This window comes from Marmota flaviventris, chromosome 7 (genome assembly GCF_047511675.1).
Source record: "Marmota flaviventris isolate mMarFla1 chromosome 7, mMarFla1.hap1, whole genome shotgun sequence".
NCBI classification, from domain to species: Eukaryota; Metazoa; Chordata; class Mammalia; order Rodentia; family Sciuridae; genus Marmota; species Marmota flaviventris.
The window spans coordinates 57,928,425-57,992,648 of record NC_092504.1 but is presented as its reverse complement, the minus strand read 5'-3'; the positions used below and the strand labels follow the sequence as shown (position 1 = coordinate 57,992,648).

General features: G+C 34.9%; 2 protein-coding genes and 1 pseudogene across 2 annotated transcripts in view; 1 reads left to right on the top strand and 2 right to left on the bottom strand.

The window, feature by feature from the left end:
* Nucleotides 1–4,679, bottom strand: part of LOC114104681 (afamin-like) — a 21,469-nt gene extending 16,790 nt beyond the window's left edge. The window contains exons 1-5 of the mRNA XM_071614008.1: nucleotides 4,592–4,679; nucleotides 2,516–2,564; nucleotides 2,092–2,224; nucleotides 1,175–1,386; nucleotides 37–169 (exon numbers count right to left, since the gene is read on the bottom strand). Coding sequence (XP_071470109.1) covers nucleotides 37–169; nucleotides 1,175–1,386; nucleotides 2,092–2,224; nucleotides 2,516–2,564; nucleotides 4,592–4,679 — 615 coding nt within the window. The remainder of the gene's footprint in view (nucleotides 1–36; nucleotides 170–1,174; nucleotides 1,387–2,091; nucleotides 2,225–2,515; nucleotides 2,565–4,591) is intronic.
* Nucleotides 4,680–20,894: 16,215 nt separating this feature from the next.
* Nucleotides 20,895–37,492, bottom strand: LOC114104664 (albumin-like). The gene is made up of 15 exons (XM_027950880.2): nucleotides 37,414–37,492; nucleotides 36,671–36,728; nucleotides 35,606–35,738; nucleotides 33,454–33,665; nucleotides 32,789–32,921; nucleotides 31,912–32,009; nucleotides 30,288–30,417; nucleotides 29,187–29,398; nucleotides 28,012–28,144; nucleotides 26,801–26,898; nucleotides 25,164–25,302; nucleotides 24,345–24,568; nucleotides 22,873–23,005; nucleotides 22,196–22,264; nucleotides 20,895–21,048 (listed from the first exon to the last, which is right to left on the bottom strand). The coding sequence occupies exons 1-14, from the start codon at nucleotides 37,490–37,492 to the stop codon at nucleotides 22,223–22,225; spliced, it is 1,824 nt and encodes a 607-aa protein (XP_027806681.2). The 3' UTR covers nucleotides 20,895–21,048; nucleotides 22,196–22,222.
* A 3,424-nt stretch (nucleotides 37,493–40,916) lies between these two features.
* LOC114104680 (septin-2 pseudogene) lies at nucleotides 40,917–41,434 on the top strand (annotated as a pseudogene).
* Nucleotides 41,435–64,224: the final 22,790 nt, after the last annotated feature.

Genomic DNA, 64,224 nt, shown 5'->3' with positions numbered 1-64,224 from the left:
ATTCCTTATTCTTTAATGAAAAAATGCAATACCCACCTTTGCTTGAAAGCAGCTGGCTTTCTGTTGTTCTTCACAGCATGTTTTTGCCACTTCCTCAAAGCGAGCAGCAACAGTTAAAAGTGTAGGGCCAAAGGCAAAGGGGTTCCTTCTGGCAACTTCATGCATGTAGCTATGAAAAAGTTCAAAATATTTCTTAAGGCAGAGAAGAAGGGGTGGGGGTATAGCTCAGTAGTAGAGCACTTGCCTCACATGGGCAAGGCCCTGAGTTGCATCCCCAGCACTAAGGAAGGAAAGGAGGGAGGGTGGAAGGAAGAAAAGAAGAAAGGAAGAAGTGAGTGGAAGAAAGAAAAGAGAGGCAAGGGGAAGGAAAGAAGGGGAGAAGGAAAAGGAATGGTAGATCACAGAAGGGAAGGGAGAGAAGATGAAAGGGAAAGAAGAAGATAAGAGGACAAGAAAAGCAAGTTTTAAAAAATGAACTTAAAAGAAAGATTTCCATTATAGCCAAATTTTATCCCAGGCATCATTATCCAGTCCCCAGTAAGAGTCCAACATTATCCAGTCCTCATCCCTGACATCCCTAACACCAAATTAAGGTTGATAATTGCAGTTCAAATCCTACACACTCATCTATGAATAATCCCTTTCCCTCCCCTTAATGCCTGGCAGGTATCAGATTTCCCTTACAGATTCAAAGAACAGCTACTTACACTCACCCCATCTGAGATTCAAGGATAACTTTTGCTTATACTCAAATAAACTTATGACAGGTTTCAAAGCATACTAGCTTTACAGAAAAACCTGTGCCTCTGCAATTACTGAACTATTAAAACAGGTTTTAGCTAAACACCCAATAATTTAATGTCTTCCCAAGGTAAGAGCTGAAACTTCACCTTGGGAAAAATATTTCATTTCCTCACTGGTTTCCTAGCAGTTTGATAGCACATATCTCTGTTCTAGGGTTTTTCTCATCAGAAGATACACAGTACTAATGTAAAGGACTTAAAGGTGGGCCCACATTTTTATATTGATAGATAGAAAACCTGCCACACAATACACATTGGTAGAATCAATCAATCAATCAATAAACCCAGTCATGTTATTTTGAGTGAATATTGGATATAGCCTAAGAATAAAGCTTTGATTAAATCATTCATCTACCAAAAATCAAACTTACCGATTTAGAAAAGATTCTGTGTTAATTTTATAAGCCTGGCATTTCTCTTCAGGATCCAGAGTAGGGAAAGGAGGGAGAAATCCTACATCAGCTTTCTTGTTATACAAGAAACAGAGTCTTCTTTCAAAGCCCATTTTACTGCAGCAGTGTGAAAAATTATACTTCTGAGGCAACCCCTCTATAGCACATATCCTTCCCTGTAACACATTAATCTGGACAACAGAGAACAAAAGGACAATTTTTAGTCATGGTAAAGCTGTTCTATCTTCTGAAAGAAATAATGGGCAGAACAAATGATCGGTGCTATCTTATGGGAAAAGGATTGCAATTTGCCCGCTATTGCCAGAAGAGCATCTTCACCCACATCTTTGACAACCATCCTGTGAGTTGGGAAGCTGTCTTTATCTCACCACAAGCCCCCTTAAGCTGTTACTCTTTCTTTGCTACCTATGTTTCCCTTGCATCATGGCCTTTCTCCTGGTCTCCCAAGGTAACAAAATCAGTGTATCAGCAAAGGATGGAAATGGTGTTCAGTAGTTTCTAGAGATGCAGATGGTAACTCTGGAGGAGGCCCCAAATGGCGGTGTGGCTGCAAGTTCATATTGAGAGAAGCAGCTAAGAAGAATACCTCTGCACTTCCACATGCATGTTCATGCTCCTCTGCTGCCTGTATATATGTGGCACACTGCACATATAAGACACATGCCTACATACTGCAAGTGCATAAGCAAGTTCTCCTTTATATAGCAAAACAAAGTGCATCTCACCTGATGAACATTACTTTTCCTAAATACTGAAACTAGGTGAAATAAAAATGATGCACACAGGGCATGTTTCTTCTCATATGTCAATCCAGATACTTTCTCAGTGTTGGCAAATAATCTTGTGTATATAAGAATTGCAAGGGATTGACTTACAGCTATTTCTGCACACTCTGGAAGTGTCTTGTGAGCCAAACATTTATCCCTGTATTCTATGATGTCTTTCACCAGAATTTCCATTTCATCAAAGGTTGCTTCTTGAACATACTGAGCGAAGGCAATGATGGTGCTGCAACAGTCCACATGGAGAATCAATGATCATCTGCAGAATTCCCACTAACAAAAACTCAGAGAAATGTTCACTTGTTCAATAGCTTCATGAGATTAAGTACATAGGCTATAAATTTTAATTTTCCTAATAATTTAATTGCCTGGCCTGAATTTTATAATTATTGTTGTATTTACTTTTTTATATGGTTTCAACTTGAATATATTATCTTTGAGAAGCATTAACTTTTCTGGAATGAATCAGATAAGATTATAAAACTATAATCATCAGAAAGAATCTAGCACAACTCACATAGATCCAGTGTTCTCTTCTATAAACTTCTGGGTAATACCAAAGCTGTCTGAAAAGTAAAGATATTTAGGTTATTAAATATTCTGGTATTTTAATATTTTCCTAGTCAATACCTATTATATGACACTTCAGCATACAAAGTATAAAACATTATGATAGAAATTTCCTTGACATTTAAAGAAAAAGATAAGAGTCAAATGAGCCAAATAGGAGATCTTAATCCCAGCTGATTATGTGCTCAGGAAACATTTACTAAATTGAACTGATTGAATTAATCTCAAACTGATAGGAATTCAGATTTTCCTTTGATGGCTCTCCCAAAACAAATGTTAAATACTAACACCATATCCATGCCAAATATCTGTCATTTATGACTAGAGAAGTGATGTGAAGATTAACTATTAAGTGATATAATTCCAGAAAAGGAGTTCATAAGAGAGGCCTCAGCATGTTGATGGTCAGCATAGTTTATAGTACTAGTCAGACATAGATATTTAAGTGATCTCCAGACTCACCTCAAATCACAGATTCTCTCCCAATGGTAATATGTGTACCAGAAGACGTTTATTTTTTACACATAGACTATGTTTATGGAGTCCTTATGTTTTATCAAGCTGGACACTATGAAGCCATCGACAATGACCAAGAAGGATAAGTCCCCTGGATGTGGGGTTCTTAAGCCCCCTCATAGTGGAATAAGCGTGTGCCTATGACGATTATCCCATTTACAATCTGGTTATATATTTCACAGGGATGCTTTGTGATCCCTGGGTGAGGAACCAGAAAAGGATTTATAGGAGAGGCATATGGATTGAGTATGAGAAAAATGCAAAAGAATCAACTAACATGAAAATAAGGAACCCTGTCTTTCAATATGGAGAAAGTGATGTGATTAAAAAACAAAGATGATAAATATTAAGATATATTTGAGGAAAACCAAATCATTTTGATGAGAAGGTACATCATAAAAAAAGGTAATAAGACCTCTATAAGATGGAAAGGGCCTGGATTCAGATTATGGGATTTTTGCATGTAAAATTGAGTAGTTGGGCCCTCAATTGGAAGCCATTAAATATGTTTACACAAGATAGTAATATGATCATTGGTATCCACTAAGAAATACCAATCAGGTAATGATAAATCTTATGTACAGGGACTTCCACAGTACCTAGTAAACAGAAACTGATAAGAACTATTGGTCAAATGTGTGGACAGAAGAAGAAGGCCATTAGGAGATTTTTGCAATTGTCCTAGTGAGAAATCAGCAGGACCTTTATTTGGGTAGGAGAAATGGAAAACAGAGACAGGAAAGATATTACACAAGAATCCACAGGATTTTGAAACAGGTTGTTACAAGGCGAAAGGAGAGAGAGAACTGAAAAATGATCATTTTCATCAAGCCCTGTGACTAGTCTCACTAGCAGGCTCTTTAGAAGTTGTCGATTTGGATAAAACATAATTCACAATTTGAAGACCACTGGGACACTTAGGGAATGTTAGGGCAAGTTACAAAAAGATGCAACCTCCAGGACAGATGGTTTACAAAACCCTCCTCAAATGAAGTTTTCCCTCTTTGGACATAAGAAATAGAAAAGTTGCCCTTTTCTCCAGGTTGCACTTCCTAGAGCAGTTTTGGGGGCAAAGGACAAAATGTAGAGTTGAAGAGGGAGCAAGGTCTTACATTCTCTAAAGTTGTTCACCATCTCTTAGGAGATATGTTAGGTGACACAAAATTTTCCCCCCAAATCTTAACTCATATCTGTTCTTCTAATTTTACCATTAACTCTATACATTTGCAAGAAATATTAATATTTTGAAATTCAAATTGTATCTATAAGCAACACCATCAATCTTGCCATAGGTTGCCAGAGTGTGAAAACTGTCTATGCCTACAGATGTGTCATATAATCAACAAAATACAAATTTTGAAGAAGGTAGCTTTGAGATAACTGATTCATAAATATAAACTAGGGAGAGGGAGGAAAAAAACAAGTAAAGAAAAAAATTTTTAAATGTTACAAAGGAGTAACTACCCTAATTTTGTCATTCCTTGCTGATATTTAGTACATTTCTTACCTACATCCTGAGTCTCTGTAAGCAGGCTTAGGGATTCAGTCAAGAACAATAAGAAAAAAATAAAACCTGAAAATTTTAATTGCTTCATTTTTCTAAAGAAATCACCTTCACAAAAGAAAGTCTTGTGGCTGAGAAAGCCATTTTATATTATTCTTTCACACAATTAGTTAAAAAGTAACCTATTTAATCTATTTATGAAATACTGCATATTTGATTTTTAGTCACACAGCAGAATTTCTTGCTAACTATTAACTAGGGAAAAATGCCTCTGTATTTTCCTGGAAAAATCCATCATGTTAGAAAAGGGGTCCACAAGCTAAGTATGCACATACTTAATCAATTAGACAACTAAAGGGAAAAAAACCTTGAAATACTGAAAATATTAAAGGAGAAAGAACTAGAATAGAAAATTCACCAAAATAAAAACAACTGTAACTTAAATTCCACTGTTAATCAAAGAAAGTTAAACTTTAAAATATTAAATTTTGTTTATCTCATAGAATTAGAACAAAGGAAACTATGAAAATATCTAATTCTGGAAATATATAGCAAAATAAGTGCTCATATATTCAAAGCTCTTGGAAAATAAGCTTATAATGAGACGTGATAGTCTTAAAAATACCCATGTCATTTGTACCAATCACCCAGATTCCAGAAATCTATTCCAAAGACATGATTCTATATATGGAAATATTTTTTAATATGGGCTCTTAGCTCTGGCTTTTGATACATAGCCTTTATTATGTTGAGGGACATTCCTTTCTGTACCTAATTTACTGAAAGTTTTCATCATGAATGAAGGTTGAATTTTGTCAATTTTTTTTCATTGAGATGACCATACAGGTTTTGTCCATTATTCCATATGTGGTATATCATAGTTATTGATTTGCTTATGTTTGATCATTTTTTCACCCCAAGAATAAAACCCATTTGATTGTAGTGAATTATCCTATTAATGTGCTGTTCAATTGAATTTGCTGAGGATTTTTTAAAGAATTTTTTGCACTATTGGTTATCAGAAATATTGGACTACAATTTTCTTTTCTTGTAATGTCCTTGTCAGGCTTTGGTGTCAGGGTAATACAAGTTTCATAAAAATAACTTTGGAAGTGTTCCCTCTTCTTTGAGTTTTTGTGAAGAGTTTGAGAATGATTGACATTAGTTCTTTAAATGTTTGGTAGATTTCAGCTATGAAGACTTTTGATAAAATTTTCATTATGTTGCTCTTGAATGGAATGTTGTGTATATGTCTATTAGGTCTAAAGTGTAATTTTGCTGAACGTGGAAAATTGAAGTCCCTATTATTAAACATTGCAATTTATCTCTCACTTTATATCTATTAATGTTTTCTTATATCGTTAGGTGTTACAATTGGGGATGCATATACATTTATAAATAGTATGTCTTCTTGATGAATTTCCCCTTTATCATTAATAATTGCATTATTTGTTTACTTTTCAGGTTTTGACTTAAACTCTCATTTGCCTGATATAAGTATAGCTACCTCTGCTATGTTCTGGTTTCCACTTGCACAGAATATCTATCTTTTTCATTGCTTCACTTTCAGACTATGTGTGTTCTTAGAAGTGAGGTGAATCTCATGTAGACAGCATAGAGTTGAGTCTTTTTTAAAAATCCATTCAGTCAGTCTATATTTTTAGATGAAAGTATTTAATCTACTTACATCCAAGATAATTACTGAAAGATAAGGATTTACTATTACAATTTTGTTAGATTTTTTTCTAGTATTTTACACATACTTTGTTCCTTTCTTCCCCTCTTGCTATCTTCTTCTGTGGTTTGGTGGTTTTCTGTAATAATGGGCTTTTAATTCTTTTTTTTTTTTTTTGTCTTTTGTGTACCTACCGAAAGTTTCTGCTTTGTGATTATCATGAGGATTACTTAAAATATGACTATGCATTCATTTTACCAGGAATGTATGTATTTTTTGTATGTTTTCTTGATACAAATTAGCATTTTTTTCTTTCAGCTTGAAGAATTTTAACATTTTCTGTAAGGCTGGTCTAATGCTTAACAACTTCCTCAATTTTTGTTTGCTGGATTAGGTTTTTATTTCTACATCATGTCTGAAGAACAGCTTTTCTAAATGATTTTGATTGGCAGTTTTTTTCTGTCAGCACTTTGTATTATCCCCTTATCTCACAGTCTATAAAATTTTTTCTGCATTGAGGCTCTTTTTTATGTAATATGATTCATTTCTCTTGATACTACCAAAATAATTTTTCTTTGATCTACTATAGTTTGATTATAGTGTGAACACCTCAATTTGTTGAATTTGACTGGAGACCTCTGAGCATCCTGTTCCTGAAGGTTGTCCATCTTTCCCCAGATTTAGAAAGTTTTCAGCCATTACTTCTTTAAATATACTTTGTGGCCCATTTTATCTCTCATACTTCTTAAAATTATGCAAATGTAGTTCTTCTGATGGTGTCCAATAATTTTTACAGACTTTTAAATTCTTCTTCTTTTTTCTCTAGCTGATAATTTCAAATGTCCTGGACATGAGCTCACTGATTCTTTTTCTGCTTGATCAAGTCTGCTAATAACAATTTCTATTGAATTTTTCAATTCTGTTGTACTCTTCACCTAAGATATCTTTTTTATTGTTTATGCTTCTATGTCAAACTTCTTGACTTATTACCTTATTGTTTCCCAAACTTTAATTTTCTGTACACATTTTATTGTAGCTCACTGAAATTTTAAAAGATGTTAATTCTGAATTCCTTGTCAATAATTTCATGAATTGTCATATATTCCGCTACTCTTTACTAGAGCCTTATTAATTTCTTTTGGTGATGTCATAATTCCCTGATTTTTAAAATTCTTTTTGGTGGGTGGGAGGGGTACTCAGGATTGAATTCAAGGGCACTCAACCACTGAGCCACATCCCCAGCCCTATTTTTTATTTAATATTTATAGACCTATTCTCACTGTTGCTGAAGCTGGCTTTGAAATTGCCATTCTCCTGCCTCAGCCTCCTGAGCTGCTGGAATTATAGGCATGTGCTACTGCACCCAACCTTCCCTGATTCTTCATAATCCTTGTGTCCGTTTATTTTTGTCTGTGTATTTGAAAAAGCAACCACCTCTTCCCGACTTTCTACGTGTTCTTAATAGCCTTTCATCAGGCAGGGATGCAAGCTGTATTTATTAGTCAGGTGGTATTGGTATTGCTGATTGTATTCCGCATTTGGGCAGGGTCGCAGACTGGGCTCCAATTTACAGCTGTTGCTTGGGACAAACAGGAACAGAAATTATGCTCAATGGGGATGTATGGTTGAGGCTTGTCTCTGTGCCTAGGAATAGCTTTGGGGTGAGTGGGTTTGGGTGAGGCTGGAATGAATACACGTTTGGACTCCCAGACTGAGTGTGGGCAGCCACTATGGTCTGCAGAAATGCAGACAGCCTTCAGAACTCAGCCTGGTTCTGAGTCTGGGAGGGATGGCTGTCTAAAGACTCAAGCCAGGTTGAACTCCTCAGTGTTTTTCTATGAGCAATCAGCACAGATCACGCTGGTGGAAGAAATATTGCCAAAAGCTAGATCCTTGTCCCCGATGCCAATCCAACAACGAGGACACAGTTTTGATAAAAAAGAAAAAGAAGATTTATTGCTTTGCTAGCAAAGGAGAAACACAGGGGATTCCTGTCCCAAAGCCTGTGATTCTGCCCATCAGGAGGAACAGGGGGCTTTTAAAGAGGTAAAGGCTACATTCCCTGTGTTCTGTGTCTGGAGTTGTAGTTCACTTGTTAATTTGGGAGATACTCATTTCTGACATCTTCAGGTACTATCCACAAAGTCTGGACTTCTTCGTTCCTATGGTGGGCATGTACTCAAGGACAGACTATGCCTAGGATGGGGAAGAAAGGTAACCCTGTTTCCCTGAGATTAGGGAGGGGGAGAGATTAGGGAGAAGCTTGGAGACAGGAAAAGAAAGAAACATGTTTATTTTTAAACATAAGTAGCAGCGGCAGAGCTGCAATTGTTATATTCAAAGCATAAAGTGGACCACTGTCTCAGAAACAGAACTACTACCAATGTCTGCATGCTGCACACTGTGAACCTTACCCACTTTCTTTGTTTCTGCCTGACTCCAAACAATCTAGCCATGTTTGATCCTTATTGTGCCCCATGAATCAAGATAGTACTGGCTCCTGAGAAAAATCCCACAGTGCTGGGTAAACTAGATGTACACTTCCATTTATCTTTTCCCACTCTTGTATCCGTGGACCTAGGAGAATCCTCTCTGTGTGGCACCATGACAACTTTGGAAGGGCAATGTGCTCAAGTGAGAGACCTTCCTCTTATATTTCTAATGTGTTTCTGGCACTTCCAATTCTGCTATCTTGCTGAAGTCACTCCTGTAAGGTCAGGCACCGGTGACCAAGGAGAAGGATTAAAAAGCTGCTGAAGGAGGCTTTATTGAGATTCGCTCCTGGGTGAGACCCTCCAGTCCAACAGAGCAAGTCTGGGGAACCTTGTATGGGCCCAGCCAGACTGGAATTTTTATTGGGCTTGGGACAGGAAAAGGAGGGCTTGGGACAGGAAAGGGAGGTTTTTAGAGTCCCTTGTCCTACTAGGGTTGGTTGGGGGAGCTAGCTGAGATCCAGGATTGGTCAGGAGACACCGCTGATTGACAGGTGGTTCTGTTGAGGCCTGATTGGTGGGTTGCCTGGTGCCTTATTCTTTAGCCACCTCAAACTGACCTATACAACTCCTTTTCCTATTTTTTTCTTTCATTGTATTATTGTGGCTCTTCATGTGGATCCTAGATTATCCAGAGTTAATTTGTTCATGATAGATGACAAATTACTGGTCTTTGTGGAGAAGAAGGCTGAATATATTACTCTGCCATCACACTGACATCAGTCCTCTGAAAATTAATCTCAAACTTCAAATAATCTTATATTAAGTATAGTACTTATATTATTACTTTCAAACTATTTTATATATCATGCAGAATAATTAAAATAAGGAATTAGGTTATTGTTTTACGAATCATAATGTTCAGTGTGTAAGAAAAGAAGCAACAAATATTCAGTCAAAACTATGCAACATAATTTTTTAATGAACCTTATAAAGTAGTTTTATTGAAGTGTCATTGATGTGGAATAAAATGCACACGTTTAAAGTGCATATTGTGATACATTTTGACAAATTTTGACATATTGAAGCACCCATGAAGTCAGCATCATATTCAACATGGCAAGCATATCCTTCACCTCCAAAAGTTTCCCTAGGACCCATTGTAAAATCCCTCCCTCCAAACTCTTCCCACCCTTCTTTCCTTTCTCAAGCAACTACTGAGATCTGACATCATAAAGAGTTTACATTCTCAAATTTTTTATGTAAATGGAATCAGAACATGTACTTTTTTCAGGCTTTTTTTGGTGTATTGTAATTAGATGTACTTGTGGGATTTATTATGCCATATTTTATACATGAACATGACATATATTGATCTGTCTCATTCTCCAGTACCTTCTTTTTCTCTGACTCCCTTGCTCTATTCTACTAATCTCCTTTATATTGTCATTTTAACTAGTAAATATATATTCACTAATACAGTGAATATATATCACTAATATATGTATGGAGTATTCATACATGAGCATTGCATAATTGGGCAAATTTTTACCCCATTACTTTCACATGTCCTTCCTTTTCCGGGCCATCTGTCCCTTTCTTCTACTCTATTGGTTTCCCTTCTTTTCTGTGAGATCCTCTTATTTATTCTTTTACTTTTTTCCCTCTAGATTCCATATATGAGAGAATACATTTGACTGTCTTGGTCTGGTTTATTTCACTTAGCATGATGTTCACCAGTTTGATTTCATTCTTATTTATGGTTGAGTAAAACTGCATTGTGTACATATACTATGTTTTTTTCAATACCTTTTTTTTTTTGATGGGCACCTAGGATGCTTCCATACTTTGGCTATTTTGAATTGTACTTTTATAAACATTGGTATGCTTATATCACTATAGTATGCTGATTTTAGTTCTTTGGGATAAATACCAAGGAGTGGAATTGCTTTTGTCTCACTCAAGTTACAATGGTAGTAATCAAGAATACAAATAAAAATAATTTCTTGAGAGGATGTGAAGGAGAATGTCACCTTACTTATTGTTGTTATTACTTCAAATTTGTTCAACCACTTTGGATTGCAAAATGGAGAATCCTCAAAAGACTGGGATTTGAACCAGCCACTCTTTCTTTAAATAAATTTCTACTATTTTGTTTGTTCTCTTTCTGAAATTCCCATAATTTAAAAATTATTTCTCATGATGGTGTCCCATAGATTGTATAGAGTTTATTCCTTTTCATTATTAAGATAAGAATAGTGCAAACTGAGCTCTCTCCCATCTATCAATCCATACATAAGTACAGCTAACACAAAAGAAATAGGGCCAATATCCATGTGCCATGAAGGCTTTCCTAATGTGGAACCTGCTTTTCCATTCACAGACATTTCTTAAATGCCTAGGAATAGCATACAATAAGTGTTAACATGCTTTGTGTGAATACTGTGTATCAGGTTAATGCTGTAAGAGTTACTCAGATGACCTAGTTTCAGAGAGCTGTCCTATGAAGATGGTACAATTTTTATTCTCAAATATCAGCTGAAAAAGCTGAAGCTTATGACATACATATCTTTTCCAGTGTGACATAAATACTAAGTGATGAAATGGGCTGGGCTTGTAGGAAGGCAGCCCCAGAACTGAACCTTCACTCCTGAATCATTACACAACCTGGCATCCCTGCAGTTTCTCAGTGAAGAAATTAATCATTGATTAAGGTAACAATCACAGGAAACTCTCCCTTTGCTCCTAACCTTAATTAACAAATAATTCCCCATGGTCAAAAAGAAGAAGAAGGAAAAACTGATATGTAACTTTGTTCACAATTGTGACATTAATGGAAAAAATAATTTTAAAAAACTCAGTCTATGGGGTTGGAGTTTTGGCACAGTGGTAGAGACTTGCCTGGCATGTGTGAGGCCCTGGGTTTGATCCTCAGCACTGCATATAAATAAAATTTAAAAAGATCCATTTACAACTAAAAAATATTTTTTAAAAATTCAGTCTGCAATTATAATGCAAAAATAAATAAATATATTTTTTTAAAAAGAGATGTAGACATTGAAAAAAATTCAGTCTGTAATCATGTATGACATGAGAGACTAGAAAGTAAAGATTATTGCTGTTAGAAACTGGAAAGTCATTTTACTTTTCGAACATGGGACTTACTTACACGGTTCTATACCTTACATCTTGTCAAAAGGAACAAATTGCCCCTGGGATCATTATAATGATAAGATTTTTCTACAAAAAGCAAAAATCTAAGAATGGCTCAAGTCACATGACAAATTTTAGTCTATTGAGGGTACAGCTTTTTCTTTCTTTTGTAACATTAAAGTAAGCATTTGATGAGGAAAAAGAGGAAATATGAGGTTAGTATTCCATCTTTCCTGTACAGAAAGCTTGCTCAGACATTGTGTAGTAGCCTGGCTGCATTTCCACCAGCCCTTCTAGAAGGACTAGAGTCCTGGCCATAGGCCAACCTTTTGGAGCTGGGTTCTCACACGGTCGCCAACTGCACCTAACTGAACACACATGTGAAAGCCATCTACATGCTGGGTTCTCCCATTTCCCCTACATGGGAATTAGAAGCCCATTTCCAGTCAAGAAGCAGAAACGAGATAAAAATTAAGCAAAACACTCACTGCTCCCTCACCACAGGCCAGTTGCTTGTCCTTGCTGAATTGGCAACACGTGGCTACCATGGTGGCCATTTTTCTGGTGAGGGCCATCAACTCAGCTGAGGTCAACTGAGGCACTTTCTTCATATAAGCAATGAGAAACCTGAAAGAAGCATTTTTCACCAAGTCCTGCTGAATCCCTCATGAGTTTCTGGATTCTTCAGTCCTCTCAAAGACCCTCTTCTGGCATCAGAAGACTCCATATTTGGATTGACTTTGAGGATGCGTCAACTCTCAAGATCAGATCACTCTGTACTATCATTATCCCAGCATGTCATCATGGAAAGGCAAATTCTGGACAGAAAGTTGACTTCTATTCCCAACCTCAGTGTCCCATTGATTTTAATTGTGATTTTTTTCTTTCTTTCTTCTTATTTTAATTTTTTTTTTTTTTTTTTTTGGTGTTTTTAACGGTGAGAAACTATGGAAGAATGGATATCTTTATTGCAAACATTTGCAAAGTTTGGGGACCTTTGGAGTTCCACAGGCCATTCCTCCCCTAAATGGAGCAATAGGGAAGGCTAACCTCTTTCAAGGGAAATATGTTAATCAGATTACACTGACTTCCATCCAAATAGCAATTGAAATTAAAGTAGCTTTGGTTCAGTAATTTAGATTTATATTTCCCTCACTTGTTAGTAATTTTAAATCACTGAAAATATTATTTACAAAAACATATCCATTTTGTAAGTCATATTGTCCTAATTTCTGGAAAAAGCCACAGCGTTGCTTTGCCAATGCTTAGCTCTCCTGCATGTATTTCTGTAATTCTTCTTCCTGGAAATGTAAGCACAAATGACAAAGACGGGATCAAACCTCATGGAATAGCACTGTCTTTTACTCAACAGCAGAGTTAGGCACTGGATGGGCTCACTTTCTGGGTAGAAAATGGCCTCCAGTTACAGGAAGCATATGAGTTTATATAGGTTACGTTGGGAGGTGACTTAGCCCTTGAAGACTGCAACCAACAGGATGTGGACAAATGTTGCAAACATTTGGAACTTGTTTTTACTGGGTCCTGTTTTTACAGGGCAATGGAGGGTTCAGAGCTCAGCACAGCGTTCAGTGCTTATTAGCTTTGTCCTCCAGGGATCACTGTGTTATCACAGGGACAGGATCAATGTTTAGTTTCACTATCATTGGGAGAGAATTTACTTTGGAAAGGATCAATACTTGTCCTCTTCCCAGGGACTGCCATTTTAGGATTGATATGAACTCCTTCCTGGGAAGGAGTTCCCAGGAAAAGGATTGTCCTGTCACTGGGAAAGGATTTACTGGAGAAGGATCAATGTTTTGCCTTCTCCCTCCCCCCTCCTCCCAGGTCACAGATTCTCTTGGGGGTTATCATGTTGGGCTGTCAATTTCATATCCCTCAGGAAATACAAACATTATTGCACACATTTTTCTCTCTTCCTGGACACATAAATAGAGAGGACACATAACTTTATATAAAATTGACCAATATTTTATGCTATTGTGAAACCAATCTTAGAGGCTTTTTAAACATGGTGAAGTATAAATTTTAAGAATGAAAGGAAATGGACTTAGAGAGATGTAGTTTAAAACTTTATGAATCACAAAATTGTTTGATAGCAGAACTACATCTTTGGACAAATATTTATACTTCTTTCTGTATAAAACTTTTGCCTTTCTGGATCTGTCCAGAAATGAATATTATCATTATTCTGTGTATCAAAGAATGTTTGGTTAACATTTTTATTCTTAAGTAAGGCACTATTTGCTGACTATTAGTTAATAACTACTTAATGTCTATATTACTAGTTCATTGATATAACTAGCTAACTACTAGTCAATAACTAGAATATTTCAAAGAGTGTTTTCAGTGCTGGGATTTGAACTCAGGGCCTGACTCATGTACTCTACCACTAAACTGCATCCACAGACTTTTTTAAATTTTATTTTCAGACATGGTCTTACTAAATTGCCCAGCCTAGCCTCTAACTTTCAATCCTCCTGCCTTAACCTCCCAAGTAGCTGGGATTACAGGTATATACCACCATATCAGCAATTCTTAATGGATACTGTCAATCCATTTATTTCAGGTTCTCCCTGAAATTCTCAATCTACTTACCCCTTTATCCAGGCATTCATGAGGGATTTCAGACTGGATACACTTCTCAAATAGCTCCTGCTATCCTTTAGCAACTCTCAGAGTTACTGGGACAGCAAGCTCAGGATGTCTTCTTGAATATTCATGAACAAAACTAAAATCTGTGGGGAAAAATATCATAAATCCTTGGAACTAAGATAAAATGAAGCCATTGCTTCCCTAATCACTTCTGTGTTATAGTGTCCATGGAAGTTTAAAACCAGATAAATAATAAAAACTGAACATCAAATATGATCTGACCACTTGAATGACAATATTATGAATATAAACCATGTCCCTAAAGTTGTCCTGTAAGGTAGCATTTCATTTTCTTTCTTAGCTCACTTTGTAGTTTCAATTGTGGAGTTTTATGTTCATTAGTTGTGTCTACATTAACATTGCTTTAGGCAGTAAAGAGACAACCCTTTTAAGATAAAATGTCTGCAGAAAAAAAGCAAACAAAAAATAGATAATCTATCTCAGGTAGTGATACATTGATAAAGGGAAAGAGAGGAAAGGAGGTAACTCCTACAAGTTGAGAGGACACTAATTTAGCAAGGGGTCAAGAACAGCTCCTCTGGGCAGCTGATATCAGAACAGAAACCTGGGTTAAGGAAGCCATGCAAGTGCCTGAGGGAGAACCATTTACGCTGCTAAAATCCCTTTCAACTGAAGAACTGCTTCCATTAAGCAAACAATTAGCTTTAGAGAGGTGTAGATAGATGTGTAAATTTAAAGATAACTCTTGAATTTACTAACTGTACTCCCAGATTATGGAAATTGGTCGCATTAAGCTCTTACACCAATAAAATGTCAAAATGTGTCTCCTTATTCTGATCTTGGTTCTAATTTGTATAACTTTATTAGCAGTTCAAACAATGTATGATTGTCTAATTTTAATGTAACAGAATGCAATATCTTCAGGGAATATTAGAAAGAAAAGTGCGCCATTATTTTCATTACTGCATCAGAATCAGACTCTTAAATTTGGAAGAACCTTGAAGATCATTAAGTATAATGTCCTAAGAGTTGCACATATGCCCCCTATAATAGTGTCTACAGACATATACAAAAAGGGAGAATGTATTAACCTGAATGCCTACTTCCCTAAAGGCAAATGGAATGAGAACTAGGTCTGTGAATTCTATTACAACAAATTACTCTACTGCAGATGTCTCTAAATATGTCTTGATTTTCTTAAAATATATAACATGTATTCAACAAATAGCAAATAAACCTTCTATCTAGCATTATATATGGAGTTATATTTTGGGGAAAATTTGTTTAAATGTGCATAACCAAAAAAGCACATTCTTAATCATAAGTCCTTCATATTACAAAACTATCCATATCTTATTTGTCCGTTCAATGGTGGCCTTTAGATGAATAACATATTATGATGACAGTAATTCTCACTCCAGAGAAATTGATATTAAATAAAATACACTTCATAAGCAAGCCAGTTAATAATAGATGGTGAAAACCTCATTCTTGTAAGACAGATGCCTTTCCCTTTTGTCTAATTATCTGCTTACATCTCTTGTGACCAGAATATTCTAGCCAAACATCCTCACATATGAGTTTGAAAGCCATCACTCTCCACTTCAACCACACAAAGCTGTCAGCCACATAATGATCTCTTGTGTGAACACACATTTGCAGAACATGTTACTTTGCTAAGAAGATCTTTCTTTCCCCTGAAGAAACTTAGTTGAAATCTCCATCTCCTAAAAATTTGTTCAGAGTTGGAGACAGACCTTCAGGTTTGTCTTCATTTTCTGCGTGGATTATCCAATGACCTAATTCAAGTGTGGGCAATTTACAGCATTCTGCTATTTTGCTTGACAGAGCATCTTGTGGAGAACAAATGTATGATATAATTTTTTCCTCGTAACGAGAAAAACCAAATATAAGTCTTAAAGTTTTATTCTGTAAGTAGGACCTCAGAGCCAGTTCTAGGGTGGAAAGGAAGAAGGAAGGAAAGAAGGGAGGGAGGGAGAAAGGGAAAGAAGTCAGGAGGGAGGAAACTACAAAGGACAAATTTTCCACTCCATCTTTACCAAGAAGGAATAAGGGAAAAAATTAAAAAGTCCTGGAGAGAAGAAAGAGGAAAGCTAAGAGCAGAAGAAGGAAGGGAAGGAGTGGGGAAGGAGGAAGAAAGAAGACACTTTTCTTGTCTCCCATCCTAAAAAGTATTTTCCTAACTCCTTTCCAGATACCCATTTGTTCAATTCTTTTTCCCATAGTTGTCAGCTAACCACTATTATCTTATTTCAAAACAAAAGGGAAATGTGCTACTAAAACCAATAGCACCTAATAGTATTCAGATTCACCTCTCAAAACAGTTGCAGCTGGTGTCATGGAAAGCAAACTTACCACTCTGTTATCAGAACAATCTGCAGTGACCCACAAATTCCGCCAGAGGGCAGTGCAGTCCAGTGGCCAGAAAGAGGGGGAGCTCTCAGATAGACCCCTGTCATGAGACTGAAAATTCCAGGCATCCTCAGTAGGGTCAACTAGAATCCATTATTCAGCTTTTAAAATGTAACTTACATATCATATGGAAATTAATTTTGCCATTTTAAAGGAAAAGAGTCTTTATGAGTTCCAATTTTAAAAAATTATTTCCTTAAAATCAACAAATTTAGGGCTGTGGATGTAGCTCAGTGGTAGAACATTTACCTAGTGTGTGTGTGTGTGTCCCTCCATTTGATTCCTAGCATATGGAAGGGGGGGAAAAAAGCTAAGTTAAGAAAATCAACAAAATTGCCACTTAAAAATCGAAAAAGCTGACTTCAAAGAAAAATGAAATAGTTCTTGTTGTGTTCCTAATCTGTGTGTGAACTCCTCTAGATGAGAAAGGCAGTGAGGTGGCAAAGTTTCCAGTTCATCCTCCCCAGCTGCTGACTCCAGGACTCTGTTGTGCTCAAGGACTGTCACTTTGAAGCCTTCCTGCACCCTGCTGCTTGCAGACTTCCAAGACTAGCTGCCATGGGAGTGAGCTGAAATAAGCATTTTACTCTGCATGATCAGCCCTCTAGAATCCAGTATCCATCCTGGTTTTCAGGTCATTTGAGCCTCTGAGAACAGTGATTTAAGCCTCCTCTGAGAGAAGAGTGTGTCACATAGGACCAGAGAGGAAGAAAATTGGGAATAGACAGGTCTCTTGTACAATATCTAGGATGCCTAGAGTTGATCCAAACAGCCACACTCCTTTGATCACCGCTGAGATGGCATATACAAAAAATCTGGTGCCAGGATTTGAGTTTTGTTAATTCTCCTAGAGCCCTTTATTCACACCTCTCTTGGGCGCAGCTAGCTTGATTAAACTCAGGGGCACTAGAGCACTGAGCTGTATCTCCAGTCCTATTTTGCATTTTATTTAGAGACAGGGTCTCACTAAGGTGCTTAGTATGTTGCTTTTGCTGAGGCTGGCTTTGAACTCCTGACTCCTGACTCCACCTCCCAAGCTGCTGGGATTGCTTGTATTCTTTTTGTTGTATTCAGTCATTCAACATACTATAATAGAATGCCTTCCATGTTTCAGGCATTGTCCTATAAAGAGAACAGCAAACAAAAGACAGTCAATGTCCTTTGTGGTCCAGATAGCCACACTGCTTTGATCACCACTGACTATGGCATACATAAGGAATCTGTTGGTAGAGGTTTGGGTTTTGTTTAATTCTTCTAGAGCCCTTTATTCACACCTCTCTTAGGCATGACTAGCTTTTAGCCTTGGGAGCAATTCCTCTTGTTCTTTTAGTTGCATTCAGTCATGCAACAAACTGTAATAGAATGCCTTCCACATACCAAGAATTGTTCTATAAAGAGAACAGTAAACAAAAAACAGTCCCTGACTTCAAGGAAGTCACTCTCTTATCTCTTCTATCAGACTAAAAATTCCTGAAGGTCAACTTATGCCTTCCTAACAAGTGTCCCTCACTGTGGCTAGCCCCAAGGAAGTACTCAATATGTATCCATATTGAAGAAATATGAAGAAATAAATAGAATGAAAAACAAATACATTAAAAGTAAAGAGCTTGCCTCTCAAGATCTCATATGGAGTTCTCCTGAGAGGTTATATCTTCTTTAAACATAAGAAATGGATGGGTTCTGGTCTCACAAAAGTGAGAAGTGAAAGCCAGGGTTAGAAAAGATAGTTTAAGCTTTATTAGCAACAAGTGGATAAGTTACTTGGTCACCTAATTACCATACCCTGTGACCAGCTCAAGCCAGACAGCCTCCTCTCTTTAAGAATCAGACCAAAAAAAAAAAAAAGAAAGAAAGAAAGAAAAGAAGGAAAGAAAGAGGAGCAGAGATATATCTTTTTGGAACAAGACTCCTCACCTCATCCTACAGACATTCCTAACACATTTCCTGTGCAACACTTCTCATGTATGTGGGCCACGTCCAAGACCAGCTTCTGAATTTCAGTAAAAATCATTCTGGGAAACTTTGGACTTGGTTTAGTAACAGTTCTAGGGGGAGAAGAAATGATTTAAAGATCAATTTGGGGTAACTATCAGAATGATGTAGCATTCAGAGAGTATCAGCACAGTTAAAACTCAGAGGTAGAAAAGAAATATGTTGATGTTTCAAAAGAAAAGGAGGCATATTTAATGTCTTGTCAAATCCTGCTCAGTCTTTCAAGGCAGTAGCTCTGTACATGACAACCTGGCCCCAAAACCATTTGAAATAATTTACCTTTTTTTAAAAGCTTTCTTGGAAACTGAGATGAATTTTATGTTTTTGCTACTCATCCCTGATGTCAAGCATTGGGGATCATTGCACTGAGTGGATGAAATATTAAAAATATTAAATTGTCCAGAGACCCCAGACTTCATTCTCCCTTGGGCTCTCTCCTGCTTTGGGAATGATTGCAATGATTTTTTTGGATTGAGGCCAAAGTAGGAGTTGCATAAGAATGGGGGAATGGGATGGTGGGAGTGTAGAACATAAGGGGAAGAGAAGGGACTTTTTTTTTCAACTTGAGCAAGCATTAGACTTAAAATGAAACTACAAAGCACTATTAATTAAGAACAAGTTGTGAAATAGTATACACAATGAAGTATATGGAAAATGACAATCCTCAGGACAGGGAAATGACAACACCCCAAAACTGTCTGACCCAGAGGAAGAGGGAGGAGGAAGGCAATGACTAATCCTCTCCCACTAAATCCTTTCCCAGTAACAATAAGCCCTGAGGGAGAAAATCAAACTTTCATCCCTTCCAGGGTTCATCCCAAGCATCACCACCAGAATCAAACATCCATCCCTTCCCAACAACAATGGGTCCTGAAGCGAGGAGACAGATGCTGAAACTCTGGGTCCTGGACTTTTACCCTTTCCTGTTGCTAATGACCCGGAAAAGGAGAAAAGCAAGTAGTAAAGCTCTGGGAAACAAGGAATTCCAGAGAATTAAGTAGTGACACCAACTTCTGAGATTATTCCAATGACCATGAGTTTGGGGCTTTTTACAACTTCTTTCCTGACTGTCCAATACATGCTACTTCTTTCTCCAATAATTAAACCACCCTCGTTGTAAACTATAAAACTCAAACCTCTTCTGTAACTGGCGGCCATTTTTCTATGCAGAAAATGAACCCCTCCAGTGCCTCACTGATTGATCCACTAGGGAATAAAGGAAGGTTTGATGACCCCCTTTGAGGGCTGCTTCCATCCCTGTGATTTGTGTTTTCATAATGGTGCTAAAATTGTGTTGGTTATTGTTGCTTACACACAGTATGAAACCAAGTCTATAAAAATAAAAAAAAAATTCAAACAACTAATATGATTATAAATGACTAAGTATGTAAGCTCCTAGATGAAAGTATGGTATAAGTAATTACCTCCAGGAACAGGGAAAAGAGGCCCGGTATTGGGTATAACATCTCAACTTCTTTACAAGAAACTGTAAAGACTCTTGTACTTCATCAGTTCAGTACAGTTAATCACTCCTATTCATGCCTTCCTCCAGATCACCCAACCCCTTCTTCCAATAATGCTTCTCCAAATTTCTTACACATTTCATGTATTGTCATCCTAAACTGTCTCAAATTTCTCCAAGAATGACTTTCTTTTTAAATTTAATTAGCCACCTTTAAAGTTATCTCCATCTTTTTTGTCCCTCACTAGTTCTCAGAGAGTCCCAATAGTGAGGAGGAGCCAGACTGTAAATGCCCTATCCCTGCCACAGGTGTTATTTTTTCATAATGTTAAAAGGCTATTTTTGAATGTTTATAACCCATAACTCGGATGAGAATTAACATTTCTTTTCATGAAGTAGCCTCTAAGGAACTAGAAGGCCTCTGCTGAAGTGGGGTGAGAGACAGAAAATTGAAACTTTCACAGATCCACAAATTTTTCAGGATGGAAACACACTTTTGGAAAATAACAGTCCTGGACCACAATATTCGATTCTTTTCATTTTTTATTAATTTCAACATAGAGCAAAGAGGTCAAACGTTTGAAAAGAGCTGTGTTTCTTAGAGTGTTGATTTTACACCAACAGAAAAGACAAACAGATGGATAAAGATTTAGTCTCTTTCTCTTCTTCTCTGGTCAGGCTGAAAAACAAAAGGAGAAAAATAGAAGAGCTGTTTGTGAAAGGTCATATATTTTTCCAATCTGCTACAACTAATGCTAAATTGCTTCGATTGTCTTTCTACAATTTCCACCAGCAGAAACAATTTAAACCTTCCAAAGCTTAGCTGGGTTTCCCTTCTGCTGGACAAGGGCACAGGACACACCAATATGTTGTGAAGTTCCCTCTTCTTCAATGGTTCCGCCAGACTCAAGTCAGAGGCCTCTATCACCACTCCTCAGGGCTATCTAGCACCTACTCTTACCTAAGTCATACCTAAACAAAAAATACCTGCTCAAATTTGGAACCCTAGGAAGAAATTTATTCCACTTAGGACTGAAACACATCACATTTGGGAATGACCAAATTTTGGGAGATACAAATTTGCTATTCTTTGGATGCACAAGTAGGTATTATTATATGGTTAAACAACCTGGTTTTACCAATACTTTTTTTTCAGTGCTGTTCTATTTTTTAAATACTGCTGCAAAATATTACACCCAGAGAAAAAAAGTAAAACATGTTTATGCTTAGATATATATGTTTTAAAGTGGGTGTTTTGTCATAAGAAGAGAAATTCTATTAAACTTAATATGTTGACATATTGGAAATTTAGTAGCACATTATTCATTCTATAGCACAAGTTCATACAGAATACATCCCTCATTGAATTATATTTAGGTTGAACCGTGTGAAACCACTGATATTCATTGATATTTTTGATCTGCAAAAATGTTCTTTCATATGGTTCTAACACCTAGAGTCTCTGCTGGTGAGGCATCACTAGGATGACTGTGTACACAGTCACATACGTCAGAAGAGGACAACGGTTAACTCAACACTTTCTGGAATTTTGACTCCACCTCTTACTATCTTGGTTGTCCCTTAGATAGATAAATTATGTAACCTATCCTTTTATCTATGTGTCCATTTATTCATCTACAAAATGGGAATAACAAGAATACCCAACTCAGACATTGTTTTGATAATTATATAAGTTAATATATATAGAGCTAAGAGTATTGATTGGTGTTTGTCTATATGGCTCTTAACAAATGTTTAGTCATCTTTGCTTTTTTAATAATAATGATTATAATTACTTTTTTTAATAACATAAAGCATATAGTTACCTGAGATCCTTGTGATTGTAATGTTTTTTATGCTAAGGCAGCTTGAGTTGCAGCGACAAATTTGGGGCCCTGAATACAAAGAAATGTCAGATGTTGGGAAAATATTAGCATTAGCATAGAATACAAAAAATAGCAGGTTATACAAAAAAAAAAAAAATAGGTGATATACAGTGATTGTACCTGCATCACCCCCTTTAATTCACATTAAACTACCAGGATCTCTATAGGGAAGTTCACCAACAATCACCCTCCCCAAGAAAATAAAAATATATATCTATTGTCAGGGTATAGGGGTGACTATTAAATGATTTAGATATTTAAATGTCCATTCCCACCTGAACTAACTTATAAAATTCAGTCAAATGAGAAGATAGCAATTTGGGGGAAAATGTTTAAATTAATGCTTTGCTTTACTGACCAAAACATTTTAGGCCTTATAAATATGTCTATCTATTCATACCAATTACAAATTTGGAACAGAAGAGAAAATTTAATAGTATGCCACAGTGCAGCAGGAGATAAAACCAAGAACAACTAAACTCATTTTGTAAGACAATTGTTCATAGAATAAGATCTTTGCTCCACGCATCTTTCAAAACCTAAATCCCTAACCTCTGACCTGACAAAATGCACAAAAATGAAAGTTGGAAATATTAAAATGAAAGCAGCTCCAGCACCTCCTCGGAGAAGCAGGCCTCCTTGTCGTCAGCCTTGCAGCACTTTTCTAGAAAAGCTACGAAATCCCCCATCACAGTTTTCAGTTGATCCATTGTTGCTGTGGGCTTGTGTTTCACCAGCTCAGCAAGTGCTCTGCATTTGAACAGAAAATGAAAGACACAGCAAGAACAACTTAAGAATATAAGAAATATGAAGGATATAAGAATGGCACTTAACATTATAAACCTTGCAGGGCACTGTGGCACACACCTGTAATCCCAGCAGCTCAGGAGGTTGAGGCAGGAGGATCACAAAATTAAAGCCAGCCTCACCAACTTGTGGGAGGCACTTACCAACTCAGCGAGACCATGTCTCTAAATAAAACATAAAATAGAGCTGGGGATGTGGCTCAGTGGCTAAGCACCCCTGGTTCAATCCTCAGTACCAAAACAAACAAAAGATTATAAATCTTGGAGCCAGGCAGTTTGGGGCTTGAGGCCAGGCATGCCACTCTAATTTTAAATCCACTTCATAGGGCTGGTGGGAGAATCAAATAAGATAATCAGTGCAAATCACTCAGTGTTTTAGAATTTCAGCAGATCTCCAGAAAGTGTATGTTGTGGCATTTGGATATGGTTCAGATTTTATAAGCTATGCCACATTGACTTTTATAGATATTGAAGGGTTTAAAATAACATCTAAATTTTTAAGACATTAAACATCATTGAAAAATCTTCTTCTCTAAGAATCTTTAAAGTTCATCTTTGAAATTTTCCCTATTCAAAGTTAATTATGGGGAGATTATACGGGTTAAGATTTCAAGCAAGTGGGAGGTGGTGTTTCCCTTTCATTGACATCTGAAAAGACAACAGAAGACACAGAGTGTGTTATGTGGGAATAATAAGTTTTGAAATATTATTTATAAGTATGGATCATGATTACAGGCCACCAGAGATGACAGCAATTTTCTGATACTAAAGTTCATGCTATGGTCAGCTTTTGTAATAGCATTGAGAAGTTAAGCCTCAAAACTCACATTTCTAGATGTTGACTGTTCAATTGCCATTCTCAAAAGTCACATCACAGGCTTTTCTCTCACCTATGGGGTCACTCTAGAACAAACTTAAAGTACCATTCATTCCTAGAAATAAATTCCCCTATGATTTCTACAACTAATTTGCCTCTGGATACAAATTCATCAGTTAAATATTCAGCCTTTTCTCATGGACCTGGCCTATGATCTTATTCTACTGGGGTGTTCATCCACAATATCACTATGAATAGTTTGCAGATAAGAGTCTAATAATATAGTTTTTGCCCCCTAAGGGAAAAAAGCCATTCATTTTATTCTTGACAATTTATCAACTTAAAAAGGCCAATACTTAAGTACATTACTCTAAGAAGTATAATCAGTACATGAGACAGTTTGCTCCTTTCAATCAATATTCTCTTCATCAAGACTATAAACATTGGATAATGAAATACTGCTCACGTTTGTTTCTTGATTTGTTGCTCAGTCTCTGGAAGTGTGCATATATCTGCATGGAAGGTGAATGTGTCAGCATGGAATTCTTTGGGAACATATGTGTCATCAACTGATAGAGCAGAAAAGCATGCCCGCTTGTTCACAAAGGACTCAGAGCAGCATTTGGTGATTCTCTCACTCACTGGATTCTTCTCATGCATCACACACACTGTGTTCAGGATTGCAGTCAGCTGAAGAATAGGGAGGAGAGCAGAAATTCAAAAGAGGCAAAATTGAAATTGTCCACGAACACTCCTTTTCCCACGCACCCAAAGTTGTGACATATTAAACTAGTAACAATAAATCCAAAGTTGACTGAGGCAACAAATGACTATCTTTGAAACTAAGCATAAGGGACTCTTTAACATGACTCTTTTACAAGTAAGTCTAGATGTCTCAATATTCTTAATACTTGAGAAAATAATTCATGAAAATAATTGGAGGTGATATATCCTGACACATGTGTTAGAATAGGAAAGAAGTAGTCTTATACTGGTACATGAAACAGAGACACCTAAAAGTAAAAGTTTAGGAAATGCCAAAACACTGAAAACTCGTGGATCCTTTTAAAAAACAAGTTATAACTTTCATATTTTAACTAAATTCTAAGTTTTATAGTCGGGATATAGGTGATCAAGTTCTAACTGCTACTACCATGCACATACACAGATAAACCCCTGTTAGTCATGTACACACGTTAGTCCACTCCTGCCTCTAAAAGTTACTTTTGTCAATTTCATAAGATGAGAATTCAGTATTAAAATTATTATATTTTAAAAGACTCACATAGTCTTCAACACAGGGCAGTCTGTGTGATTCAGAAAGCTTACAGCACTTGGTGCCCACTCTTCCTAAGTTTCTTGATGCCTCCACAAGAGTTGGAGTTGACACCTGGGGTGCTTTCTGAGTGTAACGGATTAGAAGTCTGTATGAAAAATAAAAAATAAAAAAAAGGGCCATGTGTGTTTAGCCAACCAAGAAACTGTCTTTTTCTAATATAGTAGATCAAGCAGAGGAAAATCCATCCAAAATTAACTAATATGTCCTAAATAGCCATATAGCCATTCATCAAATTATGTTTGTCTATGTCAAGCACAGTGGTACAGGCCTCTAATCCCAGCTGCTCAGGAAGCTCAGGCAAGAAGATTACTTCAGTAATTTAGTGAGGGCCTAAGCAACTTAGCAAGACTCTATCTAAAAAAAAAAAAAAAAAAAAAATTAAAGTAGTAGGGTTGTAACTCAGTAGTAAAACTCCTGTGTTCATCCCCAGTACCGGCCAACAAAAAATATCTTCATATTCAGGGTGATGGCTGAGTGTGTCAGATTTGTCCTGACCAATCATTAAACATGGCTTTGAATACCACCTGTACCACATAATAATGTTAGGACGTTTATCTACCTTATTATAATCCAGTGACAATAATATACTTAATAATCATTGCATTATTAATATAATTAATAATCATTGCATCTTTGTTTCATTAAATTCTATTGAGAATGTATATAAATCAGGACTATGATAAATTTAAAATATGTGGGTGAAAAATGGGAGGAAATATCCCTGCCTCAATAGGAATGATGCAAGGATTAAACTGAAAGTGACATTGACAAGGCAATGAACCAGGCATGTTATCCAGCATGTAAGAATCACTTATAAAGAATCCCAATCGCCATGTAAAGTCAACGTATGACTGTAATCTACTCAATGGAAGAATCTATATATTATTCACTATTGTTAGCCCTGAGCTATGTATATAAAAGAGTGCTAACTATGTATATAAACTGCACAATAAATTCCTACCATGTGTCCCTTCTTCTTTCTTGACTTTTCCTCCATACATAAATGGGGACTTTACTTCAGCATGCATTTTTATCTCTATCTCTTCTAGGGAGGGAAATCCCACAGGAAAACAAGGTCATGACAATCAAAGTCTAATGTATCTTCTGAACATCCACTCTTCCCACCAATAGACCAATAGGAATGCAATTTCCCATATTATCTAAGTCCATATCTTTGTCATGTTTTTGTGTTCAGCTTTTATATTACTTCTTGAACTACTGCTATTCAAGGCCTACTACTTCCTGCTCTGTAAAATGCTGCTAGGGTTCATTTACTCACAAACTATCCCTTAACCTCCAAGGAACATCTCCAGTTGATAAGCCAACATTTGGCACTAATCCTCCCAGACTACATACTCCCAGTCTCAAAAGACCATTTTTTAAAACTGTACATAAATAGAGGCCTCTGCGTCCCATCGACTATATTTTCTCTACTCTCCAGACTTTCTTGATAAAGAGAGTTTAGAAATATATGTGTATCTTTTCTATTAAAAGTCATATGCTAGGCAGCCTATATATGAAGTATTAAATAATAGCAAGTTGGTCAAGGAAAAAAAAATCAGTGAATAAACAAAACTACTTACGCATTTTGGAATTTATATTCCCCAAGTTGCTCATAGAGATCACAGTTTTGCTTGACTATATTCTGAGGCTCAGTCACAAGAGGCTCAAATTCCTCAAACTGAAACATAAAAGAATCCATTTATAGTATCTTTCTGAGGACCAGATACCGGTAACTTTTTACCCCTTCCTTCTTTCTTCCCAAAACCACATGAGTAGATGTTCAGTGCCACATCTGTCACATCACATCAAATTGTTTCTCTTATTTGACAAGACTGTATAGTGAATGTAGTTAAGAATCTTTAGTCTCTGGAGTTCAGTGGCTGGCGTTGGAGCCAGGCCACTTGACTCATTTTCCCGTGATGCAGCTTTACTTACCAGTTCTGAGATTCAGAATCCTCATCTTCACAATAGAGGTAAAAATAGTGCTCACCACCCAGAATTACGCTGGGAATTGACTAAGCTAATGAAATTAAAATAGCACCTAGTACATAGTAAAAGGTCAATAAATGTTGGTCCTGAGTATTATTATTATTATTATTATTATTATTATTACTACTACTACTATTATTATTAGGCCATCTCTCCAGTTGGATCCTCAGCTCTCTGAGGAATGTTGCCCTCAGCATCAGTTGCAGGACGGTGCCTGGCATACAGCAGCTTCTTGGTAGAGGAAAGAAAGTCTTTCTCTGATTCTATAACAGTTTGGAAACCTTTAATATATACTAGTAGGCACCCTAAAATCCTCCAGAACAGGTGTATTCTAACTTATCATCTTGTAAAACATTTCTTAAACCTTCTCAAAAAGATTTTAAAACATTCTAAAGAAATAAAGTTTCATCACCTCCCTTAAGATATTATCTCCAGTGCTTGATATAATCTTGTGTCAGGTTAACCTTCTTTATATATAAGTTAAATCTCTTTTAATTGACATTTAAATTTACCTGACTTTATTTGGTTCTCAGGAATATGGAAAACAGAAATGATGGCCAATATTTTGTAAAATTAAAGATTACTATCTTCATATCTTTCTTTTCTAGACAAACTGTTCTAAAATTTATTAACCATTCTATATAAGGCTATTTTTCCCTAAGATGTTTAAGAGCACAGAATTGAATTCATCTCAAGAAAATATTTAAATTATACTATGTCTCTTTCAGTCTTGTATTGTTTTTCTTTCTCATTATTAGAATCAGCAAAGAGCTGTATTCTTCTTTTCCTGCAGGACACCTACCACATTGCCATAGCATGCGGGAGGATCAGCTTCAGCACAGCACTTCTCCAGTTTGGCTTCATATGCCTTGGCAATTCTCAGCAGCAAAAGGGAACCATACTCAGGGTGCCTTCTTGAATATTCATACAAAAACCTAAATAAGAGAAATATAGATTTAATTATACCAACGAGCAAGAATGTGTACATAAATAACTCCAAGTGTAACTAAAATTCCCAAGGTCTGAATTTGACTAAACCCCATGTAGTGAAGTTTATTGGCAAAGGACTTGGGGTTCTTCCTGTGCTCAATTTCTGGTTCTGCCATTTATTTTACTCTATTACATTAGGCAACTTATAAAGACTAAAGAGTCTTAGTTTCCTCCTCTGTAGATTGGGAATGATAATAATACTCATCTCATATATTGGGTTATGAGAAATACATGACACAATGTGTGCAAAACATATATTGCCTGACACATCTTAAATATGTCATGAATTGTACCTGTTATTTTTATGTATGTGTAATTTTATTTGGATTACATCTAAAAAGCATTTCACTAGACAGAGATATATTCTGAATTTTTTCCTCTTCATATGATAGAAATCTTATACAACACATCATTTTATTAAATATTATTTAATGCAGAAAAAATTACTGTAATCCAACTATAAAAAATGTAAAGCTGGTCATTATTCTTGTTGATCATATATAATCATTTGTTATTTAGCTGCCTTATCATACTACTGAGCTTTTGGTCTTTTCATTCAGATACGAAACACCTATTGTCAAATTCTATGCTTTTTCTATACATATTTGATGCCAACATACAGATGGATCGATAGGCAATATATGTTCACATATATTTTATATATTTAAAAAATACCTGTTTAATAATAATTAAGCAAATGAATGTTATATACATAATTTGTATACATACAGATATTTCTAGAGATATTCCCAGAGATATCCTAAGGATTAACAAACATTGAGCTTTTACCATGAATATATACTGAATGGCAATATTTGAAATTAATTAATTGTTTTAACCTTTAAAGACTGGAAGACAATGGGTTGAAAAAGCATCCTGGGCAACATGGAAACTGTAGTAACTCCAAAGGAAACCCTAGCATATCTTCCTAGATCATGATCTTGCTAAATCAAGCACTATGAAAGGGTAATTCCTTATCTAACTTACGTGCCCAAGAAGATATCTTTTGCCTCAGCATAGTTTTTGCAAACATCTTTATCCTCAGCATAATCAGCTGTTAGTGCTGGTAAGTCAGTAGGCTTGTCATCTTCCAGCTCAGCGAGGCAGTGACTTTTTTCCAAAGGGGGCTTAGCACAACATTCCCCCACTTTCTTGGAGATTGTGTCTTGATTATCACAAATGTAATTGGAAAGGGTTACCTGTGAGGAGGTCAACAATTGTTCAACATAAATTGGCATTGCTACACTTTCTCTCCAGACCATTGTGATGTTGCAGAACAGGTTCACTATATTCCAAGGCTGTTCATTCACAACCAATGTGGCTTCAATGAACACATATCCTCAGTCAGTGCTTCTGAGCCTGGAGCCTCGTAACTACTAAAACATATGCACTTGATCACAAAAGACAAGGTAGGAACCAGTTGTCATTTATTTGTTTATTATAATTAATTAATCTCAGCTACTTATTAATTTCATATTTCCACTGTTGAGGAACTTAAGTTTTTAAATTGAAATCTCATGCTATTTTTTTTCAAATTTGCCCTCAAATTAAATGCAGGAATTTTGAAACCAAATAACTAAGTAAAGATTTTAACAAATGAATCAAGATCACAGTCATGGGTCTTGTTTATATGTGTGTGTGTGTGTGTGTGTGTGTGTATGTGTATATATATCTTAAATTTCCAGGAAGTGTCATGATAGCTCAGGATTCTGATATATGGTCATTATTTTTGATCTTTGAAAAAAGGGAGACAATACTACAAATTTGGGGAAAGAGATTATATTTGGGAAAACACTTAATGAAAGGAGACAACATAGAGGGGGGAAAATGCTTCATTTCCAAAGGTCTCTTGAGATAATAGCCCTTCTTCAAACCCACTTTTCCCCAAAAAATATCTTAGCACTGACTTGCAGCTGTCCTCATTCAGTTTCAGCCTAGATTCTCAGAGTACGACTTAAAGAGGTTACAAATGGGTGAAAAACTTTTTCAGGTGATTTAGTAACTGACAATTGTCCTAGTTATTCTAAGCACATTTATTCTACCAACTTAAGCATGTAAGCTACAAAAGGAAAATTAATGGCTCTTTACCCTGTCATGTACATCTTCAAGCAGATCACCATCACAGGATTCCTTGTTGATTTTTGTAATATCTGTTGCCATCTTGGTAATTTCTGTAAATTCAGCGTGGGTATATTGCCGGCTTAGACGAGCTACTAACCTTTAAAAAAAATCCCCCCATCAATACATTATAATCAGGCAATAACTGATGTGAAATTCCTATGAAAACTCCACTTATAACAAAGAATTCAAGACTAACACATAGAATTATTTTTTTAAGTCATTGGTTATTTTAATGTTAGAGCTGAACCAAATGGTCACCTTTTTGCCTATTTTCTTAAAATTATCCATTGTATAAGTGTGTGATGGATGGAAAGTTGATGATTCATAAAATCAGCAATCAAAGAGGAATGCTGAAAGGGGAAACAGTGTGAGGAGCATCAAGTATAGAGCCCTGATCTGTCTTCCTAAGGTGACTTCATATCTTCTTAGCAGTAAAAACCTAGGCAAGTTACTTAACTTCTCTGAACTTTAGCCTTCTCAGTGTCACAACATCATGCTAAATGGAAGGACTATTTTGAAGAATAAATTATATAATGCATGTGAAAATATTTTATAATCTGGGAAGTATCACACAAACTCCATTTCTTTTTTTCATTCATTTTTTCCTTCCTGCCTGACTACTAAAGTTCTTCAAGAAAATTAATTTCATAACATCTACATAATGAGGGAGTTTTTATTAAGCATACTTTTGCTAAGAAATTGATCCAGCACAGCCTCTAAATTCTATGACAGGATATAAAAGGCTAATGTCATCATTCTTTCCAAAATCATTTTAGGACTATCTAAATGCTGTAAGAAGACTTCTTTCTCAGAACCAGTCATTGCCTGCATAAAGTGTATTTTTTTAAGTTAGAGATATTTTGTTTATCAATTTTGTTGGGTTTTATGGTTTTGATGGTAGGAATGATAGGCAAAGATAATTCATTTGAGAGTCTCTAGAGAGCATGCATAATAGCTACTATTTTAATTTTAACTCCTATTAATTATATTGATTCATTGTTGACTGACAGATGAGGGATTGGAAGGGCAGGTAATATATTTCTTAGTTCAGATACTGAAGAATGTTCACAGAATCAACTAAATACTATACAAACAGAGACCCAGGCAAAAACATGAGATTGAGAATAGAGTTGGAGCTATGTGAAAACTTCAAGTAGTAACTGTGGCTTAATTGGTGACTGAATTTAATTATCGGGACATAACAAGAGGAGTAGACACCTTCAGGTCATTGTAGGAAAGAATAAAATTAGATAAAAGATACTGACTAGAGCTCTGTAAAAGAAATAGATGATTAGTGTAAGATTCCTATTCTACATAAACAAACAGAATTTATATGACTTCTTTTTAGGACAAAAATGATTTTGTATTTCAAATTCTTTAACAACTTAGAAAAATAAGACAAACAATGTCAACTTCTTACTCATTTTCTGAATTTCAACTCTATTAACTCTCTACCTTTTAAATAACAACGACAACAAAATATATCTGTATGGATTGGGAGAAATTACACATAAATATATGCTTTTGTCAACGGAACCATTATCATTTTTACATTTTTATAAAGATACAAGTTGTGTTAAAAAATATTTACCATGCTTTGAAAGCTCTTTCACCGAATTTCTCAAAAATGCTACACTTGAGTCTATCTTTGGCAGAATAAAACTTTATTTTCTTCTTCAAATTCTCAATCTACAGAAAGAAAGCAAATTGAAAAAAAATAGAGAGAAAATAAAACTTCTGTACAAAATACCACTTCATAAGCCCAAATGAGACTATGCCACATTCCTTCTACATTCCCAAGTACTCCCTTTGGGAAATAATTATTTTACCATGTAAGAGGAAAAATTAGTCTGGTAAAAACAGAGGACTCTATGTAATTAAAACCAGCATGGACACATTGCCAAAGAAAAGGCTTCTGAAAAAAAGTGTACACTAATTCCCAGGTACATATTATTTAGCTGAGTTCTTAATTTTGTTTATAATCCATGTAAGTTCCTCCTCTACAACATCAACAAACTCCCCAGAGAACAGAATGAGACACACAATAAATACTTAGGAAAGGAATAAATGAGCTCTTGATTCTAGTTGTAGTAATATTCTCGACTTTGAATTCTCTCTCCAACAAAAAGTCTCTTAGGAAAAAAAAAAAAAAAACCACTGTGGGCCCTTGCTGTGGATTTGACAAACACTTCATTATAGAGATCCTCAGAATAGAGAGGGGCAGGACATTTAACTACATGCACAGTGATTCCCTCCATCAGATCAGCAATGGTAAAGCTCAGAAGGAGGATGGAAGCCTAGGAGAAGCCTTCAAAGAGAATAAAACTTCTTGGGGGAACACAAGAGTAAGGAAGGCTGTTGGGAACGTGTAGGGAACTTTCCTCAGGCGATTAAGCTTTTCTAAATCTAGCCACAAGATGTTCAAAATCTGAGGTTGCACTATGAACTGGTTCTTTGGGGGGGAGTACCTTTGGTGTCAGGCATTCTCCTTTATCAGCAGCTTGACAGCATTCTGTCAGATAGCTTTTATACTTTTCAGCCAAGTAAATGAGTCCTGCGCCACCGAGGTAAGGATTTCTTCTGGCAGCTTCATATAAAAAACTATTAAAAAAAAAGATAACAAGAAATCATTTTTCCATACCACATAACATTACAAAAACAATTACAATCAACATTCTTCCAAGAGCTTCCAAAAACCCAAAGACATGTCATTTACCATTAAAGCTTAATGTTTGCCTCATTGTCTTGTCTTAGTCATTCTTTAAATCATTGAAAAGAGAGGTTGAATTTGTGAAGTTTGTGTGTGTGAATCACATATATATGGTCAAATGGAGTGATCTAATATTGCTGACTAAAATGAAATCAATTCTGAGAATAACTATGTTTTCTCAGAATCTTATCAAACATGCATGTTTCAATGTTTCATATGGATCATATCCTGTTTCAAGATCAAAGAACTTTGATCATATTTTTCGTTGTGTAGAATTTTGTGCTATGAAATATTATTCCTTTAAAACTCATCCTTAGAGCAAAACTTCCAAGTCAATGTTGGAAATGGTTTGTGGTGTGGTCTTTATTATAATGAGTATTGACTTATTCCTTAATTTTAAATTTTGAAACATAGATTACTTACTGTCCCAAAGCCTTTTGGTCACTTTCTTCAAAGGAGGTGCACAAAGCATCAGGATGTTTTACATCAAGTGGAGGGAGGTTAGGCATTTCTTCTTTGTGCTTTATGAAGCAATGGAATCTCTCAGCATCTTGTTTATCACAGCAGTCAGCCATAGCACCATAGGTATCACGAAGAGTGGCAATTGAGCATGTTTTCTCTCCAAAGATAGTGTCCTAAATGGAAGAGAACACTCTTCTTTTTTCTGGGCAGGACTTTATTGCCAAAAAACAGCATAAAAATTTAACATACTGTTAAAGCTTGGTGAAGAAATCATCTATATTGCACATATGTATGGTATATCATATGTTGAAACATCCCAGGGGACCCCATGAATATGTTTTATGTATGAGGTAGAACATAAATTTAAATATGAAAAAATTTTTAATGAAATACAAAATTCTAAACCTATCAAAAAAGGAAATTGTATAAGAAATTACTTCCCCCATTAAATAAATCCCCTTGATTTGGCTACCTCTGTGAAATTGTCATAACAATCAACTGCCACAATATTACTTATGATGAATAAAACTGAAGGACAAAAGAGAGTTGATAGCTCTAAGGAACATTACCTTTCTTTGCTTCTTACCCATCACTAGGGAACTAGCCTATAGTGCAGCAGGTGAATTCATCTTAGGGAGGAAATACTCAGATACTTTCTCATTTAATCTGCTTCTTTTTGAGAGACTCAACTTTTAAGTAGATACCATATACAAGTTGAGGAGTAACATAAATCTACTACATATTATTACTGCATTAAAATATAGAATTTTTTCATTCTAGAAATATTTCTCTCAAAGTATTTCACTCATTGAGTAAATCCTTTTTTTCCTCATTCATTGTTATAAGTAAATATAACCATATGGAAAATTCACTGGTCTAGACAGAATTTATTATTTTTTTAAATGCAATTTTAAAAATTCATATGTAGAACTAAAAAATTGGGGGAGTAAAATTACTTATTCTGAAACAATGAGATGCATCCAGAGAGAAACGAGAAGAGGAAAGGGTCCACTGACAATATGAACCTTGTCCCTAGAGAGGTATATATAGATTGAGTGGTGAAAGAAACACAGGCCTCTTATTTTGAAGATGTATTTGGAAATAGCAAATTATTCAAGTTCTTCAAAAGGATTTTTAAGTACATTTTTTTAATTTTATGAAAGACATTAATAACCCTAAAATTATGAATAAATAACTATAACTATTATTTCGCCCGTAGCATAGAAATCAGTTGGTGCTTTCTGGAAGTAAAAATCATGCTATTACCTCAAAGAGATATTAGACTCTTGTATTCAGTTGGGTATTATTTACATTATTTAGTCAAGGTATGGGAATAACTGAAGTGTCCATCAACGGATAATAATAAACGGATAAAGAAAATGTGGATGCATAAAGAAAATGTTGTATCTATATACAAGGGAATAGTATTCATCCTTTAAAAGAAGGACATTCTACAATTGGCACTAATGTAGATAATCTTTGATGACATTGTGCTAAGTGCAATAAACCAACCACAGACAGACAAAGATGGATGATTCCTTTAATATGAGGTATCTAAAATAGTCAAATTCACAGAATCAAAGAATAAAAAGATGGCTGCCAAGAGCTAGGAAAAGGAGGGAATGGGAGGTAACTAATCAAATGGCATAAAATTTCACTTAAGCAAGATGAATAAACTGTAACAATCATCACAAATAAAATATTTCAGACATAAACTTTTAAGAGGATAGAACTGTCAAGTGTTCTAACCCCAATAAAATAAAGTTAATAAATACACAAAGATACATTATAACTATTAGCCTCTATGAAAAGAAACCAAACTTCTTGAAAACAGATTGTTACAAATCACAAATTGCCATTTAAATACACAGTGAGTAAATCCTGTGATTTAAATTAAATCATGTGTGTTCTCAATGAAAAAATCTTGTTAAAACTGTGGGCATACCCACAATATCTGTGTCCCTGAATAAACAGTGAATGACTTATCAGTCCATATGAAACTTTTGAGTGTAGCTTACAAATTCAGTCACTTAATAATAATGTTTTAAAATAATCTTTCCTTTGAAATACTCATAATAAAGAAAAAGAAAGAATCCTCAAAATCAGAACTTACAAGTGGTTTGTTACAATCTGCCCCTGAAGCGTCAGCAGCACATGCTTTTGCCAAGTCAGTCACTTCAGCTGTAAATTTTGCAAGGTCATCATATGAGGTCTTTTGGAGATACTCAGAAAGGGTAACAAGAACCCTAAAACAAAAAACACAGAAACATGTAGCACAATAAAACTTTAACATAAAAGAGCTTGCTGTACTAGAGAGCAAATCACTTATGTGTCTATAATCTATGTCTCTATATCTTTCTTATAATTAACCAGAAAGCCTATTCATATGAGGTATTATCTGAGACCTAATCAGGCACATGTGGCTTCCTACATAGGGAGGATAGTATTTCAGCCATGTCCTAAAGTGTATGGGTTCATGTCAGTAGAGACACATACATAGGGCAAACTAAAAACTGTATAACAAATAGATTTAATTGTCAATGCTGGGCTTTGCATAAATCCTTTGAGTTATTTAAAATGAAAAAAAAAACATACCTCATTTAATTGGGCTGTAGGATTGTAATGACCTTTAAAAAACAGGCTATTTTCTAAATTTTTATTAGATTAAAAAATATTAAAATGTTTCCAAGAAACCCCAGAACAATTTGGTATGTAAAGGGAAGTGAGTAAGTGAGCTCAAATGAACCATGTACTAGTCTTCCCATCATTGTTCCAGAGTTTCTGGGTAGTGTGAGAAGTCCAGATTTTAACTGTTCAATACAGTGGCCATTAAACACATGTGACTATATTTTTAAATTATTTAAATTTAACTAAAATTCTATTTAAGTTTAAATCAATTAAAATTTACATACTTAAATGCAATTTAACTAAACTTTAATACAATTTTGACATTTTATTCCTCCATTACACTTGCCATATTTAAAGTACTCAACAGCCACGTGTGACCAGTGGCTACCATATTAGACAGTTACAGAATATTTCCATCAGTGCTGAAAATTCTATGGGGCAGCAATGCTATGGAATCTGGACCCTGTTGATAGGAGAATATAACACCTTTAGTGTATTAACCAACGCTAATCAGAAACATTAAATTTGACTCTTCCATATTTTAACTTACAGGGCTTTGAAATGTTGCTCTCCCAATTCTTTAAACCGATCAATAATCTCACTATTGCCTAGGGGAAAGGAGAGAGAAAAAAAACACAATATGTGTTTAAATATTAAAGGAAACAATGAATTAGATTCTACCATTTCTTTTCATTGAACTTAGGTCATTCATTGCTTCAAAATATTGGATTCTGATTTTTGCAGAAAGTCTTAGGATGATGAAGTATATATTCTTTATTTACAGAAGAATTATTCAATCAGTAAGAATATTATTTTAAATATCATTAAATATTAATAAATTTATTTTCTAACGTGGGTAAGATCTAATGCTCTTATAGTGCCTATGAACAGCAACTGAGAAGAAAATCTAAAAGTAAATACAAATGGAAATCCTACTTATATTATTAATAATACAAGAGTTTTTCTGTTCTACATAGAGCAAGGTCCATTAGGTAGGCCTTGGAGATAGTGGTGAATCCTATCTTCTTCTCTGTTCTATGAAGTTTAAGTCACTCTGCCTGGCATTTCTTTATAGAGAAAAGAAATTACTTCCACTAAGTAATTCTCACCGTGTTGTTTCTACTTAAGATACTTGAACCATATTAATTAAATAACCACATAAGCATTCACAAAAACAAAAGAACATCACATTCTAGATATAAATGCTAAAAGGAAACTTAATTCATTATTCAGGGCTTACTAAAACTTTTCGTAGGGAAAAAAAGTTGTACAAAGGAAAAACAGAATTCTTACCTGCTTCTCTACGAAACACACCCCTGGAATAAGCAGAGCTGAAGAGAAAGAGAAGGGAAATAAAGGTTACCCACTTCATTGTGCCAAAGGCTTGTGGGATTGATAGAAAAGGTAGGATGAATGCAGGGAAATTAGCCCTAATATACTTCTTTAACCAATAATTGTAGATTATTAACTAGACTCATCTTTGTATTTCATTGGCTCCCAACTGATTACAAAATCATAAGATTCTTGCCAAAAAAATTGTTTGACTAGATCCCTTGCATATGTTTGCCATCTGGAACTGTTTTCTCCACGACACTTTGTCAATTTATTAAAGTTATGTAAAACACCTTATCAAATTTTACATAACAGTTTAAACGATTTGTACCTATTATTCATTACCATGTTCTTTATCTGCTATTTCCCATTTGAACATTTTGGTTTGTGATGTTTGCAAAAATGCAATCAACCCAATGATTCTCCTTGGAAATAAGACATATTAAATAAGAGTTAAGATCCAAATTGCATCTACTACTATTAATTCCAAGTATGCTTTTTATCTAAAAGTAATGAAAAATTTATATGCAGAGACATCTTATAGGGCTTCTATTTCTTTTGAAACCATCTGGAAAAAAAAAGAGTCTTATTTTTGCCTCAAACACAAACTAGGAGAAAAGCATAGAAACAATAACAACTAAAATAGATATTAACAAGTTCAATGTTTCCATCCTAGCTATGGCCTAAATAACAAGCCTTAACTAAATAACTTAACTAAATAACTGAGTCAGTCAAAATGTCCCTGACACATACAGGTACAGAAAATAATAAAAATACTCAAGAGATACTTTATAATGAAAGAAATATATTTTCTATGACCTTACTTTAAATAGTTATGCACAGAAGAGCCTAGAATAGATGAGAGAGACAGAGGAGTTTTTATTGATTTGTTTCTGTTTTTGTCTTTGTTTCAGTGACTCAAAGGAGTTCTGAAAGGCAATACCAGCCTGGCCTTTCAGGCCAAAAATGAACAAAAGTTAAAGAAGATTTGCTCATGAAATTATTTCCATTGGAGAAAACTACTTTTTAAAAAGCCAGAAAACTTACATTGGAAATGAAAAAAGGAAACTGATCTGAACTTCTATAGAAAAACAGAGAAGATAATTCTTTCTTTGATAAATTATGAATTGTTCTTTTAACCTCCTCCAAGGAATGGGTGATAATTATTTGAAGTCAATGGCCAAACCTAGCCTTTTCCTCATGTGAGCCCAGATATATAAGCAGGCATGCAATCACATCACTGAATATATTCATATTACTAATTCACAAATTCATGCATTTGTCACTCACATATATACTTTATGCATATTTTTTTATTTAACAAACAAAAAGAATAATATCTATCTACTTGATATTGTAATAAGTTATTATGCAATACAATGATAAATATCAAAAACCTTTAAAAATGATTCATTATGATAGAATAGGAACTTTGAATGGATTTTTCTATATTTAATAAAGATTCAATATCTTTAAAATATAAAATGATAATACCTGAAATAATCTTTCCTTAACAGTACCAATATGGTGGTTTGCATGCATGTATCCTTATTAATGATTATTTGATAATTGAGAAATTAAAATAAATAATTCTTAACATTATCTCCATGCATACATTTCATCTTAATTAATAAGAAAATTCTGAACATTTGTGTTTTGTAGATTCTCAAAGTAAGAATTCCTGCCTTTTTCTCTGAAAATCCTGGTGTGAATTCTGCATATACATTTGTACTAGGAGTAATAAAGCCCCATCATTGTTGGTTATTTATAAATATCCTATTCTTCAAATTTTTAAACTTTATATTTAGTAAATCATCAGAGAACTTTGGCATGAAGGTAAATGCAAACATTTAAACTAAAAATTTTAAATATGGTTTAGAGAGTCTAAATTCCACCTAAATAGAAAAAAAATAGCTTCAATAATTTTTAAATGTTTTCTTATGTTTATTGGAGAGGTTAAAAATAGAGAGTAGTTAGAAAACTACTTTATTTGGAAAGTATAATTGTGTGTTAATCACTGAGAAGAGAAAAAAATATCCCAATTGAAAAGCAAATATAACTGGAAATAAACCTGAGCCTTTATTCCTTTTGTCCTTTGTTTTTCATTCATTTTAACAAGGTAGAAAAGGCACTGGTTGAAAGAACATGACATATCTCACTAGACTAGTCTCACTTCCTTACCACCTCAATCATAACCTTAAACTTATACCTTCCACCCACCCTGGGATTCCTCAAGCTTTTCACAGAGCCATTCAAACCAGGCTTGCTCCCGACATGGAAATCTGCTTGGCCCAGGATTATGCCATATCCCTCTGGGAGAGATTACTAATCATGGATTTCCTCTTGGAAATAAAGTGAAACAGAGACATGAAACATGACAACAATACCTAGTAATATCCTTGGTATTTTAAGGGAATTGCTAAAACAACCATTGCGATTATAGTCATTCCAAAAACCAGGAAATTTGGATTTACTTAGAGAGAACACAGGGGAAAGGAAAATCTTTTCCTAGCATTCATTCAAGATACAATGTACATATGCAGACCCTACCTATCATGAATGGCCTGAAGTATTTTCTAAAAATACATAATAGTAGAAGAGTAAAAGATTAAAGAATCAGAGTAACTTAGGGAAACATAAGAATTTTAATTTCATATTCACTAAAGGAGATATATCTCCTAATAAAAATTAAGACAGTTGCTCAAAATGTATGAACTTATACAGGCTTTTCCAATGCAACTAAAAATTATAATCCAAATATCATTTTTCCAATATTACTCCCATAAACCCTAAAATGTCTCCAAAATATCCACTTGGATTAATGAGAAATATAGAATTTTCTGAAGGTGTTTTTAGGGATGAGAAAGAGAAAAGTTTACATCACAAAAATCAAGATACAGGGGCAAGCCCATGGTGTAGTCAATATTCACCTCTTCTTTAACTGATCCACTAAGAGAGGAAACATTATGAAAGGTGTCTAAGTAACAACTAGCTCAACTTATATATCCAGAAATGGCTGCACTAGATTTGCAATATTCCCAATCAAGTCATGGAAAATGAGTGAAAAAAAAAAATGTGCAGTTCACAATAATGGTGTTCAAGTCTAGGAAATCAACTCTTATCAACAACCTATTTCTTACAGATCTCTGCCCAGAAAGAATCATGCCTGAGGGTGCACAGAAAATTGAAAGAACTGTCCAAATTGCAGTTTCAACTTTTGAGATTGAAAGGAGGTCAGGAGGGACTCAGGATTTGCCTTACACTAGTGAACACACCCAGCTATGGTGATGCCATCAATAGCAGAAATTATTTTAAGAAGATTATCTCCTACATTGATGAGAGTGTAAAGGGTACCTGCATGACAAGAGGGGCTTGAGTCGACAGCACATCATTCATAACCTAGACTACTGAGGCTTTTGTCTTATTTCACCATTTGGAAAGTTAAGCCCTTAGAAGTGACATTTATGAAGACGGTGCACAATAAGGTGTGCCAGTCATTGCAATAGCTCCCACTCTCACTCTAAAGGAACTGGAGCAGTTGAAAAAATAAAACAGGTTGCTGGATGAATTGAAGAACATAGCACCAAGATCCATCACTCACCTGATGAAGAGTCAGATGAAGATATAGATTTTAAGGAGAAGACTAGACTTAAAGTCAGTTTCCCGCCCTCTGTGGTTGGATCCAATCAGTTGATAGGAACCAAGGGCAAGAAAATCAGAGGCCACCTCCACCCATGGGTACTGTGGAGGTGGAAAACTCAGAACACATCTTTCTGGAGCTGAGAACAATTTGCATCACCCACACCCTGGATCTCCAGTGAGTGAGCCAGGGCCTTCACCATTAAAACCTCCATTCTGTGAGGCTCAAAAGAGGAGGCAGCAAAGTGGAGAACTACAACCTGAATAAAAACCACATATTGCTGGAAAGGAAGCTGAGCTCTGCCACCACAAAAAGGTGATTGAAAGGATGCAGGCACTCTAGATGCAGGGCAGGGATGGCCAGGTGGGGACCTGGGATACCACACACTAAGAAAGAAAGAAGAAAACACTCTAAATGAGTGCTAGAGCTCTGAGTTTTCATGAGATTGTTGGACAGGTGCCCATCCACATTTTCCTCTGTCTTTAATTTAATTTTCTTTCTTTCTTTCTTTCTTTCTTTCTTTCTTTCTTTCTTTCTTTCTTTCTTTCTTTCTTTCCTTCCTTCCTTCCTTCCTTCTTTTTTAGCTTTAGATGTGGTGGGTTCCCCCTCCCTATAAAGTGCTTTTAACATTTGTATTTTACTGCTATGTTACATTTTATATTTTGGAAAGTGCCCTTTCATTTTCTTCTTCCTTAACTAATCACCGATGTTAGAAATGATTTCCAAGAATCAGTCAGAATGTATAGTTCATGTTGAATTTCTTTGATATAACTGGTCTAATAATTACATTTAGAAGCATTCTTAATTTACATCTAGAACATTCAGACTTACCCACAATGCTCCTGTGAGAAATATATCTGGTGATACAAAAACCTGTTTTAGGGCTAGGGTTGTAGCTCAGTGGTAGAGTGCTTACCTAGCATGTGTAAGGCACTGGGTTAGATCCTTAGCACCACATAAAAATAAATAAATAAAATAAAGTTATTGTGTCTATCTACAACTAAAACAGATATTAAGAAAAAAAAAAGGCCTGCTGATTTGGTACAAAAATTATTTACTTATTAAGTTACACCATGTGGAGACAATTAACTTCCTCAATTTTATGTTTATATACAACATCCAAAACCAGTTTTGCTGCTAGAACAATACCATTACTTCATATATACATATGCACATTTGTTAGTGAAATAAAATAAAATTATCTGAGGTAAATGTCTACATTTAAATAGCTTTTTAAAACACACTTTGAGGCATAAATTTTAAGAAATCTCCAGATTCTCATACCACTGTGCAGAGTATATACCATAAGCCAATTTATTTAGTGTTCTCCAGTAATACTGCTATTACTGTGCTATGGAGAAAACCAAAGCAGCTCTGAGCTCCAGTTTTCATACTGCAATTATGTCTGCAAACTATTTTTACTCAACTAAATTAGAAAATAATTTTTTAAGAAAAATTGGCAATTTATCTCTTTAGAAAGCATCTTTTTTTTTTTTTTTGTATTTCATACTGCACTTTAATGCCTTTTCTGTATCTGCAGGTGTACAAGATTCACCTCAGCAATGGAAAATTGAGGTCCATTGGTAGGCATGCCCCCTGAACCTAGTCTTGTCACTGATCAGGTTCCTGCTTCCAAGCCTCCAGATATTGAAGCCCAGATCCTTACCAGTTTTCTCTGTCTTGGATTTTCTCTAACTGTTCCCTTTTGGAATAATTTTTCTGTTAGGAGGAAAATAGCAATGATCACTTTTAAATGACAGTGCAGACTGTCTCCTCTATTTTCAGCCCCTGTCGTTTTCTCCTTTTGTGTAGTACAATTTTCTTTGTGTAGATGCAGAATGAAAAACATTTCAAATCTGTAGCCTAAGCTATCAACAGCAGTCAAAGCTGCTCCTGGTCTGTTTTCTGTGTACTATGGTCTTGTCCTTCCCCTTTCCTGTCCTTTCTTCCTCTATCTCCCTGTGACACATTTCAAGGGTCACTTTTCTTTTTTTTTTTTTTTGTAATCATTTATACTAATGTTAGGAAACCTGACCACAGAGAGGGCCTACAAAAAGGAGACAACTCATTAAGAGGAGGCAAGTGCTGGGTCACTGCTATCATTTTGAAATGGAAAAAAATGCTTCATTCAAGAATAAGAAAGCAGTTCTTGTTTTTGCTGCTGTTTTGACCAGAAAAATATAAAATGAAGTCAGTGTTGATCAAGAAATATTAGTTACAAAAATGTACTACAGAAAATAATCTGCCATTCTAACTTTGCCCCTTCACTGTTACGTAATTGTGAATAGTCAAAGACTGTATGTTTACACTCAGTGTGTCAAGTTCTGACCAAGCAAAGTGTTACGTGACTTCAGAGTACATTTGTGCAGAGTCAATTACTACAGTTATTTTGGTATTTATTAACTTTTCTCATAAAAAATAAAAAGAAAAAAGAAAATCAAATATTCAAGTGATCAATGAAAACTCTATGTATGTTCAAGTAAAACTGTATTAACTGCCCCCTAATAATGGTTATGAAGGGTGGGAGGGCTTACATAGCCATACTTCTTAATCCTTGCTGTTTTGATACCCAAATCTAAATACATAATTTTGCTCATAGTTGCTCTTTTACTAAAAGATAATTTATACCTATAGAATTGTATTTTGAAACACTCATTTTACACAACAATTTTATATTTATTTAAACTAATATTTTCAATAAAGCACTATTGTCTAGGTATTTATAAACATACACAAACACACACACACACACACACAATTATCATCTTTGGCTTGTCCTTTCTCTTACTTTCCCCCAAAACTCCCTTGGTGAAGGGTTCCTGGTTTTTTGTTTGTTTGTTTTTGCCCTTTTCTTTTAGATTGAGCCTCTGGAATTTTTGTCTATTTCCACTCAGATTTACTAACCATTTACTTTAAATTTCTTGATTATTTTACTCTGTGGTTTCATTCAGTTCAGTATAATTTCTAGCTTCAGGCTTGTACAGGTAGATTTATGTATATCTCTATGTTATATGGATCAAGTTGGATCAAATTATCCCTAAGGATCCTTCTACCTTGAATACTTCATGATTCCATGCTTCCCATGTGATGGGTTTATTAAATGAGACAAGGTCCTAAATGGTGGGGAAAAATGTAACAAGTTAGGAAATTGGGGCTCAAGTTGGAGAGCTTGTCCATTCCTAAACTAAACAGTTGCTTTGCAGGCATTATAACATTTTTAAGAAAGGAAATATGCAAACTTTCTAAACAGTATTAATAAAATGAGAGTTTCCCATACTTTTTTATCAAACTTTTCTGAAAGAAAAATATAGCTAATGCCTCTAATCTGTGCATATCAATTTTTTCAAAAATTAACAGCAAATAGAATACATAAACATAGAAACAATTTAATATTAGTGACTCCACTCATAATGATAGCTAAGACAGAAATCAAGCAGAAATGAATGCACTGTTGAGAGTTTATTCACATTCCTTATTTTTTCCAAATACAAATCAAGAGACTTACTAACTAAAAGAAGTTAAAAGTTACAAAAGTAAACTTTCATAATTTGTACTAAGTTTGTATAGCTAGAATGTTCCATTCCTTAAATTTTAGTGGATCAGATTCAGAATGTTTTCACTACAGGGTAAAAAATTTTTTCTCCTGAGTATCTTCTAAAGTTTAACAAATTGTCAGTGTTTTGTGATCTTCCAGTGGTTTTAGCTAAATCGTTCCCAACATGCTCCCTGGCTGAAGCTGGGAATTTAAGTCCTGGAATTCTTGTATCTTTTCAAGTAGCTCCATATGGGATAACATTGAAAAATAAATTATCTGATCTAAAAAAAAAAAAACTTGAAACATTTAAAAAATAGATCTAGGACTGGGATTATAGCTCAGTGGTAGAGTGCTTGCCTACATGTGTGAGGCACTGGGTTTGATCCTGAGCACCACGTAAAAATAAATAAAATAAAGGTGTCCATATACAACTAAGAATATTTTTTTTAAAAAATAGATCAAATAAATAATTGGTCTATTTTCTGCTCTAGCTTAATTATAGTAAAACTACTTAATGTAAATGTTTTAAAGTGATTTTTAAATATGAATATAGGTTGTATAAGTTTTAAATTATTCAAATTAGTTTTTAATTATATAGACATTGAATAGAAAAATTTCTCTTATTAGAATAATGTATGTGGGTTTGAAGGTATTTTCTAAAAATAGCCCACTTAATACACTGTGACAAGAACATATTCAAATAGAATAAAGAACTAATTTCAGTAACATGGGATGTTGATAATGGTAATGTCCTTTCAAAATGCTTCTGATTTATAGTTGTGACATGGCAAGTATATTTAGCATTAACAGCTTCAATAAGTAGTTTAAATACATATAATTACTATTTCAATGTAATTTCAATTTTTATTTGCACAATTTATGTTTTCATGCATTAAAATTATATGTTAGCCTTTCTGCATTTAATGCCTTAAAAGCAAGTGGTGGTATTGATTAGTCCAAACTTCTTTTTGCAGCTATATAGAATATTGGGGCAGGGTGGGAGCACATCAGGAATGATGGTATCTGAAGCAAACAATGCCCTGGCATCACAGCAAACACTTTGTTTAGATTATTGCCTTAAAGATAATTTAACACAATTTGACTCATATAGCATGGAGATATATATAGAAATCTACATATTCAAGTCTGCAGCTAGAAACTGACACTGAACTGAATTTATCTACAGAGTAAATAATTGAGAAATGTGAAGTAAACGGTTAGGTAACTATTTATTTAAGAACCACAGTGTTCTTGTTGACAGGGCAGAAGGCACCAAATAACGTTCCATACTTTCAGTGGTGTCTCTTATTCAGGTTTAAAATTTATTGAGTGTCCCCTATATGCCAAGCCTTATTAGACTCTGAGGATACAAAAGATTAATAAGGCACATTCCCTGACTTCAAGGAGCACACAGTTCAACAAACATTGGAAGATAATTATAGTGCAACATTATAAGTTACTATACATGTAGAATACAAGTTAGGACTTGGAGAAAGGCAATCTTGTCCATAAATCAGATCTGTGGGCTCTAACCCCTTCAGCTACATATGCAATTAAAGAGACTGTTGAATTTCAAATTGTTCATGAGTTCATTTTTACTTGTGAAAGAATTTTGCCTGCAGAAATGGAATGAGTCAGCAGAGTACTGAGGGAGGTAAGGAGGATCAAGATGTGCAATTTCTATATGTTTGATTAAAGATTAAAGCAAACTGGAAAGATGGCAGATTAATGGGAAGAGGCAGATCTCACAACTCCAAGACTCAAATAGCAAGGAAACTACATCTCCAAGAAGTGGAAAAAAAGGGGGGAGAAAAAGCCACTGTGCTTATACTCAACATGGGAGAGAAAGCCTTAAACCTTGGAAAAGTTGGTGAACACCAGACAAGGCTAAGGAACTGAATTGGAGCTGAGCTCCAGGTGAGAGTTGGGTGGGGGAAAAAGAAAACAGAAAAATACAAGGCTTGAAAAGATCTAAAAGTCCTGAAATATCTTGGTGTGGGGAACCCTAGAATCAGAGGGACAGATCACCCTGGGCAGACCCAGAGGCTATTTGGCCAAATAAACTGGTAAGCAAAAGGTATGGTGAGCCAGCCCTGCACAGGGTTCATAGACTTAAACATCTCCATGTGAAAGGGGCATGAACTCAAACCTGGTGCTTGGATCCTGGAAATCCAAGCTAAAACCATCATATCACGGGAATCCAGCAGCCCAAACTGCAAGATCTAAAGTGAGTCTAGAAATCAGGAGTCTCTGGCGTGGAAATCATATTGCCTGGGTGCATTAAAGATGAGGCATTTAAAGAGAGGCCAGAGAAAGTCTGTGCTCCCCTCCTCCACTTTATTGAATCCATTGGGAGAAAGACCTGCAGATGGGAGAAACTGAATGGCGCTGAGTGACTGAGTTCAGTCCTCAAATCCTCCCTCCAACTCTTGAAATTCAAAAAACAAAAAGAGTATCCTGGAAAAAACAAAAGAAAAAAAGCAAACAAACCTTTAATTGACTATTCTGCTAATTTGTTTTTGCTTTTGGTACGTTTTGATTTCTTTTTGAATGTATACTGATTAACAAATGAAGAACATGTATGAGTTTATACATATACATATTCGCTTCTGTTGTGTTTTTAGCCTTTAGCATTTCCTTAAGGTAGCTTTTTAAAAAATTATTCACACTTTTTTTTAAGTTTCTTATTTTTCAGTTTTATTATTATTATTTTTTATTTGGTAAGATTAGGTCATGAATTAGTATATGTTGGATTGACTTCCTATTGACTCCTTCACAACTCTATTTTCCTTTATTTATACTTCTCTCTTTTTAACAGCCAAACTGTACTGCTCTTTCTCTTATGTTACATTTAACTCTATTATGTCTATTTTTTCTTTACTTATTTTGTTTGTTTGTTTGTTCTCACCTGTTAATAATACTTCCTGTAGCCTCTTTATAGACCCTATTCACCTCTTGAATCTTAAAAGCATTTTCTTCTGCCCCATATCACTTTCTTTTCCTCTTAAATAACTCTATCTTTAACTGGATACATTTACTTATTCATATATTCATTTTTCTTTTCCTTTCTACCATTTTATTGGAATGCAATTCTTTTTCATGGATCAATATTTCAAAGACTAACTTGTTTGATTAGAATCTATCAATTTTGTTTTTGTAAACTGTTATTTCTATTTTGTATATTTTATTTTTTCTTTCTTTTAGTTTTTTTTTAAATTCTATTTTTTATTTTATTTTAATTTTCTCTCATTTATCAATTTCCTTTTACTCTCTTTCTTCCTTTTCCTCCACTAACAGCCAACCTCTAGTGTTCTCTCTTTCACTCATTATTTAATTTTTTACCTATATTTTTGCTCTTCCTCCTTCATAATCATCATATCCTATATCACTTCTATTATTTCACTGGATATCACAAGACAATGTAAACCCTTATGTAAACTTACTGATTTCACCTTGGGCAATAAGTAATCATATCATTTCTCAGTATTGTAACAACTGGCATTGTAGATTTCATTATAAGAGGCACTTGGTTTAATCCTGTAATTGTCTGGATAAGTTGTTGTTATTATCTATCTCCACCTAAACTGTGAAATACTGGAAACCTTCAGGGACACTCTTATGTCTACAAGGTAGAAACTCTACTGCCTCAAAATCAACTGTTAGATGGCTAGACATTAAAATAACATGAAATAGCAATGGAACCAATTGCCTAAAATAAACAAAATACATTAAAAACAGAACCCATCAACACCACAGTGGAGGAAATGTCAGAGAAGGAATTCAGAGTTAAATTGATATGTGAGGTGAAGGCTGATGTAAGGGAGGAATTATAGGTAACAAAATAATATGTGGATAAAGAAATAGAGATTCTGAAACAAACAAACAAGAATTGAGGAAATGAAAGAATCAATAAATCAAATTAAAAAATTCATTAGAAAGTATCACCAGCAGACTAGACCAACTAGAAGACATAGGCTCAGACAGTGAAGACAAAATATATAATCTTGAAAATAAAATAGGCATGCAAAATAATAATAATAATAACACCGAAGTTAAGATTTATCAGAATAGACAAAGGCTCAGAGATATAATCCAAAGGAATGCACAATCTTTTCAATGAAATAATGTCTGAAAATTTCCAAAACTCTAAGAATGAACTGGACTATCAAATATAAGAAGCATACAGGACCCCAAATATACACAGTGTCAACAGACCCACACCAAGGCACATTATTATGAGGATGACTAACATACAAATTAAGGGTAGAATTCTAAAGGCTGACAAAGAGAAAGAAATCAAGCAACATTTTGAGGGAAACCAATTTGGGTCTCAGCTGAATTGTCAATTCAGACCCTTAAAGCTAGGAGGTTTGGAATAATATATACCAAACACTAAAAGAAAACAAATGCCTGCCAAAATACTACAGGCTGCAAAACTAAGCTTCAGATTTAACAAAGAAATAAAAACCTTTCATGATAAGCAAATTCACAATCAAAAAGCCTACACTATAAAAGATTCTCAACTAAATATTTCATGAAGAAGAAATAAAAAATAAAAATGAGATCCAGCAAAGGGGAAACTACACTGGAAGTATATACAATCAGAAAAGAAGCTACTTCAAATTAAAAACCAGAAAGAATTCAAAATGACAGGCAATGAGAATAATTTCTTAATAATAATTTTGAATGTATATGGCCTAAACTCATTATTCAAAAAACCTAAGACTGGCAGATTAGATTAAAAAACAAGACAAGGAGAACCAAGAATATGATGTTTCCAAGAGATTCCCCTCATAGGCAAAGATATCCACAAACTGAAGGTTATAGTGTAGCAAAAATGTATCATTCATATGGACATAACAACCAAGCAGGGAGTTTCTATTCTTATATCTGATAAAGTGGACTTCAAATCAAAATTAATCAGAAGGGATAAAGAAAGCTATTTCATACTGCCTAAGGAAACTGTACTTCAACAAGACATAACAATCTTAAACATTTATGCCCCAAACCAATGGAATATCTATGTACATAAAACAAACCCTTCATAATTTCAAGAATCAAATAGATCACAACACAATAATACTGGATGACTTTGACATGCCTCTCTCACCAATGGATGGATCTTCAAACCAAAAACTAAAGAAAGAAGCCATACAGCTTATATATATATATATATATATATATATATATATATATATATAATTTACATATACTAAATTAATATATTTATTAATTTAGACTTAACAGACATGTATATATTATTTTATCCATCAACACTCATTACACTTTCTTTTCAGCAGCACATGAAACATTCTCTAAAATAGACCACATCTGAGTCCACAAAGCAACTCTTAGAAAATACAAAAAAACAGAGATAATACCTTGCATTCTATCAGATCATAATGGAATAAAATTAGAAATTAATGATAAAATTTAAAATAGAAGCTACTCAAACTCATGGAGATGAAATAATACACTATTGAATGAATAATGGATAGCTGAGGAAATCAGGGATGAAATTTTAAAAATACTTAGAATTAAATGAGAATAGCAATACAACATATCAAAATCCATGGGACACTATGAAGGTAGTTCTAAGAGGAAATTTCAGTGCATTGAGCTTATTCATTAAAAGAGAAGAAAATCACCAAATAAATAACTTAACATCACAACACAAAGCCCTAGAAAAAGAGGAACAAACCAGCACCAAAAGCAGTAGAAGACAGAAAACAATAAAAATAAGAGCCAAATTTAATTAAAGTGAAACAAACTAAAAATTCAAAAAAATCAAAGAAACAAAAAGTTTGTTCTTTGAAAAGATAAACAACATTGCTAAACTCTTAGCCAATATAACAAATAAAAAGAGAAAAACCCAAATAAACAAAATTCATGATGAGAAATGAAATATCACCATGACATGACCAAAATAGAGATGATAATCAGAAGCTACTTTGAAAATCTATATTCCATTAAAATAGAATGGACTTAGAAATTTTAAGCAATCAAGTTGAAGACGCCATTTGAAGGCTACCAACAAAGAAAATCCCAGGATCAGATGGTTCTCAGCTGAGTTCTACAGGACCTTTAAATGAGGACTTACATCAATGATTCTCAAATTATTCCATGAAATAGAAAAGGAGGGAACCCTTTTAAACTCATTTTATGAAGCTAATATCACATTGATACAAAAGCCAGACAAAGACACATCAAGGAAAGAAAACATCAGAAATATCCCTGAAGAACATTGATACAAAAATTCTCAATAAAATATTGGCAAATTGCATACAAAAACAACTTAAAAACATAGTGCACCATGATCAAGTGGGGTTCATTCCAGGGATGCAAGATTGGTTCCACACAGAGAAATCAATAAAAGCAGTTCAACACATCAATAAACTTAAAAACAAGAATCACATGATTATCTCAATAGATGCAGAAAAAGCATTTGACAAAATTTAGCATCCATCCATTCATGCTCAAAACACTAGAAAAGCTAGGGATAGTAAGAACATACCTCAACATTTTAAAACTTATATATGCTAAACCCAAAACCAATATCATTCTAAATGGAGAAAAAAATGAAAGCATTCCCTCTCCAACACTGTAACAAGACAGGAATGCCCTCTTTCACCATTCCTATTCAACATAGTTCTCCAAACCCTAGCCAGAGCAATCAGACAAAACAAAGAAAGTAAAAGGATAGGAATAGGAAAACAAGAGCTCAAACTATCCCTGTTTACTGACAACATGATTCTACATTTAGAAAACCCAAAAAAATATCACTAGAAAGCTTCTAGAACTCATAAACAAATTCAGCAAAGTAGCAGGATATAAAATTAACACCAATTAAATAATGGCATTTCTATACACCAAGGATATATCAGCTGAAAGAGGAATTAGAAAAACTCTCTCATTCATAATAGCCTCAAAGAAAATAAAACATTTTGGAATCAACTAACAAAAGAGGTGAAAGTCCTCTATAATGAAAACTACAGGACACTAAAGAAAGAAATTGAAAAAGACTTCAGATTGGAAAGATCTCCCATGTTCCTGGATAGGCAAAAATAATATTATCAAAATGGCCATACTACCAAAAGTGCTTATACAGATTTAATGCAATTCCTATAAAGATCGCAGATATGCTCTTTACAGAAATAGAAAAAGCAATCATGAAATTCATTTGGAAAAATAAAAGACCCAGAATAGCCAAAGCAATCCTTACTGGGAAAAGTGATGCAGGAGACATCCCAATACCACACTTTAAAGTATACTACAGAGGTATAATAACAAAAATGGTATGGTATTAGCACCAAAACAGACATGCAGACCAATGGAACAGAATAGAAGACACAGAAATACACCCACATAAATACAATTACCTCATCCTAGACGAAGGTGCCATAAATATACATTGGAGAAAAGATGGACACTTCTACAAATGGTGCTGGAAATCCATATGTAATAGAATGAAAATGAACCCCTGTATCTCTCACTGCACAAAATTCAACTATGGATCAAGGACCTAGGCATTAGACCAGAGACTCTGCACTTCTAGAAGGAAAAGTAATCCCAACTCTCCAACATGTCAGTTTGGCAACTGAATTCCTCAACAAGACCAAAGCACAAGAACTGAAATCAAGACTCAATAAATGGGATGGTATCAAACTAAAAATCTTCTTCTCAGCAAAGGAAGAATCAAAAATGTGAACAGAGATTCTACAGAATGTGAGAAAATCTTTACCACCAGTACCTCTCAGATAAATAAGGCATGAATTTCCAAGATATTCAAAGAACTCAAAAAACTTAACACCAGAGGAATAAATAACCCAATTAACAAATGTGTGAAGGAACTAAACAAACACTTCACAGAAGAATAAATATGAATGGTCAACAAACACATGAAAAAAATTACAACATCTCTAACAATTAGAGAAATGCAAATTAAAACTACTGAGCTTCCATCTCACTCCAGTCAGAATGGCAATTATAAAGAATGCAAGTAACAATAAATGTTGGCAAAGATGTGGGGGAAAAGACATAGTCATACATTGTTGATGGGACTGAAATTTGGTGCAACCACTATGGAAAACAATGTGGAGATTCCTTAGAAAATTTGGAATGGAACCACCATTAGACCCAGTTATCCACTCCTTAGTCTTTACTGAAAGGACTTAAAAACAACATACTACAGTGACTCAGCCACATCAATGTTTGTAGCAGCTCAACAACACAATAGCCAAGCTGTTGAATGAAATACTGACACTTACCAGTAAATGGATGCAATTGGAGACTATCATGCTAAGTGAAACAAACCAATCCCCAAAAAACTAAAGGCCAAATGTTCTCTCTGATTTATGGATACTAACTGAAAACAAGGAAGGTTCAGGAGGGGAATAATAGAAATCCACTGGATTAGACAAAGGGAAACAAAGGGATGAGAGGAGGGAAGAGAAAAGGAACGACAGTTGAATTAATCAGTCATAACTTTTCCAGCCTTTTACTTGAATACATGATCAGGGAAAATTTGCATCATTTACAATCACAATATTGGTATCCTAAATAGAATAAGTTATATCCTATGTATGTATAATTTTATTAAATACATCCTACTGTCATGTATAGCTAAAAAGAACAAATAAAAAAAGCAAACGGCTCCAACTTAGAACATGATGGAACTTCCTACAGAATGTTAAGAAGGAAAGAAAATCAGTCTAGCAAGCAGAAAAGAAAAACAGAATTTGTAATTATTTGGGTTTCCAGGCAAAGCTAAGTAAAAGGTTGTGGTCATTTTAATATTGTAAGACCCACCACCACCACAGAATAATATCCTCATAGAAAACTACAAAAGTACCATGGGGATATAGATTATCTAATATGACTGAAAGTCTGTAGATGACTTGACTATTTAAGGATGAAACAGTTTTCCTATTTCAAGCAGTATTTTCTTTCTTTTTTGGGGGGGAGGGGTTACAAGGATGAACTCAGAGGCATTTGACCACTGAGTCACATCCCCAGGACTATTTTGTATTTTATTTAGAGACAGCATCTCAGTGAGTTGCTTAGAGCCTTGCTTTTGCTGAGACTGGCTTTGAACTTGCAATCCTCTTGCCTCAGCACCCTCCCCATCCCCCGCCAGCCACTGGGATTACAGGTGTGCCCCAACAGGCCAGGCCAGCATTTTCTTTATCAATAGCATACATCTGGGAATCTGAAAGGACCATTGTGGAGATGTGATTCTGAGCTGAGTATATTTTAAATGCATATGAATAATGAGAGGGAAAAAAGTAGCTTTCCAGGTAGAAGGAATGACATGTGCAAATACTTGTGGGGAAAAAAATTAAAATTAAAAAAAAAATTTAAAAAACAGCATGAAAGAAACTGAGGACACTACAACAAGTTGGAGGGAGTATAGTGTGAGTGCAACAAGCGTAGGAGGTGGCTTTGTATGTCCTCATAGCTACAGTAAGTATCTGGTTTTCATTCGAAATACATGATAAGACATGGAATGAATTTATTAGCTCAATGATATAATCTGACTTGTGTTTCAGAAAGGTTATTCTGGTTGCCATGTGGGGAAGAACTCAAAGAGGGCAAGAGTATATATAGGAAGACTAATCAGGAAACTAATGCAACAATCCTAGAAACAGAGAATGAGATATTAAATTGCATCAATGGTGGAGAAATGGAGAGAAGGAAAAGTATTAGAGAGATTTAGGAGGAGTACTGGCTTTTCACCTAAGCAAGAGAGTCCTCTTTCTGAAAGCTAATGCTTAGAAGACCTCTCATGACCTTCTCCATCTCTATTCTGCCCCATGGAGCAAAAAGTTTCAAAACCAAGGCTATGTGAGCACCAAAGTCTGCCTTCCTTCTCTTCTAGACCATGATTGGGCACACTGATTCTGGGTTTCCCTATCCAAATAGCCATGAGTCTCTTCTAGAGCCTGAGAGGGCTTCTGACATGCATAAATCCCACGTGAGCAAAGAATATCACTGACGTGTTTACCACCAGGCCTGAGGAGTGGCCAGGAGGCAGCTATTCACAGGAGCAAGGGTGGAGCTGGGAAAGGAGAAGTGAAGTTTCCACACAATGCATGAGGGAACCAAGGATGGGCAGAGCAGAGATGTGGGACATGGCTGAAGCCTGATTGTCCCCAGTGCAAAACTCCAAGTGTGACGATTTAGACCTTTTGCCTTGTATAATGCAATAATTTTAATACAACAAAATGGTCTAGCAAGTGTCAGTCTTCCTATAGAAAAATCTTTGGTAGGATTGGACATGCTGAGTTTTAGGCATTTTTTACTTTTTTAAGAAGAGATGTCAAGGAAGTAAATTATAGATATAAGGATCTAGAAGTAAGCCTAACATTGAAACATTATTTGTGAATGTTTGAGAAGGGCAAGATTGAAATAGCCTAGAGAGAAAGGAAAGTGAAACAGGGAGAGCACCATGATGGAGTCTTGAGAAAAATCAAGGAATCAAGAATAGGTGGCCCACAGAAGTGGGGAGGGGTGGTAGGTCAAGGCAGTGTTATACTAAGGAGCAAAGGGAAGAGAATGCTTGAGAAGGAATAGTTCAAGAATTACAAATATTACCAGCAAGGATTACAGATGAGAATTGAAAAATCATCTTTTGCATGAAGGTGACTGAGATCCCTAATACAGCTACTTTGGTTAGAATGATAAGACCAAAATCCAGACTGCAGTGGATATAGAAAGGACTGAAGTATGAAAGATAAGAAACCAGCTTAGATACCTTTCCCCAAAAATTTGAATGTGAAGTGGGCAGGTGTTGAGAGTTGAGGGCAAATGAAAGGTTTTGCTTGAGAGCATACAGAAATCCAAAAGAAGGGTTCCACTGAGATTCAGGTATTAAACATAGAAAATAGAAGAGATAGTGGATGAGAGGATAAGCTCAAAAGCACAAATGAAGCTGAGCAGAGGAGCAGCTTACCTAGCAAAACCGAAGGGAAGCAGGATTGAATGGATGTAGATACAGTTACATTTGTTCATTTAGAATCAAAATCCATCTGTAACTCCTACAGTGCTTTGTCTTTGAAGTAGGGGCACCTAAGAATGAAGAGCCTGGAGTTGAATACTACAGGGAAATGGAGAAGCATGAGGCAGTCAGAGTGAATGAGAGAGAGTCCTGAGTGGAGAGATTGATTGCTTTGGGCTACGTTGAAAAGTAAGAAAAATCTATAACCCTAACCCTAACCTCAAAGGCCTGTCTTGGTCTCCCCCCACCCCCAGGACATATCTCTTAGGGGCACCAAGTCCTGCACTATTACCCAGCCTGTCATTCCCATGTGCCTTTTCTCTAATGCATACCGCATGACAGAAATTCCCATTTCTTAACTTGTGGGCAAAATCAGACAGGTGATGAAGAGCAACAATTTATTAAACAAGCTTCACAAAATCTGACTGTCTCTCCCTACCTCAAAACCATATATATTCACGATTTTCTATTTCCACTCCCAAACTGCACCTAACCTTCCTATAAGTAGAAGAATTTTAGAAAGGGCTGCTACAGTCTCTGTGAGCTCCTAATGGAGGGCATCTCAGTGAGGTGACAAAGTGGAGAGAAGAAACTAAAGCAGTAGTTCTGTGCTGCTTCAGATCTTATCACACAGGCCCTAGCGCATTGGGACAGAAGTTAACTGACTCTTGTAAATAGCCATTACAGCCTGAACTTTGATGTGCAAACTTTTATTCCAAAGTTTGTTCGTTTGGCTGTTCAGAAATTCCTTCCTCTCTGTCTGTCTCTCATTGAAGTTGATAGATTAATGTTTCCTTACAAGTGAAATGCTTCATTTTGTGTCCTACATCCCCAGCATAAAGTCCTTGAAAGCACAATCCATGTCTCATGCTCACTATATCTAACGGTCTAGGACATATCTTGAATCAAGAGCTATTTAAAATTTTACACTCCACAAAGCTGCACATTTGTATTTCTTTCCTATTTATTCACCAAATTTATTCGAATATTTGTCTAGTGTATGCTATATTTTCCACTCTTTCAAGTGTCTGTTATAAATACCATATGAGATATTATTATGTGTTTTTTAAGAGCACAGACTTGGAAATAGACTCTCAAATTCAAATACCAACTCTACTACTTACTATTTGTATGTAATTGGATATGTTATTTCAACACTGTGCACCTTGATTGCCTCTCCTGATAATTAGGGATAATATTAATTAACAGGGTAGCAATAAGGGCTAAATTAATACATATCAATATAAATAAGTCTGGCACAAGCTGACAATCAGGGAATTTTAACAAACATTATCATTAGTACTGTGAGAGAAAGAAGACTGGGACCAGCAGAGGGTCTTGCTTCAGAAATGTTCAAATGAAATTGCACTTGTAGCCTGGCACATGCCTGTAATTTCAGTGGCTCAGGAGGCTAAGACAGAAGGATCATGAGTTCATACCAAGCCTCAGCAATTTAGCAAGGACCTAAGCAATGTAGCAATAAATAAAATATTTTAATAAGGGACTGGGTTGTGGTTAAGTGGTTATGTGCCTCTGGGTTCAATTCCTGATATTAAAAAAAATGGAGTTGTAGATATGCACACAAAAGCACTTAAGTAACAAGGCAAAACCATATATGCTTAGCTGCAGATCGCCTTATAGGTACTCTAAGATTATCCACACAGGATGGGAGAAACTTCTTTGGGTCCCCGTGGTCAGAGATGTGACTTATTCGAATGTCTTTAGAAAAAAAAAGACAGCTTGAACATTTTACTATCCTCATTATTCAGACCAATTCAGTTTTAAAAGAATAAAATAGATTTTAGACCTATGATGCACACATAATTTAAAAATCTTATAATAATTTTAAAATAATCTTTAGAGAAAATTGGTTGCATATTCTTTGACTTGAAGGAATTGACATTTCAGTTGGGGAAAACAGAAAATAAGCAAGTAAACACAAAAATGCAAATGACTTAGTTTTGTGTACTAAGTTGATGATAATAAAATTTAAAAAGTACTCAATTAATGTGACCAATGAAAGGCAGAAACTTTACTGAAGGATGTCAGAGAAGGCCTGTCTGAAGAAGTGACATTTCAGCTGAGATTGGAATGATGACACATTCCAGTATATGTTTGGGAAGATGGGGGGCAGGTTCACTAAATGCAAAAGACACAGTAGGTGAAAAGGGTCTAATAGAGGTTGTAAAGGAGACCAGGGTGGCTCTACTAGAGTGAACAAGTGGAGAGCGAGGGAGATGAAGCCCAGAGGGATGCAGAAGCTAGGCTCTCTCTACCTCAGTAAAGAGATTGAACTTTATTCTGGTTGTTGTGTTTTAGGTCAATTCTTAAGAAGCAGCATGAGAAGATCTGATTTAAACTTTAGAAAGATCACTGAATGTGAAGATCCACAGTGGTCATGACTGGAGATCAAAAAACTAGCAGGCTGTGGCAATAGCCCAGGCGAGAGAAGACAAAGGTCCAGAGTACCAGGATTATAGCAAAGGAAATGATAAACTGTGGCAAAATTCTGAATGTACTTTGGGATTAGAGCTGTCAGCAGTAACTAACAAATCAAAATTGAAGTAGGGGAAAAAATGTTCTCTCGATGATGACTCTTAGGTTTTGACCTAACAACTGAGACAATGCTGAGGCCATTTATGGAGGTGAGGAAGGTTAAGGGTAAGGACAGATGGGCAGAGGTGGGAGGATATAAACTAGATTTAAGGAAGGTAATCAATACTTCTGTTTCATCTTATCAAGTATGAAGTTATTAGACATCCTGAGAGATATGTCATGTTATTCCATATACGAATCTGTAACTTAGGGGAGAAATCCAGGCCACTGATAAAAATTTGAAAAAAAAGATCTTACATAAATAGTATTTAAAGCAATGGATTTGAATAAGGTATACACCCAGGAAAGGAGTATAGACAAGAGAGTTGGGTGCTGAGGATGCAACCCTCAGGACTGTACCATTTAGAGGTCTGAGGTTAGAGGAAGAGACAGAGAAAGCCAACAGAAAGGGGCAGTGACACACAGAAAAACCAGGAGCATGCAGGATGTAGGGGTCTAGAAAAGACGACAGGCACACATGCATTGTGATGTTGCTGGTTAGTAGCACAGCCCAGACTTCCATTGTCACCTTATAAGTAATTTGTATGCACCTTGAAGACAGGAGAGGCCTTATTTTATTTCTCTATCACGAACACTATTTAATGGAGCTGACAATATGGAAACATGGGGAGAACTCATTAAGTTATTGTTGATTGATTAAATACATATGTATCACAATGCAAACCAAATTTACCTTTATATGAAAAATAATAAACTTCCATTTTACTTATTTGTAGTCCTACTGAGGTGTCAATGGATATTTCTGTGTAACACCGCTTGGTTATTATCCTCATGGACAATTATTGGTTAGTCACATCACACTAACCAATGTCATAATGACATATTGCCTATTTTGGTGACCATGCCTCTATATCCTGATCCCAAGATTGAAAAAATAGAACAAAGTAGATTTATAGTTATTTGACTGGGACAAAGAATTAACTCCAAATTTTTTATTGAGAGTTAACGTTCTGAGCTTTTATGAGACATACAAAAATATAAAAGTGCGTATCAACTCCTTGTAAGCATTTTATAAATTAAAAACTAAAGCAGGGGGAAAACTGTATAATACATGATAGAAAGCCATGAGTGCCAGAGTTACAAACATTATGTACTCCCATTCATAGTAATCTTAAATTTTGAAATTAAGAAATAGTCAACACTTTAAACTTTAGAATCACCTCAGACCATAGAAACTTTGACATACAAGTTTCCTGTAGGAATCCTTTAATGTAGTAAAGGATGAATTCATTTAAACGTCTTAGAAATATAATGCCAGTCCATCTACCTCTGAAGGCCTCTGACCTGATGTTTACACTATAATCCTTTGCCACAGATAATTTGCAAAATCCAGGCAGACAGCAAATACTCTACAACCCTAATTGACAAAGACTGAACTATGTCCATTGAAAAGTATACACTGAGCAAATGAATTACAGAAAGTCCACACACAAAAGCATGCCTTCCAAGGACTAGCCGAGTTTGGAGGAAGGACAAATGCTGAGTCCAGCATTTGTGTATCAATTGGGATATCTCACAGGCAGAGAGTCAACAAATGAGTCCCATTATCCTCTAATGTGGGTGACAGTATAAAATTCTGAAAACCTCCAGTGAAAAACATAATAAAACAGTCATTCAATTAAATATAAAGATCTCATTTGAAGAAACACCAAAATCATATTTTATTGTTAAGTCTCATGTTCTATCAAGTCCAATTTTAAAGACATAAGTGGAGAAAGATTTGTAAGGGACAATGTGGTAAGGTAAAACCAGTCATATATCTATAATATCTATAAAGATCACTTATGTCTTTCAATGTGGAAAAAAAAATTTTTAAAATTGCAATGTGTGGGTGGGGGTTGTTGCTCAGTGGTGGCTCACTTGCCCAGCATATGTGAATATGTGAGGCACTGAGTTCAATTCTCAGCACCACATAAAAATAAATAAATAAAAGTTCATCATCATATGATGAACCTTTATATATATATATATATATATATATATATATATATATATATATGCTATATTATATATATATGCTATATTATATATATATATATATGCTATATTATATATATATGCTATATTATATATATATATATATATATATATATATATAAATGTGTGCTATATTACACACAAATTAGAAAAATTATTCCAAATATATTGGGCTTATGTAAATAATTCTTTTCCCCACTAAACCATTGTCAAAAACCCATGATGTAGGCTTTAGCATGGTGGTGCATGTCTGTTAATTCCAGTGACTCATGAGGCTGAGGCAGAAGGATAGCAAGTTCAAGGCCAGCCTCAGTAATTTACTAAGATACTCAGCAACTTAGCAAGACTCTGTCTCAAAATGAAAAAATTAAAAGGCTGGGGATGTATCTCAATAGTAAAGTGCTCCTGGATTCAATTCCCAATGTAAAAAAAAACACATGATATTCAATAAGAACATACAGCCCTGATATTGCCTTCTATATTCAGAAAAAGAAGTGACTAAGAATGTGGTCTTTCTGGGTATGATTCTCTCTCTGCCATTTACTAGTTTTTGCTATTAGACAAATTAACTCTGTTGTGTCTCAATTTCCTCAACCACAAATTAAGAACAAAAGTTTATTTAGAATATTCAATGATTAAATATATCCAAAGGGCCTAGAAAATAACCATACACATAAAAAATTAAAGTGTCTCCACTTCAAAATAGAAAAAAAGTTTGGCTTATACAAAGTTAAGGAGTGTTTTCAGGAATAAGGCAAGGATGTCTCCTCTCAATAATTTTTTTTTCATATTGTACTGGAAGCCCTGGCTAATGTAATAAAATAAGAAAGAAAAGAAAAGGTATACAAATTTGGAAGGAAAAAGATAATTTGTTGCAAATGACATAATCATTATCATCAATATAGTAAATCTGGAAGATTTTGTTGCAATTACTAAGATTTCAGGGTACAACATTAATACCCCAAAGTAAATTGCTTTCCTATATGTCATCAATGAATAGTGGAATTTGAAATGAAAAATAAAACCATTTACTTTAGCACCTCCCAAAAAATGACATCTTAGGATAAAAAATCTAAGAAACCGTGCACAAGATCTATATAAGAAACTACAAAGTATATTATAGAGTTCAAAGATTTTCTATGTTGATGGATAGGAAAACAATATTGTTGTGATGTCAGTTCTTCCCAAGTTGATTAATAGATTCAATGTAATATCCTAGCAAGTTATTTAGTAGATATTGACAAGGTGAATCTGAAATTTATAAAGAGATAAAAGATCAGGAATAGCCAATACAATATTGAACAAAGTCAGAGAACTGACACTACCCTATTTTAAGACTCATTATAACCTACAGTAAGCAAGATAATGGAGTATTGGCAGAAGAACAGGCAAACCTAACAAAGGAACTAAATAGAGAATGAGGAATAGACCCACATAAATATAGTCAACTAATATAGTCAACAAATCTTTGACAAAGGACTGAAAGAAACAGAGTGGAGAAAAGTTTGTGTTTTCAACATATGGTGCTAGAACAAAAAGATATCCACAGTCAAAAAAATGAATATAGGCACAGAATTTACAAATTTCATAAAATTAACTTGAGAAATATTACAGACTTAAATTTAAACACAAAACTATACAACTTCTAGGAAATTAATCTAGAAGGCCTCAATTTTGGTATTGACTTCTTAGGTATGACACCAAAGGCAAAAAATAAATCATAAATGAAAGAACTGAATAAGCTGAACTGCATTAAAATTAAAAATGTTCTGCTCTGCAAAAGACACTGCCAAAAGAATGAAAAGACAAGCCACAGACTTGGAGAAAATATTTGCAAAAGACAACTAATAAAGGATTGTTATCCAAGATACACAATGAATTTTTAAGACTCAGTAATAAGGCAACATCAGTCTGATTAAAATATAGGCCAAAGACACTTCACCCAAAGAAGATATAAAGATGGCAAATACACACATGAAAAGATGTTCCATGTCATATGTCATCAGGGAAATGCAAAATTAAAATAGCAGTGAGAAACCACTACATACTTATTAGAATAGCTAAATTCCAGAATTCTCATGACAGCAAGTGTCAGAAAGCATGGAGTAACAGGAACTCTCATTCATTGCTGGTGAGACTTCAAGATGTACAGCCACATTACAAGACTGTTCAGGAGTTTCTTAATAATAAAACAGTCATTCAATGACTCATGAGGCTGATTTGGATCCAGAAATTCTACTCCTTGCTGATTACCCAGAGGAGTTGAAAACATGTCCACATAAAAACCTGTACACAGATGATTATAGAACCTTAAGTGTTTGTAAAACATCAATTTATAATCACCAAAATTTGGACGCAACCAAGATGTCCTTTAGTGGGTGAATGGATAAACAAACTACAATACACTCAGACTATAGAATTCTATTCAGTACTCAAAAGAAATAAGGTATCAATCCATGAAAAGTCATGGAGGAAATTTAAATGCATATTATTAAGTTTAAGAAGCCCATCTGAAAAGTTTATATACCATATGACACCAACTATATGATATTCTGGAAAAGGCAAAATTATGAAGATAGTACAAAGATAACCAGAGCCTGGTGGGGAGGAAAAGATAAATGGGCAAACCAATGAGGATTTTTAGAACAATGAAACTACTCTGTGTGGTACTAAAATGGTAAATACATGCCATAAACTTATCCAAACCTCTAGAATGCACAATACTAAGAATGAACTCTGATGTAAACAGTGCACTCTGGGTGATAATGAGGTGTCCTTGTAGATTTATCCGTTGTAACAACTATGCCATTCTGGTAGAAGACGTTGGATACATACAAGTACAGGGGATGAGGAAATATGCAAAGTCTCTGAATTTCTGCTCAATTTTGCTATTAACCTAAAATTGCTCTAAAATGTAACCTATTTTTAAGGAAAGTTACATTCTTGTACAGTTGCTCTTTTTACAAAACATACGTGAACCCTCTCACTCATACATCAAACATATCCAACACACACAAACATACATATACCTATATGTAGTCAAGTAAATTAAAACTAATTTTGCTTTAAAAGATTTTCTACATCTCCCCACACATTCAACAAACCCCAAAGGATTCACAAATTTATGATGTAAATAAACACCCAAACTATAGAGTATAATGGGGGAAATTGATCAAACAGATTAATTATTCAGCATTATATATTCTATGATTTCTAAATTATATTAATTTGTTAATCTGGTATCTTTCTGTTTCTATTTCACTATTAAGTATATTTGTAGGCTTTACTCAAATACCCTAGTAAAATTTTTTAGCAAAATCTTGAGCTTATTTTAAAATACATTATGCTCCTTTGAAATATTCATTGTTTTAGTTAATCAGTCCACCAATATTTTCTGAGTACCTGCAGTGTGCCAGGAATTGTTCAATAGGTAAAAATTTTAAACTAAATTATAGAAAATTATATATTTACTTTAGCAAGCTTTCTATTCAAACCAAGAAATCGTAAAGATAATGAATTCAAGACATGGTTTAACAGAATTTAATTAATTAAATAAAACATTATATTCTGAGAGCTTGAAAAAATATTCTAAGAGATATGTAATAACAGTAAAATAATTAGAGCATCAGGAAAAGTGGAAATTGTATGACAGACTTCATTCTAACCTTTCCATATTATATATCCTTTTAAAGATTGTCTGGGAAAACTGTCTAAACTCCCCCAATGAAACCCCTAAATAGCACTAAATGGACCACACCCTACACATATGCACATATTTATTTCTCATTTAAAAAGTAGTACTATTATTATGCCCATTCAACAGATGAAGAGCTGAAGTATTAGTCTCAATAATTTGAGAGTGCATAGTTAGCAAGTAGTGCGGTGAAAACGCAAAATTCAGGCAGTTTTGGCTTCAAAAGTAGTTCTCTTAACTACTCTACTCTGATGCATGCCTTAGAGTCACAGAAACCTCATACTTTATCCACATGAAAAGCACTGATCATTTAA

Bases quoted from the DNA above. Each gene is read 5' to 3' on its own strand.
- LOC114104664 (XM_027950880.2), bottom strand. From the start codon at position 37,492: ATGAAGTGGGTAACCTTTATTTCCCTTCTCTTTCTCTTCAGCTCTGCT. The intron at 30,418-31,911 runs GTAAATATTTTT...TTTTTTTTAAAG, and splicing joins GAAAGAGCTTTCAAAGCATG to GTTAGTAGCTCGTCTAAGCC. The intron at 29,399-30,287 runs GTAAAGAGCCAT...ACCTCCTCACAG, and splicing joins TTGAAGATGTACATGACAGG to GTAACCCTTTCCAATTACAT.